Source organism: Nicotiana sylvestris, chromosome 2 (assembly GCF_000393655.2).
Source record: "Nicotiana sylvestris chromosome 2, ASM39365v2, whole genome shotgun sequence".
NCBI classification, from domain to species: Eukaryota; Viridiplantae; Streptophyta; class Magnoliopsida; order Solanales; family Solanaceae; genus Nicotiana; species Nicotiana sylvestris.
The window spans coordinates 3,482,962-3,554,354 of record NC_091058.1 but is presented as its reverse complement, the minus strand read 5'-3'; the positions used below and the strand labels follow the sequence as shown (position 1 = coordinate 3,554,354).

The 71,393-nt window shown below is 35.0% G+C and overlaps 6 protein-coding genes across 6 annotated transcripts in view; 5 read left to right on the top strand and 1 right to left on the bottom strand.

Annotated features, from left to right (window-relative positions):
* Window positions 1-2,721, top strand: part of LOC104221906 (uncharacterized) — a 3,250-nt gene extending 529 nt beyond the window's left edge. Inside the window, exons 2-5 of the mRNA XM_009773055.2 lie at window positions 1,078-1,175; window positions 1,286-1,606; window positions 2,208-2,256; window positions 2,469-2,721. Of these exons, the coding sequence (XP_009771357.1) occupies window positions 1,078-1,175; window positions 1,286-1,606; window positions 2,208-2,256; window positions 2,469-2,553 (553 nt within the window). The 3' untranslated portion in view covers window positions 2,554-2,721. The remainder of the gene's footprint in view (window positions 1-1,077; window positions 1,176-1,285; window positions 1,607-2,207; window positions 2,257-2,468) is intronic.
* A 16,005-nt stretch (window positions 2,722-18,726) lies between these two features.
* On the top strand, window positions 18,727-24,512 carry LOC104227645 (E3 ubiquitin-protein ligase RGLG2-like). Its single transcript, XM_009779926.2, has 12 exons — window positions 18,727-18,871; window positions 19,426-19,758; window positions 21,711-21,795; window positions 21,897-22,037; window positions 22,148-22,261; window positions 22,350-22,447; window positions 22,626-22,705; window positions 22,840-22,945; window positions 23,034-23,161; window positions 23,282-23,558; window positions 23,677-23,733; window positions 24,136-24,512. The coding sequence occupies exons 2-12, from the start codon at window positions 19,465-19,467 to the stop codon at window positions 24,214-24,216; spliced, it is 1,461 nt and encodes a 486-aa protein (XP_009778228.1). The 5' UTR covers window positions 18,727-18,871; window positions 19,426-19,464; the 3' UTR covers window positions 24,217-24,512.
* Window positions 24,513-29,843: 5,331 nt separating this feature from the next.
* On the top strand, window positions 29,844-37,842 carry LOC104227648 (pentatricopeptide repeat-containing protein At4g35850, mitochondrial). Its single transcript, XM_009779928.2, has 13 exons — window positions 29,844-29,995; window positions 30,108-30,243; window positions 30,337-30,499; window positions 30,964-31,029; window positions 31,143-31,240; window positions 31,665-31,782; window positions 31,875-32,084; window positions 33,122-33,198; window positions 35,514-35,607; window positions 36,647-36,712; window positions 36,795-36,872; window positions 36,984-37,085; window positions 37,542-37,842. Exons 1-13 carry the CDS (start codon window positions 29,971-29,973, stop codon window positions 37,650-37,652), a joined length of 1,344 nt encoding a protein of 447 aa, XP_009778230.1. The 5' UTR covers window positions 29,844-29,970; the 3' UTR covers window positions 37,653-37,842.
* Window positions 37,843-45,664: 7,822 nt separating this feature from the next.
* On the top strand, window positions 45,665-49,853 carry LOC104217664 (pre-rRNA-processing protein ESF2-like). The gene is made up of 8 exons (XM_009767968.2): window positions 45,665-45,769; window positions 47,413-47,678; window positions 47,797-47,860; window positions 48,007-48,074; window positions 48,413-48,502; window positions 48,594-48,724; window positions 49,227-49,379; window positions 49,508-49,853. Exons 2-8 carry the CDS (start codon window positions 47,432-47,434, stop codon window positions 49,523-49,525), a joined length of 771 nt encoding a protein of 256 aa, XP_009766270.1. The 5' UTR covers window positions 45,665-45,769; window positions 47,413-47,431; the 3' UTR covers window positions 49,526-49,853.
* A 4,878-nt stretch (window positions 49,854-54,731) lies between these two features.
* On the top strand, window positions 54,732-56,463 carry LOC104217665 (E3 ubiquitin-protein ligase ATL31-like). The gene has a single exon (XM_009767969.2). It carries the CDS (start codon window positions 54,832-54,834, stop codon window positions 56,032-56,034), a length of 1,203 nt encoding a protein of 400 aa, XP_009766271.1. The 5' UTR covers window positions 54,732-54,831; the 3' UTR covers window positions 56,035-56,463.
* A 747-nt stretch (window positions 56,464-57,210) lies between these two features.
* Window positions 57,211-62,335, bottom strand: LOC104217666 (ras-related protein RABB1b). The gene is made up of 6 exons (XM_009767970.2): window positions 62,063-62,335; window positions 61,817-61,956; window positions 59,046-59,128; window positions 58,062-58,266; window positions 57,900-57,968; window positions 57,211-57,545 (listed from the first exon to the last, which is right to left on the bottom strand). The coding sequence occupies exons 1-6, from the start codon at window positions 62,106-62,108 to the stop codon at window positions 57,453-57,455; spliced, it is 636 nt and encodes a 211-aa protein (XP_009766272.1). The 5' UTR covers window positions 62,109-62,335; the 3' UTR covers window positions 57,211-57,452.
* Window positions 62,336-71,393: the final 9,058 nt, after the last annotated feature.

Below are 71,393 nucleotides of genomic sequence, written 5' to 3'. Positions count from 1 at the left end.
AGGAAAGAGGAGTAGATTAGTAGTTTGAAAAAAAATGAATTAATTGGAGCTTTCAATCTATAGCATTTTAACGATATCTTGCACACTCAAGCGAGTGAGAAGGGTTTATAAATATAAAGGAACCTTGCCTAAAAAATCCACAGAGTTATCCGGTATCTATTGCTGATGGGAGGTAGCAGGTATCGCATGGAATTAGTTGACGTGAGGTGCAAGTTGGTCTGTAAACCACAGTTATTAAAAAGAAATCCACAATTCTCCTAGTAGGTATATATCAGGTTGGTTCACTATTCATATTAACATAACGGAATATTGTATATTGAAATGCATTATAAAGCATATATACAGCTTAAGACCTTAGTATGACGTGTGAAAAGGAGAACCATGAGGTCTCTAGTTCAAATATCAGCGGAGGCAAAAAAAAAATATTAGGTGATTTCTTCTCATCTTCCTAAGCCTTGATGTTCGGAGTTATCCGGTGCCTGTACTAAGAATGGATTGGATCGAAACGACTTTCATGTTGAAGCCCTTTGTGTCTGTATTAATTTCTGAGCTCATGGAATCTCCATAGCCAATTTTCCATTTTTGATAGAAGGTGTTGTCTTTGGTACTACTATTATATTACACGATCCAGGAACTTCTATAACGTTGGCGTGATTCGGTTTGAGCAACAGATCCTGACGTGAGATATTTTCGAAATGAAAATAGAGTGGAAACATGAGTTGATCCATAATGAGTATTAGATTGAAGTTCTCTGGTGGGAGATGGTGCGGTGGAAGAGTTGAAGGGCGCACAAGTTGGGCCGGATACTACCGTAAAAAAAAAAAAAACTTAGTATTATGTGATAATTTAAATTGTGAAAAGTTGTAGCAATCTGTTGGAATACTTTGGCTCCTTATAAAAATAAAAACCTTGGATATACAATAGAAATTAGTCATTTGTTGCATGCTAGGACCAAAATATGTTGGAAATTATGGAGGAATATATATATATATATGTGTGTGTGTGTGTGTGTGTACTTTCCTATAGGGTTTCTGCAAGTTTTCATCCGTACTGTAATTTAATGTTCAATTCTTGCAGGTCAAAATTGATATGTAAATTAACAGGAGATACAGTTAATAAGTCTGAGGAGCACGTATGGAAGCATATGAGTGGGAAACGGTTCCTCAAAATGTTAGGTTTGTAATGAGCATCCAGTGACTTGTTTATAGGAAGGTCTGTGTATGTATATGATGTTCTTGTGCATTCTATCGAGTACCACTAATGATACATGCACTAATTTGAACAGAGAAAAGGGAAACTGAAAATGAAATTGCAAACGGAGGGCTAGAAAAGCAAACAGAAAAGCAAGGAGAAGACGGAGAAGCTAAGAAGACAGATAGCAAAGCTAATCGTCGGGACAAGAAGAAAAACAAAAAGAAAGAAACAGAAGATGCTAGCAAGATTATATCAGAAATAAGGGATTCTTCTGGAAAAAACAGTGACTCGGAAGAAGACGCCGAATTTTGGATGCCTCCAGCTGGTGAACGTTGGGACAATGATGATGGAGGTGATCGATGGGGATCTGGTTCAGAATCAGGACCAGAAGATGATGATGCTAATGTGGAAGGTATGTATTCTAAATTCCTTATTAATTCTGAAAAGGGAATAAGGTTGAAATTACCAAAAGCCCACATATAATTCTGTAAGCAGATACGTAAATACCTACACACTGCATACTAATTTGGCGACGGTGAGGCAAAGGGCTAACATTGCTCTTGCACAATCTTGAATGTGCTATTTTCTCTTCTTTATCTGAGCAAAATTATATTCTATACATACTGCTTGTGGCCTGTGAATTGCAGCTCATGCTCCAATATGATAGACTTAAACTTGATGGAGCTCAACATTAACTGTTTTTACCTTCTTACGGATATGTTCGCCTAATATTTTCCATCCCAATATGAGAAAATAGCTATTCGGTCGAAGTTATTCTGTTTTTTCCTTCTCATAAATATATTTCTTTTCTAAAGCCAATTGTTATACAACAAAATATTTAAGACCATACTGCATATGGTATAAAGCTCTGCGGATCAATAAGCATATACTGTGTATTGAGGTTTAGCTTAACAGCTTAAGTCGGCCTATATGTTTTTAGTTTTTCAGTACCAGTCTATTGAATTTGTATTTGATGAATGCATTAAAGATCTTACTACATTTTCTGTCACCAGATGGAGGAATTGAAGAGGATAGCCATGCTGCTGGAGAGCTTTCAAAGCGGTATAGTTATTTTTGTCGAACTTTTCATGCCTCCTGCTACACATTTTAAATTCGCAACCATTCCCTTCCCCTCTATTTTTGCACCCTTCCTCTCTTGAACTGGCATGTTTGAGGGAGTTAGAATCATGAATGATGACTGTACTTGTTTCTTTTTGTTTTGTAGATAAGCATTTAAATTTAACATGTGAGCATCAATTTTTGTTTCCTGGCAGGGCAAAACGCATGTCCCTTGAGATCGGACCCAGTAGCTTTGCCTCGAGGAAGAAGAAGAAGAAGACCAGTGCTACTGCTACATGATATTTGTCCTCCGAAAAAGCAATACAAATTTTGTTTATTTGCTAGGGTGTAGTTGCAATACCGCTTGCAAACTTGCTTGCTTCATTTTTGCATCTTTATTTTGCTTATTGCATGTTATTGAAGGAAAACATTTCTGCTATTAGTGCAAGTTATTGCTGTCTTTTTATATTTACTGCTCATCTTGGGTTGGATCCATCTGACCCTATGATTTCTGATATTATGCTATGCCAGCACAATGTTAATTTCCATGTGAATGGCCGATAGCTTAGAAGTTTCAAGTCTTAAAAACCATGACAAATGCCAGAGCAGCTTTCCGTGGATCCAGGTATTCTGTTTCTTTCAATTTTCAAATTGGATTAGGGTCAGGAGACTCGCTGAATAATTATATATTTTGTTGCATCTCTTAACTGAATAAGTGAAGATTGAGAACAGAAAAAAGAAAGAAAAGTTAATGGCTATCTCAAAGAGGCAACTTGGTGCTTGTACAAGTGCTGTCCGAATAGAGATAAGTAACTTGAATGTGAAGGAGATGTGTGTAAAAATTTATAGTTTGCACCCCGCTATTTAACCCATACCCTATTTTGTCAAAATATTTAATCTGTACCCAATATTGGAGAACTTCAGACAAAATTTTTAAGCTTATTCTTCTACTTCTTCTCTTCTTCTTCCCTATATACCAACTTTCAGCAATTGTCTTCCAGTTTCATGTTATGCGTTGATTTTTTCTTCCATTTTTTTTTAATTTCTTTTTAGGGAAGATCTGCTTCTCTCGATTCTGTCTTCCTTCTTTCTCTTTTTCCCCCCTTTTGCACATATCAATGTAAAGCTATTTTTTTTTGTCTTTGAATTAGTGCAGAAAGGGTTTATGGTTGTCTGTTGCCTTTTTTATGAGAATCACTAGATTATCAGAATTTAGTTTAGTATCTGTTTGAGCACAAATAGTAAATTCATCCACTAGAAAACCAAAGGAAGCACGAATTGCAAATTTAGATTTTTTGATTCAAAATCATTTGATTGAAATCCTTGGACCTGCATTCCTTGTCGGAAACGTGATTGAACATTCTCCGGAAGCGTGAAACACGAAGAAGCTATTAGGGATATAGTAGATATGCCCTAGATCCAATATCATATTTGATGTTTTGAACATATTTTTATAAAATATATATGGCATTTGATATTCTTTTATCATTGTTATTAATTGCTTGATTAATTTGATAAGGTCCTTGATTAAATTTTGAGACTTGACATTGTGATGGAGATCATGATAATGAGAGTAAAGTTTCTTATAATTTAATCTAAATTTGTTCTTGATCGTAGGATTATTAATTTGGACATTAGTAATCCGATTAGATCAATATTTATGTGATCGTCTTTATGGGATAAAGATTAGTTGATCTCATTAACTAAATTACATAGATAGATGATGCATATAGAGATATGATCATTGAACCGACTCATTGGATAATTCCTAATGGTTAGAATTACCATAAACTGTCAATAGGATATTCTCTTGAAGAATGTGATGTAACCGTTTCCTTTGACCTGAGATCGTCATAGTAATTGACAAGTTATTTATTGTGCTTTGATACTAGACACCTATGGTCCTAGGGCGATAGTTGAAAGGATATTGGGTATGATTAAATGCTTGTAGAATTAGTGATTGTTCGAGATGGAATCTGTCAACTCTTGGTAATGAGTTTAAGCTCCATGTTGTCATGAATTATAAACGACCAAACTAAGACCTTGGCCGGGGCAATTGAATGAAAGAAGAAAAGAGTTTCTTAGATCATTCAATGGTCGAATATATTTGACATGGACACATAGTTGGTCGCCTATTAGGATTTGACAGTTGAACCATATCCTAGGGTGATCCAGAGTTATAAGGACAGAAGGAATTACTACATTATTCTTCTACTGGTTCTTGAGAGTAAATTGTATACTTCATTCTATCCGGTCGTTAAGGAGTGTTGCTAGACGCCACCCTTGATTAGTATATTGATGTGATTACTACTGGTTTAGTATTGAACCTATGGGTCGCACACTAACGAGTGTTCTGATCTTTGCTAAAGGATTTATTATTTTGTTATTTGATGATTAAATTATAGAATTTAATTAGTCAAATAAATTATTAGTCCAAATGAAATATTATTATAACCTTTGCTAGCACAGAGGATATAATTAATATTGTGAACAAATTGAAATTTTCCATTTGGAATAGAAATTGAATTATATCTCTTGGTTGAAATATATATATATATATATATATATATATATATATATATATTTGTATAAGATGTATATAAAATATAATATTAATAAATGACTTGGTAAGTAATTCCAATTTGGAATTGGATTATTTCACGTGCAATTAATCCCATTTGGAATGGGATTAATATTTTGTAAATGTGAAAACAACTGATTCCAATTTTGAGTTGGAACAATCACGTGACTGTTCGGCAAAACCCATTTGAATGGGATTCGAATTTTTGTGGAAAATTATACAAAGTTTATTTTTGGAATAAATTTACCCTAAGTAAATCATTACCTCACCCAAATAGGAAAATGGTTTATAGGTGATGCTATATAAAGGGTGATGGAGAAAATTTGCCGGCATATTATTATTCTTGAGAAGAAAAACACTTTGTGAAAGTGAGAGTGCAATACAAAGCCAAGAGAGAAAATACAATTACAAGAAAAGTGTTTCTTGTTCTTCTATCTTTGAGTTGAGATTTTTGAGAAAAATTTCAGCACAAGTTTTCCGTTCAATTTGTTCGCGGGTTTCGTTGATCAAAGAGTTGATAGCAAGGATCAGTCTCGGTGTGGATACACATAGAGTCTTCGCACTATCGAAGAATTTGAAACAAGACTTTCTTCACCAGGTACGTCTTAGATCCGATTTATTGATATGTAAATAAATTTTAAATATGAAAAGATCTGCCTAGGATTGTTATTGTCTTTCGCTGCGTGTTACGAACACCTATACGCAATCCTTCAGTGGTATCAGAGCAGTGGTTTATTGTGTCTAAAATTTATTTACGAAATACTTTAATATCATATTTGAAAAGTTCAAATCATAATACATGTGTCTTGTGCGATAGTCAAATCGTTTGAATGTTGATATTATTTTATTGTAGATAAAATATGTATTCATATAACTATTGAGATAGTTCATAACTTGAATTTGAAATTATGTATTAGATACGATGAGAATCTATAATCGGTTACATGATTCTATTGTTATTTTAATTGTTATTAATTCATGAGATGTTAATTAATAATAATATTCTGGCATGAATTCTTTTTATGTGATATATAAGATAAACATGTTAGAGGATGTTGAATTTCGTTTTTATGTCATGTGCTTGTTCATTACATAATTCTGAATTATTTATTACATGTGATGTAAATTAATTAAGGACTAAGCGTGTAGACAACTTGAACTAAATTCACACGCTATAAAAGATTTGATCTTCATGTTATTAAAAATTGTTTTAGTAACAATTCCCTCTTACTAAAATTTGAGTTCTTAAATAATAAAATATAAGATATTTTATTCTGGAGCTATCCATCAAGGTAAATAATTTTACTTATTTCTTGTTTATAAGGAGCGGCCTGACTACCAGGAGACTTATAGTTTGAGAATATGTTAAAATTATTTATTGCATTAGATGTATAGATTGAAAGAATTATTCAATTTTACACTAAACGCCTGGACCATCCGGGGGAGTATAAAATTTAATAAGTTCTTTGCTATCATGATGGTTGAACTCAACTATGCCAATAGGATCGACCTGACTATCAGGGGGCTATTTGACATAGAGCTATTTAAGGAAATTGTATGGGGAGACAATTGGTAAGAGTACCTACCTTTAAAATATATGTGAGAAACGACTTGACTTCCAAGGGGCTCATACATATTGTTAAAGGATTCCTTTACTCCACTAATAGAAATAAAGATTTCGTAAACTATAATGAGGGTAAATAGTTTAAAATAATTAGTGGAAATATCATTTAGATAAAAGTCCATGTCTTTATGATATATGCAAATATGTTCTTATATTATTGCCTTTTCCTTTCTATATTTTAGATTTCTCAATATGTCTGTTATATCACTGTGCGAAATACTTGAGACCAACAAGTTGGTAGGACCAAACTTTGATGACTGGTATAGAAATTTGAGAATTGTTCTCATGCATGAAAAGCTCATTGATGTGATCGATAAGCCTGCAAAGATAATCCCACCAGAGAATGATGTTCAAGGCACCAAGGTTTATCAGAAATACTTGGAAGAATGCCTTGCTATTAAACACATCATTCTCGCTTCTATGAGTTCTGAACTCCAGAGGAAACATCAGAATATGGATCCAATTGCAATCATTGAATATCTTAAGAAGATGGTTGATACACAATTGGACATTGAAAACTCTCCAGTTGTACCCCTTGTCAATTATATGATTGTTCTTACAGAAGAACATGAGAAGTTGGGGTACAAGCTTGGTAAAGAGCTTTCTGAAGATTTGATCTTGCAGTCAGTATATGATGCTGAATGTTTTCACTGTAAGAAGAAAGAGCATTGGAAGAGAAATTGCAAGGAGTATCTTGCAACTCTAAAGGACAAGAAACAAGGTGAGATATTAATGAAAAATGTTTTCAAGGTCTCTTTAGCTACTACTAATTCTTCACTGTGGATATTAGATACTGGCAATGGTTATAACATCTGTAATATGTTACAAGGGTTTAAGATAAGTAGGAGGCTAAAGAAAGGAGAAGTTAATCTACAAGTTGGAAATGGTGCAAAAGTTGCGGCCGTAGCTGTAGGATCGATTTCTTTAATAATGCCTACGGGCAAAGTACTTATGTTGGATGATTGTTATTACGTTCCTAAATTTGTTTCGAACATAATTTCAGCTTCTATGTTAGACAAACGTGGTTTTCGCATTAATATAGGCAATGGTATTTGCTCTATTTATTATAGTGATAATTTATATGTGAATGGCTATCTCCAACATGACGTTTATGTCTTACCTAATGTGAATGCTAATTCGATTATGCATGTTTCAAGTCTTAAGAGGAAAAGAGATGATCAAGTAAATCATGCATACCTTTGGCATTGTAGGCTTGGTCATATTGGAGAGAAAAGAATTAACAAGTTGTACAAGGAAGGGTACCTTGACAAATATGATTTTGAATCATATCCAACTTGTGAATCTTGTCTCAAAGGAAAAATGACCAAATCTCCATTTACTGGAAGTGGAGAAAGAGCTTCTGAATTATTGGGACTAATTCATACAGATGTTTGTGGACCCATGAAAATTCAAGCTAGAGGTGGATATTCTTACTTCATCACCTTCACTGATGATATGTCAAGATATGGATTTGTGTATCTATGAAACACAAGTCTGAATCTTTTGAAATGTTCAAAAGGTTCCGTAGTGAAGTTGAGAAGCAGACTGGTAAAAGTATCAAAGTACTAAGGTCTGATAGAGGTGGAGAATATCTTAGTGAAGATTTTACCAGATATCTCAGAGAGAATGAGATTCTCTCACAGTGGACACATCCAGGCACACCACAACACAATGGTGTGTATGAAAGGAGAAATCGAACCTTATTAGATATGGTGAGATCTATGATGGGGTTCACTGATCTTCCAATAAATTTATGGGGATATGCTTTGGAAGCAGCAACATACTTACTTAATAAAGTTCCCACTAAGTCAGTCTCTACAACACCATATGAGATATGGAAAGGATGTAAGCCTAACCTTAAACATATTAAAGTTTGGGGTTGTCCAGCTTATGTTAAGAGACTACAGTCTGATAAACTTGACTCAAGATCAGATAAGTGTAGGTTCATTGGGTATCCCAAGGAAACAATGGGATATTATTTCTATCACCCTTCTGACCATAAAGTGTTTGTGGCTAGAGGAGCAACCTTTTTGGAAAGGGAATTTCTTTTAGAAGGAAATTATAATGGAGAAATAGAACTTGATGAAGTTCAAGAAACTAATGAATCAACACAATATAAAGATCATGAGACCCAAGTTGAAGAACCTTTATTGGATGTTTTGAAGTTGCCAAGGAAGTTGCCATCTTCAACGGTTGAAGTTCAAGAACTAACTGAAGTTCAAGAACAGGTTAATGAACCAGTTCTAAACCAAATTGAACAACAACCAAATCCAGCACAAGGTGAAGAGGTTGTACAAGTACCTCTTAGAAGGTCTACACGAGAACGTCATGTACCAACTAGATTAAATTTATTGGTACAAGATGATGTATCAAATGAGGTTGATCATAATGATGATGACCCTAAGACCTATGAAGAGGCTATACAAAGTTCTGATTATGAGAAGTGGCAAAAGGCCATGGAATCCGAAATGGAATCTATGAAGGAAAATAAAGTATGGACTTTAGTTGAACCTTCAAAGGATATAAAACCTATAGGTTGTAAATGGGTTTTTAAGAAAAAGATTGGAGCAGACGGAAAGGTGAAGACCTATAAAGCCCGTCTTGTTGCCAAGGGATATCGTCAGAAAGAAGGAGTCGACTATGACGAGACTTTCTCTCCCGTGGCAATGCTCAAATCAATTCGGATTTTGCTTGTTATAGCAGCATACTATGATTATGAAATATGGCAAATGGATGTGAAAACAGCTTTCCTTAATGGTGAGCTAGAAGAGGATGTGTACATGACACAACCTGAAGGTTTCACATCTCCGTCTGATCATAATAAAATTTGTAAGCTACAAAGATCCATTTATGGATTAAAGCAAGCTTCTCGAAGTTGGAATATTCGATTTAACAAGACAATTGAAAAGTTCAATTTTGTTAGATGCGAAGAAGAACCTTGTGTGTACAAAAAGGTTAGTGGGAGCACAATTATATTCTTAGTGTTGTATGTTGATGATATATTGCTCATAGGGAATGATATACCGGCATTGCAAAGTACCAAGATTTGGCTATCTGAACAGTTCTCCATGAAAGACTTGGGAGAAACAGCTTATATATTAGGAATAAAGATCTATAGAGATAGATCTAGGAAGCTGCTTGGACTTTCCCAGTCTTTGTACATTGATACCATCTTAAAGAGGTATAATATGGATAATTCCAAAAGAGGCTATCTACCGATAGACACTGGAATTACTCTCAGTAGGGAGGATTGTCCTAAAACACCTAAAGAGAGAGAACGCATGAGTAGGATCCCATACGCTAGTGCAGTGGGACTTATCATGTATACCATGACATGTACACGTCCTGATGTGGCTTATGCACTTGGAGTGACAAGCCGCTATCAGGCAGATCCTGGTGAGGAACATTGAAAGGTGGTGAAGACCATTCTTAAGTACTTAAGAAGGACTAAAGACCAATTCCTCATCTATGGAGATTCTGAGTTGAAACTTGAAGGTTATACTGATGTAAGTTTCTCTTCAGATAGAGATGATAGCAAATCTATTTCTGGTTATGTATTCACCTTAAATGGTGGTGCAGTGAGTTGGAAAAGTTCCAAACAAGCTACAGTAGCTGATTCAGTGACTGAAGCAGAATATATAGCAGCTAGTGAAACTGCTAAGGAAGCTGTATGGATGAAAAAGTTCTTAACTGAACTTGGTGTGGTTCCTTCAATAGAAGGTGCGGTTCCACTGTTGTGTGACAATACTGGAGCCATTGCTCAAGCAAAAGAACCAAGATCACACCAAAAGTCCAAACACGTTCTGCGAAGGTATCACTTGATAAGAGAGATCATTGAACGTGGAGACGTCGAGATTCAAAAGGTTGATGGAAAAGAAAATGCTGCAGACCCATTCACTAAAGCTCTTGGCGCAAAGGAGTTTGACAAACACAAGTGGAAATTGGGAATGAAGTACAAGAGCGATTGGCTCTAGTGCAAGTGGGAGATTATTAGGGATATAGTAGATATGTCTTAGATCCAATATCATATTTGATGTTTTGAACATATTTTTATAAAATATATATGGCATTTGATATTCTTTTATCATTGTTATTAATTGCTTGATTAATTTGATAAGGTCATTGATTAAATTTTGAGACTTGACATTGTGATGAAGATCATGATAATGAGAGTAAAGTTTCTTATAATTTAATCTAAATTTGTTCTTGATCGTAGGATTATTAATTTGGACATTAGTAATCCGATTAGATCAATATTTATGTGATCGTCTTTATGGGATAAAGATTAGTTGATCTCATTAACTAAATTACATAGATAGATGATGCATATAGAGATATGATCATTGAACCGACTCATTGGATAATTCCTAATGGTTAGAATTACCATAAACTGTCAATAGGATATTCTCTTGAAGAATGTGATGTAACCGTTTCCTTTGACCTGAGATCGTCATAGTAATTGACAAGTTATTTATTGTGCTTTGATACTAGACACCTATGGTCCTAGGGCGATAGTTGAAAGGATATTGGGTATGATTAAATGCTTGTAGAATTAGTGATTGATCAAGATGGAATCTGTCAACTCTTGGTAATGAGTTTAAGCTCCATGTTGTCATGAATTATAAACGACCAAACTAAGACCTTGGCCAGGGCAATTGAATGAAAGAAGAAAAGAGTTTCTTAGGTCATTCAATGGTCGAATATATTTGACATGGACACATAGTTGGTCGCCTATTAGGATTTGACAGTTGAACCATATCCTAGGGTGATCCAGAGCTATAAGGACAAAAGGAATTACTACATTATTCTTCTACTGGTTCTTGAGAGTAAATTGTATACTTCATTCTATCCGGTCGTTAAGGAGTGTTGCTAGACGCCACCCTTGATTAGTATATTGATGTGATCAATTTACTACCGGTTTAGTATTGAACCTATGAGGTCGCACACTAAGGAGTGTTCTGATCTTTGCTAAAGGATTTATTATTTTGTTATTTGATGATTAAATTATAGAATTTAATTAGTCAAATAAATTATTAGTCCAAATGAAATATTATTATAATCTTTGCTAGCACAGAGGATATAATTAATATTGTGAACAAACTGAAATTTTCCATTTGGAATAGAAATTGAATTATATCTCTTGGTTGAAATAATATATATATATATATATAATTAATATTTATTTTGTATAAGATGTATATAAAATATAATATTAATAAATGGCTTGGTAAATAATTCCAATTTGGAATTGGATTATTTCATGTGCAATTAATCCCATTTGGATGGGATTAATATTTTGTAAATATGAAAACAACTGATTCCAATTTTGAGTTGGAACAATCACGTGACTGTTCGGCAAAACCCATTTGAATGGGATTCGAATTTTTGTGGAAAATTATACAAAGTTTATTTTTGGAATAAATTTACCCTAAGTAAATCATTACCTCACCCAAATAGGAAAAGGGTTTATAGGTGATGCTATATAAAGGGTGATGGAGAAAATTTGCCGGCATATTATTATTCTTGAGAAGAAAAACACTTTGTGAAAGTGAGAGTGCAATACAAAGCCAAGAGAGAAAATACAATTATAAGAAAAGTGTTTCTTGTTCTTCTATCTTTGAGTTGAAATTTTTGAGAAAAATTTCAGCACAAGTTTTCCGTTCAATTTGTTCGCGGGTTTCGTTGATCAAAGAGTTGATAGCAAGGATCAGTCTCGGTGTGGATGCACATAGAGTCTTTGCACTATCGAAGAATTTGAAACAAGACTTTCTTCACCAGGTACGTCTTAGATCCGACCTATTGATATGTAAATAAATTTTAAACATGAAAAGATCTACCTAGGATTGTTATTGTCTTCCGCTGCGTGTTACGAACACCTATACGCAATTTTTCAGAAGCATCCCGGGATTCAGTTGTCGTCTAAAGTTTGCAACTGTCTGGCGTAACTTCAAAAAAAATTATCTGAAGTTCAAATTGATTTTGTCTGAAGTTTGCATTACAAACTGAAGAACATTAGACAAATTAGTTTGCACTATGAATTAAAGTTTGTCCAATTGCCTTTACAAGTCAAAGCAAAACTTCAGGTGAAAATATATGAAGTTTTGTTTTGATAAGGCCACACTTTGTGCAAAAAAAATTCTGAAGTTCAAAAGACATAATTTTTGCCACTTCAGACCTATATGTCCGAAGTTGTCCAAAAAATAGGTAGACTTGCAATCTTTTTTTGCAAAGGATCCAAAAATTGGGTATAAATGCAAAGAGGAATTTTTAGAAATCACTATTGTTTAGTGGCTATTAACTTCTTATAGCTACCATATACATAATTACTTCCTATAGCTACTATTCAGTTGTTACGGTAGTGTATTCGTTGTATTAAAAAACGCTTAAAAATCAGGGTAATCCAATTGTACGCGCATGTATATTCACATGTATTCGCGCCATGTATTCATGAATACAACAGCAAAAAGCGCCTAAAATTAGGGCAGTCCAGTTGTACGCGCATGTATTCACATGTATTCGCGTGAATACAACAGTAAAAAACGCTTAAAATCAGGGTAGTCCAGCTGTACGCGCATGTATTCACATGTATTTGCGTCATGTATTCATGAATACAACAACAAAAAGCGCCTAAAATCAGGGCAGTCTAACTGTACGCGCATGTATTCACATGTATTTACGTTGTTGTATTCATGAGTATAACAGTAAAAAGCACCTAAATTCAGGACAATTAAGCTGTATGCACATGTATTCACATGTATTCGCGCCATGTATTCACAAAGCAGCATAGAGACAAGGGTGCAATTCTAACTTGCAAGTAAAACTCTTTCATTATTTGAAAATTTCTTGCACTTTCTCATAAGGATCACATTCTTCCTTACATGTGAACAAAAAGGTGATGGGCATAATTATTTTGACTTTGGGGTATTATCCAATTGACGAGAGCGGCAAGAACATGGAAACTCATGAAACACCCAGTATCTTTACCCCATATCTGGTCTAAGTTTGCAATGATCTTATACTTTTTTTTTATGTGAGCTTTGACTAATATTTTAAAATGCATTTTTTTCCATTATATTGACTCAAGAAGAATTGTAATTTATAGTATTTTTTGCATAGTTTTTGAATACTCAAATTTTAATTTCAAAATATTAAGTTGATCTAATCCCAATTTAGTTAGGAAGTTTAGTCAAATTAACTCTATAATAACGTGCGTTCTCTTATTCATTGCATGAAGACGTTCTTTTTAGCCTATGCAGAAGGGACATGAGACACGAGAATCATCATAATCAACTGTTTTTATTTCTGAAATTCATCTCTTTCACTCATCTTTTGCTATAAAAAGACACAAGAGTACAATCAAGCATCCTTTCTTTCATTCTAAATTTCGCCTATATTTGTTTTTTTTTCTTTAGAAAATAATATTTGGGATTTGTAATAAGATTTCACGGAAATAAATAAGAAAGGAAAAAACCAAAGTCCGGTATGATCCGAAGTATGATCCCACAAGTATGATCCGGAGAGAATAATGTGTACACAGATCTTACTATTACCTTGTGGAGGTAAAGAAGTTGTTTTCAATAGACCATTGGCACAAGGAAAGTATAATCACAACAATTTAGAAAACGAAATACCGTAGTAAAGGAACCATGGAAAAGAAAACAGTAACAATAGCAAAATAATAAGAAAACCAAAGTAGAAGAAATATTAAATAGTAATAAAAATTTAAGAATAAAAAAATGCAAAAAGCCTATGCTATTTCTCTTATAGTGCTATCCAATTTCATGATAATTGATAATGATGGAATCTTAAAAAAGGTAATGACCACCAAACTTCAATCATTTTCCACTAAAAAAAAAGACCCAACAAAAGAAACTTCCATGTGCCTACCTAAGTCACAAAAAAGCTACTTTTTACATTTGTTAATTAGAGAAAGTTTAGTTCCTTTCTGATAAATCCTTTTCTCTTTACTCCATTTTTTCAAACAGATTCGAGATTTTATTCACTAGTTTTAAACCCCACAACTCATTCGATAAAATGCTGCACAGAATCTAGTTTCGGCTGCACAGGTATATCTCAGTTTTGGGCTTTTGGCTGTTCAATTGATCCGATCCTTTCCCGAACCCCGCGCATAACAGTGTGAAACCCGTTGTGTAACAAGGTTGGATTTTGACTTAGAATTTTCTGGTTTTTACTTGCATACAAAGTTATTGGTTGATTGACGTTTCTCTCATTTTATTATTGAATTTGGTATTATTATTATAGAGTTACGTATCTTCTCTTAAACTGCATTTTGCAATTTCTGTGAAAGATCACAATATTAGCATCATGTGCACGGCAAGGTAATATGCGCCTTTTTTTGACTTTTGGTTTGTTACCTATAGACTTAGCAAATCAACACGGAAACTTAAAAAACACAATTTTCTTCCTCCCTTAATTTCTTATTCTTTTTTTAAAATAAAAAAACAATATTAATTACAAATCATGATAAAAGGAAAAATCTTTTGAAATATTTGAAGTTATTATTAGTATGAGTACTATTATTATCTTAGAAATTCATGCTGAAATCATGATATGGTCCCCGAAAGGAGGAAAAGGATGGGACCAAGTAGAAATTAATTTGAATAGATAGAAAGACAATTCATTAAACTTACAGCTTGTTTGGATGATTGTTACATATTGTATCGTATCATATTATTACTTTAAATAAGATGTTTGTTATGATTGCTATTTAAATTTTATTGTATCATATCGTTATATCTGTCATTACGTAACGACGAAATGTGTCACTTTATGTAACGACCAGTTTGGTGTGGTCGCGTCGTTACCTTGTTTTTTTCTCTCAATCTCACCCTTCATTATAATTAAATAATTTTATCCTATATTTTCATATAATAATTTTACCCCGTATCATAATTTTTATTTATAATATTACAAGTTTATTCTTCATATTGCTGGTGCATGCATGATATCATGAAACGACGTCAAACGATATAATCTATCCAAATATTGTATTCATCAAACAATACAATACAATACAGTACAATGCAATACAATACAATACGATACATTATGAAACGATACGTAACAACCATCCAAACAACTTGTTAGGAGCAGTGTCTTTAGACACGGATTCAAAATTTAAATTTAATGAATTTGATATTTAAGATTCCTAGAAGTAAATTCATTATACTTTAAAACTCAAATGTTCAAATATAATATTTAGGAACCTAAATTTTATTATAATTTTAGTTTATTTTTACACGAATGTATTTCACGCTCAAAATATTAGTTTTAGATGAGCCAAAAACCGAAGAGATGACCATTTATGGATAAGGCGCAATGACTTGTTAGAGCATCACGTCACATAGGCAGGACCATATGAGGACATAATTCAAATACTTTCACATTTAAGATAAATTATAGTACATTTTAACCATTTACTTCAAATAATTTTGCATTTAAGATCAGTTTGACCAATTAATTTTTTCAAATATTTTTTATTTCTCGAATTTTCTGCACTTTCACACATTTTTGAGATCAAAAAGTCAAATACAATAGTATAATTATGCATCCTTCTTTAATTTGACTTGCAAATAGAACAATATAGGACGACAATCCAGCTTGTTTGGATGATTGTTACCCATTGTATTGTATCGTATTGTTACTTTAAATACAATATTTGTTTTGATTGTTACTTAAATTTTATTGTATCGTATCGTTAAATCCATCGTTACATAACGACGAAATGTGTCACTTTAGGTAACGACCGATTTGGTGCGGTCACGTCGTTACCTTATTTTTTTCTCTCAATCTCACCCTTTATTATCATTAAATTATTTTATTTTATCATTTACCCTGTCTTTTATATAGTAATTTTACCTTGTATCATAATTTTTCTTTATAATATTGCAAGTTTATTCTTCATATTGTTGGTGTGTGATATCATGAAACAATGGCAAACGACACAATCTATCCAAACACTGTATTTATCAAACGATACAGTACAATACAATACAATATAATACAATATATATTGCAACATAATTTTTCTTTATAATATTGCAAGTTTATTCTTCATATTGTTGGTGTGTGATATCATGAAACAATGGCAAACGACACAATCTATCCAAACACTGTATTTATCAAACGATACAGTACAATACAATACAATATAATACAATACATTATGAAACGATGCGTAGTAACCATCCAAACAAGATGGAAAGGGAAAGGGATAGGGAAAATAAGCTTACTAGAAACTTAGAAAATGGAGCATTTCCAATTATCATGAAAAATACAAAAGTGTGAATGATTCGCTACAGGAAATAACTTTTGTATTTCTCTAAGTTTAATATATAAATAGTTAACTACCAACAACCACCAAATTAAGGGTTTGGTCTTACACAGTGTATGACCAAAAAATAGATCTTAGATTTTATACAATTAGATTTGTTGAAAAATAATATTAATCATAGTCAACACATTAATATTTAATGATAGATCTAGCACTTTGAGGCCCATTTACCGTATATTATTCAAGCAGTCATAGGACAATAATGAAACTGTAATCAAATAGAAACTGTAACGAAGAGCAATAAATAATAATAAATGACTTTTAAATAGTAAATGAGATAAAGACAACCCGACAAAGATAGGTTTTCGGATACTTTCTAACAATGATGGATGATAATGAGCAATCTTATATTCCCATCCTTCTTGGATCGGATGAGAGGGATAAAAAAAAAGTGTAAATCAAGCTTTGTTTATATTTAATAAAGTGAGAAACTAATACAGAGAATGTTGATGAAATTCTTTACAAAAGGTCCAATCCTTTTTTATGATCTACATCTCTTCCTATTTATAAGGACACATGAATCACAAAACCCTAGATAGTACAACAGAGGCTGATCGTCACTTCGTGCTGAGAGTTGACGCTTATCCTCATCCTCGTCTTCTGCCAATCCGGTTCGACCTCGACTTCGCTTTATCTTTCACCTTTGACTTTGACATTCTGGAATCATATCGACACAAATTAGTTATACAAGTTCATATTATTTTTTATGAGTGTAGTTGGACCAATTCGCCGCATGTCAACAAAAATGGACAGAGGAGGGTGAACTACCTTTTGTGCAGAATCCTACTTGAACAGTATTTCACGTTTTAGATCATTTTGACCAACGAAGTGTATTTTTCACATTTCAATTCATTTTGACCAACTAATTATTTGCTTTCAAATATTTTCTTCCCTTTCTAAATTTTCACCTATTACCATTTTTTTTCACAAATTACTAGCTTGTTTAGCCAGGCTTCTAAAATTAACTTATTTTTCAAAAAAGTACTTTTGACAAGAAGTAGTTTTTGTTTGATTTATTAATTTGAAAAGTACCTTTGAGCAACTATTACTGTTTGATCAAATTTTTAAAAAAACATTTCTTGTATTTTTTCAAAAGTATTTTTGAAAAAAGTGCTTTTGAAAAAAATGCTTTTGGAAAGCCCGCAAGGGTTGGCTGAGTTGGTTGAGCAAATGGTTTCCCACATAGGAGACCCTCACCAGCAACCTCTTCAGTCAGAGCTTATCACACCGGGCTTGTCTTGTATAGTTTGCATCTTATGTAATTTACACGTTATTGCATAGTAAACAAGTTACCCAGTGCATACCCGAAGGATTCGAGTAACGGCTGCAATTTCGCTAAAAAATTTCCACAAAAAAAAAATACTTTTAGAAAAAGTTATCTTTTTCTACTTCTAAAAAACTGTTTTTAATTCTATTTAAAAATATTTCTTTCCAGTCACAGATAATATTTATTCACGCCGAATGTGTAACGTGATGGCACGGAAGCAAACAAGAGAAAGCATGACCAGTAAAATAAGAGGCCTAGGGCCATAGGAGCCTATCTTTTTATCCAGCTGATAATGATGGAATCTTAATAAAATAAAATAAACGGAAAAAGCCTAAAAATACCATTTAATTTTTAAAAATGGTCTATCCATGTCATCCGTTAAAAAAATATTTATTTTATGCTACTGCCGTTACACATTTGGCACATCCATGCCATTATTGACTAACGTCGTGAATAGACCATTTCTAAAAGTTGAGTGACATTTTTAGGCCGTAAAATAAATGAAGTGACCAAACTTTAATCATTTTCCATTATTAATAAACGAAATACCCAACTTTTCACCCGTGACCTAACGAAGAAATTTCCATGTGCCTATCCAAAAGTGCAAATAACTTCAAAAAGTTACTGCACACTATATTTTAATTGGCAAAAAAGTATATTTCCTTTCTGATAAAATAAATATTTTCCTATTATACTCCATTTTTTTTCAAACAGATTCGATTCGATCCCCATTAAAATCCAATAATCACAAAGTTTTTAAATGTTTCACTGACTCTATTTCCACTGAATCAGGTATGTAGTTTGCCTCTCTCAACGTCTCTGTCTATTCTGAATTCTGACTGTTCAATATTTGCGGTTTTCGATTGAAAAATGTGAAACCCGTTTGCTTAAATAGATTTAAGTATTTGACTAGTATAATTTTCTAGGTTTTACTTTCCTACGAAATTATTGGTTGATTTACTTCTTGTGTTGGTATTATTTTAGTGTTACGTGTCTTCTCTCTTGTTTCCTACTGTCATCTGCTGTCGTAATGGCGTATGTAGTTTTGTTAGAAAAGATGATGTAGAAGCCAAAGTCCATATTGAGTCGGTTTTGTATGATTACAAGTCTCAATTTGATTACCCAGTCTTAGCCATCTTTAGCCGCCTTCTCTTCTTAACCCTGTCATCTTCCATTATTAATTCTGATATTCAAGATTCAGCTCCCTTGTTTCTAGAAACTTCAGTTTATACATAAAGAAGAAAATCCCTTTTTTTTCTTTTTCTTGTTTATGTGATTTTGATAGATAGAAGATAAGAGATCCTTTTGTGTTGTGATTGATTTTGATAAAGACTTTTTGATTGCAGTATTTGAGATTTTGTTTAGATAGTTGACTTTTTTGATTGATGGGTGGAAAGAGTTCAAGAGAGGATAGTTGGAGGCAAACTTCATCAACTCGATCTTCTTGGAATCAATACAATTATCCTCAAACTCAATCATCTTATCCACAGCAAGATAGTTACAACTACCCACCATCCCACCACCACCAGCAGGCTGTTCCTTCCTATGCACCTCCACCACCCCAACAGAATTATCCTCCACCACCACCCCAACAACAGAATTATCCTTCTCATGTTCCAAAACCGAGACTTGATCGGAGATACTCTAGGATTGCCGACAATTATTCTTCCCTGGATGAGGTATGTATGAATTAGAATTACTCTACCTTTTGTTACATGTATTTGTATGCTGCCTACCCTTTGGGCTTTACTAGTATTAACCTTGTGGTTTGTGAAATTAGCACTTTAGGAACACTGAGTTTGTTGTTGTTGTTGTTGCCTATATATGTGTTAATTTTTTTGATAACCAAGGTGTCCGGACCAGCACAGGTACTAGGAAACTCTGCCCACCAAGACTTGGATGGATGAGAATGAGAAGAAATCATCTAGTGTTTTTGCCTCTGCTAGAATTTGAACCTTAGACCTCATGGTCTCAACCACCAAGCCATACCCTTGGGTTTATTCACTAATTTAGTACAAATAATTGATGCCGAACCCATTAAATCAAATGAGTTGTGGTAGAATCCTGAACTCGATCCCATAAAGTTCAACTCTTGCGTCCCCCTCTAGGTACATGGAGTCTTTCTTATCCTATTCCTTGTACGTGTATGCTAGCACTTAAAAAAAGTGAGAGAATGATGGACTAGATAACTGCAGTGGTGAAAAAAGAAGATGCTCCTCTGATAAGCTTTCCTTTCATGTTTTGGCGTGAATCTATTGGTGTTTAGTTCTGACTGTAGCGATAAGAATCACATCAAATAGGAGTAAGCCTCAGGACTTTTAAAGATTTTCAGTAAAATGCACTGTATTGGTTGTCATTTGTCAAAACTCACGGGGTAGCAAGACAGATTATGACAGTATAACTGGTTTGAAGTTGCTATTTGTAACTGCATCCTCCAGTCTACCACAACTTTGTTGCCTCTTCTCTTATATCTTGCAAGTATCTAGAACTATGCTTGTTGATTCTTATTTACCCTTTTAGAGATTTGCGTAGATAAGAACTATAATTTTGTTCGGGCCTATCTTGGGAAGTTGCCTCCGTAAGGCTTTTTCCCTTATCTAGTTTGGAGCACCGATCTTTAATTCTGTCGCTTTTCTAGATCAACCTGAGGGATCTCAATGTCTCTGGATGTTCCCAAATGAGGATCTCTGGCACGCCAAAGTCCAGAAAGACAGGCATGAAAAAGGAAGTCCAAAAAGATAACCAGTACTTTCTATAGTCTCTTTCTTTAGTGGAACATGTCTTATCCACAGTCTAGAAAGCTGGAAACAATTGTCATGTTATGAGTGTTGTAGGAAAGTTGGAATGATCAATGGATTTAGTGGAACATGACTTATCCATATTCCAGATAGTTGGAAAATTGACACGTTATGAATGTTGTAGGAAAATGGGACTGATTAATAATTAGAATGAACCAAATTTAGAGGATAGTGCCTTTTCTTTTTCGGTAGTGTCAATTTAATCCAAAGGAGATGGATTCAGCTGGTACTATAAGGTTAAGAGAGATATCGGTACATGGTAAAGTGAAGAAAAAACAACTTGAAAGAGATTTATGCTAGAAATGGTTTTACATTTTTGCTGAATATCAATATTGGATTAATTGAGTTGAGAGATTTCTGTCACTGTACTCGCTCTTTCTCATGTAGAAAGAGATAAAAAGGTTTTTTCTTCGTAAGTTAGGATAACTTTGACTAAATTTATTAGTTGAAAGGTTTCAGTGTCACAAGCTGATAGATGAGCCATGAGCCTTAGCTGAACTTGCAAATATTTACCAAGTGGGAAATTATTATGTATTCATGCCTTCTTTGATGGCACTCGGACAACAATTGGCTAGATATGTCAAATAGTGACAAAATGCATCGAATCCCCCCTCCTATGCACTCTTTTAGTTTTAGGTGTAACATAAGGTTTCATTTGGGGTACAGACGTACAGTACTTTCTCTTTATCTTCCATACTTCCTTTTAAGATGTAACTTTTAGCCTTACAGATGTAAATATTGAATCCTAATTTTAATGACTCCCATTTTAAGTAGTTTCGCCTATGCTCTTCACCTCCTACGCATGATAAAATACGACATTGTTCTGTAATCAGGTGACTGAAGCCCTTGCACGAGAGGGCTTGGAGTCTTCAAATCTAATTGTGGGTATTGATTTCACCAAGAGCAATGAATGGACAGGTTAAGCTCTGACTCTTCCCTCTTCTTCCTCTCTCTGGTTAGCTGTATGTGATATTTTATTTTACAATTGAATATACTGAGGGGCATTTGCTCTCTTTTAGGTAAGAGGTCTTTTGGTAGTCGGAGCCTACATCACATCGGGCAGAATTTGAATCCGTATGAGCAAGCAATTTCTATAATTGGAAAGACCTTGGCCGCATTTGATGAGGATAACTTAATTCCGTGTTTTGGATTCGGAGATGGTATTCTAAAATCCTGTTCTTCTTCTTTTGTTTACCCATAAAACTTTTTCCTATTTGGGGAATTTCTCACAAGGTTAATTTTTTTGTTCCATGTGTATAACTTCTTACAGCATCAACTCATGATCAAGATGTATTCAGTTTCTTTCCCGATGAAAGATTTTGTTATGGTTTTGAGGAAGTTCTATCTCGTTACAGAGAAATTGTCCCCGAGCTAAAGCTTGCAGGTATAAATTCTATCACAGATGATTGTTCGCCAGCTTTATACACGGTAATTTATTGGGTTTATTTAGGCACCATCTCATATTGTTACAGGACCAACGTCGTTTGCCCCGGTCATTGAAATGGCCATGACAATAGTTGAGCAGAGTGGTGGTCAGTACCATGTTCTAGTAATCATTGCAGATGGGCAGGTATTGTCTTTATCAATATTATGCAAATACAAAGACAAGAACAAGAAAAAATAGCACACTGACAAATAGCTTAGCTTTAGTTGTATAGTGAGTGAGTGAGTTAAATGTCCTTGTTGGTTGTCATATTTTTGTATTTTAAGTGTATATTAAATCCTTGCATTATGTTCTCTCTCCCTAGGTTACTAGAAGTGTTGATACTGGACATGGACAATTAAGTCCACAGGAGCAGAAAACAGTTGATGCAATCGTACGAGCAAGGTACTTGTTACTAATTTCCTTTCGCCTTTTTTTTTTTTTTTTGTGTGTTAGTAATTTTTTTTGGTTATGTTACTTGCTGCTGCCTTTTCATTCTTATACTCAATTTGCGGAGTGCATTGTCTTATTTCATGCAGCAAGTTTCCCTTGTCAATTATACTGGTTGGGGTTGGCGATGGACCCTGGGATATGATGAAGGAATTTGATGATAATATTCCTGCTCGGGATTTTGATAATTTCCAGGTTGGTGGTGGTGGTCTAGATTGTGGCATATATTCTTTTCTAGAACATTTTCCTTTGATGTTGCTTAATTGCGATTTTTTCCTATTAGTTTGTCAATTTCACGGAGATCATGGCCAAAAATGTATCTCAAACTCGAAAGGAGACGGAGTTTGCTCTTTCAGCATTGATGGAAATCCCTACACAATATAAAGCAACCATGATGCTTAACCTACTGGGGTCAGATCTCACTCTGCTTATTTATTCATCTGTTTGTTTGATTTCATTCTGCTATACATTTCTCCTCACTTCTCCTGTCAAGTTATAGGTTGATGACATCTTCTAATTGCTTAATTGCAGTGGACAAAGTGGAACGTCTCCTAGTAGGGTAGCTCTTCCCCCTCCTATGTATGGGGCAACATCTGTCGGTGGTTCAAAGCCCTCACGTGCAGCGAGTTTTCAGCAGCCCACAAGCGCTTATTACGGTTATGGAAGCCCTGCTGATGCACCTCCGCATCTTCAGCAGACTCCAAGTTCGTATTATGATCACACTCGCGCAGTTGACACTGCTCCATCTGCTCCCAGATCTCCCTACACTGCTCCATCTGCTACCACCTCCTCTACATACGACAATCAGGTCCATTTGCTTTATACTGCTGCATTATTATTATTTTTTTTGCTGGTTTTACAAATATTATTACAACAAATGAAATAGTATGACTTGACTGAAAGGAATGTGTTTCTTCATTGTGCAGGTTTGCCCCATTTGCCTTACCAACCCAAAAGACATGGCCTTTGGCTGTGGGCATCAGGTGAGCAACTTTCCTTTCTCCTTCCTGTAAAAGCAACGAGATGTTTTGGGGAGATTAAGTGGGCGTTTGGACATAAGAATTGTAGAATTCCAAAACATGGTGAAATTTTTTTTCAAGTGAAAATGGTATTTGAAATTTAGAGTTGTGTTTGGACATGAATATTTTTGGATTGTTTTGAAGTTTTGTGAGTGATTTGAGTGAAAATTTTGAAAAACAACTTTTTTGGAGTTTTTCAAATTTTCGAAAATTTCTAAAATGCATCTTCAAGTGAAAATTGGAAATTTTACGAACAAACGCTGATTTCGAAAAAAAGAAAAAAAATTTGAAAAAAGGGAATTTTTTTTATGTCCAAACGGGCTCTAAGCCTTTTATGACTTAACAATTTGGTGTTATTTGATGCAGACATGTTGTGAGTGCGGGAGGGCGCTTGAAAATTGCCCTATATGTCGAAGTTCAATTCAAACCCGAATAAAGCTCTACTGAGTTACTTGTTTTGCTCTGATTCCTTTTGCTGCTCCAGCCTGCAATTCTTTTTGATCAAGTTTGGATGTGAAATATCGGTGGTGATGCTGATTTTTTTATTTGTTGGATAAGGCTTTGGCATTGCGCTAACACAATTTCCTTCTTCTGTACATTGTTTGATTCTTGATTGTACTTATTTTTGCCAATTATACTTCCAATATTAGAAGCTTAAGATCCCCAGTATAAAAATACTTGTAAATCATTTGTTCATTGTCATATGTTGTCCCCTTTTAGAGTCTTTTGGGATGGTGTGGAAACCTTGTTCTGTTGTTGGTTGCATATATGGTTGGCTTATGGACAATTTGGCCCTGATCCAAATGTAACCTGCTGCTTCAAAACCTAATGCAGTTTTAAAATGTTTTAGTGACTATACATTCACTCAAAGCATGTGCAATAAGCCAAATATAATAGCTTTGACATTGTCTTGGACAACTAGATAAATGTTGTTCAAGTTGGAACATCTTTTGGTTCAAAAATGTGATTGGAGTTTCACAAATACAATAGATGGAAAACACAACAGGAGAATTTTTTTTGTTCTTTTTGGTTACTCCATGTCTCTTGGTTATAAGATAAGATTTGGCAAATACAATAAAGGGAATTATTATACGAGATTGTTTTTTCTTTTATTTTTTCTATTACTCCTTGTAAAAGGTGCTTGTTTTTAAATACCTGTAATAACCAGCCGTCTTGTAGGACAAATACAATAAAGGAGGTTACTATACTCCTAATTAAGATTTAAAGAGTTTCACTTGTCATTTCAATAATTTGTGTAACTTGACCTGCTCTTACATATTTATGAATGATATTTAAAAACAAGATCAATAACCAGCCGTCTTGTGGGCTGATGCAATCAACCCGGATCATAATGTGACGTAAAGACGAATAATTTGTGTTAATAAAATAATCATGCTGATAGCGGCTATTCAGTTTTCAGATTGGCAATTGAAAAATAGTTCGCGTTTGTAAAATCATTAAAAAATAGTCACTATTTTGCTGCAACACGAAAGTTCCAGCATAATATACTGGAGATTAGAGCACTTGTGTATGAACTTCCAGCATATTATGCTGGAACTCCAGTATATTATGCGGGAACAAGTGAAATTCAAAAATAGCCAGATTTTTAAGTGGTCATTCAAAAATAGCCACAGTTTCGGAAGTAACCGAAATTTCGCCACTTTCATGTAAAAATAAATCTGAACGAAAACATTGTTCAAAATCCGAAAAAATACTCAAGTATAATGTACTGGAATTCCAGTATACTTATGCTAGAACTCCAGTATAATATGCTGGAGTTCCAGTATAATATACCGGTCCAACATAATATACTAGAGATTTGAGCATCGGTGCTCGATTATATATTACTCCTTCCGTTTTAATTTAGATGATATACTTTTCTATTAGCATCCCCCATCCACCGGTGAATGACCAATCCGAAAACTGGCTAGACCATACTATTTTAACCTTAAATGGCCTTGTAATAAAAGAAGGCAAGTGTTTTGCAGTGGCATTGAAAGTGATACACGAGAATGCTCATTCTCTTCTTTCACGTTAATGTTTTCGTGTCACCTTGGTGGGCGTGGGTAGTTGTTTCAAGTTCCATTCACTTGTCCGCAAGCTCCGTTTGGTGACGATTTCGTTGCATTTAATTCACTCAACAAACTGCACAACTACAACCCCACAATGTAGTTGGGCATTAATAACAAACATACATGATATATTGATTCAATTAGCAATGACAAAGACAACCCCCGCCGGCTGTATCACCTATTTTTTGCAATTTAACTTACTATACACTATCTATTATTAGTGTATCTTAATTTTGTTTAGGTATAATAATTTGGTTATCGGTGCTCGACTAATTCAAATTCGCACTATATATGTCCCATTAAATATGTCTTTTCATTCTTGGAGTCTCGCGTTACGTATAGCCCATTAAATGGAGAAGGGTTGCTATCAACAATTTCTCTATTTTCAAAGTTCGAATTTAAAATATTTAGTTAAGGACGAAAGAAAATCAATCTCATAATAAAGGGTAGCTTGTATATTCAAACTTGTTATCTTAGGTACTCTACTTTATTTTTCCTAGTTAAAACTTTTACTTATTCCATCAGTTTCTGTTATGTGAAGGGGAGTCTTGGCGTAACTGGTAAAGTTATTGTCATGTGACCAGGAGGTAACGAGTTCGAGTCGTGAAAACAGCCTCTTTCAGAAATGTAGGGTAAGGCTGCATACAATAGATCCTTGTGGTTCGGCCCTTCCTCACACATAGCAGAAGCTTAGCACACCGGACAACCCATCAGTCTCAATTTATTTACTACTCTTTTCTTTTTAGCTTGTTCCAAAAAGAATTTATATCTTTTTATATTTAGCCACAAAAATATCGATAACATATTTCAGATCATAAATTTCAATAATTTTACTTTCTTTAATTCTGTGTTTAATCAAATACCTTCAATAATTGGAGGAGAATATTATATATGGCAGTAACCTCTATATTTTAAATGATATAAAAATGTATATTTTATTGTATATAAATTAAACACTTTCTTCTAACCAACTCAGTAGTATTGTGTTCATATCATCTTTGTCCTGTACGTGTCTCTGCATTATTTTACAAAACATGACATCCACCATTGTCAAGCAAATTCCCTACCAAAAACTCAAACAACAAAGCAGCTATTTTGAAGATGAAGAAGATATCGATTTAATACACCTAAGAGAAAAAGTAATTGGAAAAATTAGGAAAAAACCAGCTTCTTTCTGGAATATAAAGTTGAGAAAAGTGCACCTGAAGAAGCGATTGAAGATAAAAGTTCCGAGCTTGAAGAAATTCTTAAGAAGAAAAGCTAGGTTTATTGTTGCTGCATTGGCTAAAACGTTGAAGAGATTGAAGGAAAGTCAGTCGCATTTTGGGGATCTTTTTGCTGGAAATTATATGTTTATGCAGGTTACTCCGACTCCAGTGAAAATTTGTGCCAATTACAACAACAAATCTTCAAATCTGAAGGCTATTACTCGCCCCGATTACCTACATAGTGGATTTTCATCATTAGGTTCAGCTAGGTATTTAAATTTTAATTAGTTATTATTTGTTTTAGCATCCATTAATTAGCTCGACGAAAGTTATTTTATTGTAGAAGTTGTTATTCCTGATATCAAGTGTAATTGTTAATTGGAGGAAACAAGTTGTTTTCTAATCCTTTGCTTGTAACTTTTTTTTTGTCCTAGACTCTAGTAGTAGTTAATGTTGTGTCTCACTACTCTTTCGTTTTCTTAGTGTCGGGTCTTTTTACTGGCTATCGCTTTTGTGTTTCATCTATTTTCTGGTCTTTATGATGTTGGTGGCTTTTGCGTTTCATCTATTTTCTGGTCTTTATGATGTTCGCTTTTGTGTTTCATCTATTTTCTGGTCTTTATGATGTTGGTGGCTTTTGCGTTTCATCTATTTTCTGGTCTTTATGATGTTCGCTTTTGTGTTTCATCTATTTTCTTGTCTTTATGATGTTGTTCGCTTTTGCGTTTCATCTATTTTATTGTCTTTATGATGTTGTTATTATTCATATGGTCTCTATTAGTGGTATTGATATTGTCTCTTTTCGTCTTCTTGAGCTGAATGTCTTTCGGAAATAACTTCTTTACCCGCTCGGGATAGGTTAAGGCAGTGGCGGAGCCATATTGAACCAAGGGGTGTCAAGTCACATCCCTTCGCCTGAAAATTACACTATAGTGCTAGATTTTTTTTTTTCTTTTATGTATATTTACTATAAGTTGACTCCGCTTGACTTTTTGATGTATCTAATTATTTATATTTTGACACCCCTTAATGAAAATTCTGACTCCGCCACTAAGATAAAGTCTGCGTACATACTACTTTCCTCAGACTCTACTAATGTAATTTTACGAGTTCGTGTTATTGTTACAAATGTGATTCAGACAGTTGTGCGTGATCATCGTATTGTAGTGGCATATTCTGGTTCTGAGAAATGTGAATGAAATACAGGAATATAGTTAATTTATCCTAAAATTAGACCAGATGATGATTGTAATGGTGATTAATTACAACCTTTTGGATAAATTGGATAATTAAAGCAAGCGACAGACGCCAGGCAGTTATACTGTTGGGAGTTGGCAAAAGTAATAGCTCCACAAAACTCTAAAAGTTTGACTCAGAGCTGCATTCTGCAGCCAAAAATTAAAAGTATGCAAAGCTGCCTCCTGTTGTGACATCAATGAAACTCTACTACAACAATTACTATGCCTCAATCCTAAGTAAGTTGAGATCCGCGTTATGAATTCTCATTCCTCTCATTTTTCAACCATCTTTGGGGATAGGAAATTGCCGATGCGTTATTGATTTCCCACCGGCGTTCATCACTCGCATTAGGAGCCGACTAAACTTGGGTTCGCGTTAGAAAGTTTCACATTAGGGATAAAGTGCTCCCTAACAAAGACGATTTTATACTCAGGGCTAGAACCTAAGACCTTTGATTAAAAATGAAGGACTATTCCATCAAAATCCTTATTCGTGTGAGAGAATTTTGTTGCTTTACAAAAACACAGCATGTACATAATAGTATCCGATGTATATATACATTATATAAGTTCAGTTGTTAATGTTTGTTGGCGGCAATTTTTTGAGTTACTGTGGTATATCACGGTTCATTTTAGTGTTTGTTTTAGCATAATTCATTCATTAATTCAGATTTACCTCGACTTAGTTTGCTTCATTTTTCGTAGTTTCTTAATCCGAAGTGAATAAACAGTTTCTTTCTTTATCCCAACAGTAGTTTTTACTTGATATATAGTTATACCTAACCATTGCAATACTATGTTTGTGCAATTTATAAAATTCTTCATAAGATCCACCAAATTAATTTTTATTTGCTCTAATTTTACTTTTGAAAATGTTACTCCATTTATGAATTTAGGGGATGTTCATAAGTTGCATACTTGATAAATATTACTGCACTTGTCAAACTATGAATGTTAATAATATTTCGATACAACTAAGAATATGTCATACATCTAATGCAAATTGTTAGTTGGGGAAAAAGGATTAAAAAAGTATTGCTTCAAGTAAAGTTGAGAAAAAAATAGAAATAGTGAGATTCATGAATGGTAATTGAAAAATAGCTACAATTTTAAAAGTATTCGAATTTTAACCATTTTTTCATGTAAAAATAAAATATGAACAAAAAATCCGAAAAAATTCCAGCATAATATGCTGGAGGTTAAAATTTTTTGCATATGACATTTTAGTATAATGTGCTGGAATTCCAACATAATATGTTGAAAGTTTATACGCATGACCTCCATAATCCATCATATTATGCTGGAATTTTACGTGTGCTGGAGTTCCAACATAATATGTCAGAAGTTTATATACAGGAGCTCCATAATCCAACATATTCTGCTGGAACTTTTCGTGTTCTAGCAAAACAGTGGATATTTTTTAATGACTTTGCAAATACTGGCTATTTTTTAATTACCGGCCCGAAAACTATTTTCAAGTAAAGTTTAACGTGACCCGGGTTTGCCCGCCCCGGTAACCAAGTCGAGGAAAGCCATAGGGTGCGAAGAATCATCGAACCTCACCTCTATACGAATGCCACGTAGGCATCTCGCTCAAAAACCTCGAGTCCCAGGGTTTAATTGAGATGCACACTTTCTCCAATAGTCAGTCGACACTCATAGTTCTCAGTTGATGCTGCAGCCATGAAGCTCCTCCGAACCCTCTCTGGTACTCAACTCAAAATCTCAATCTCTATTCTCTTCATATATTTTGATTTTTAATAAAATGATACTCCTATCACTTTTAACGAATTTGTTGTTTCTTCAAAATCGTTTTTCAGGACCCAGAAATCTACTGATTCGAACTATAGGGCGTCGATACTTCGCGGCTACACCGGAAGAGTACGCAAAGAGAAACTACGCTAACAATGAGGCTGAATACAGCACTGTTATTAGCTCTCTAACTGCTCAGCGAAGGTAGTTTTTTTTTTTATATAATTACTCCAATTGATTAAGGCGTAACTGATTGATTTGAATTACGGTTCATTTTTATGTATGAATGTGAATTAGGCATTATTTGTTGAGGGATGTTTATGATGACATGATGCTGGATGGTGTAAAGCCAGAGAGAGATACATTTCATTCGCTTCTTATTGGGACAATGAAGGGTGCTCGATTGCAAGATGCTTTCTTTTTCCGTGACGAAATGAAAGCCATGGGCTTGGTCCCTGATGTATGTCTCCTTCCTATGCTTGCTTTTCATATTTGTATAGAGTTTACATATTTGTTGAATCACTGAATTATCAACAAGAGTTTACGCGAAATGAAGTGTGAGAGAGAGAGAGAGAGGAGAGAGAGAGAGAAAGAGAGGAGAGAATTGGGGAGAACTTCTTAGCTTTCTCTACAAGCTCTCCAAAATGAACACATAACGAACTACAGTTAATTACAACGCCTATTTATACAAGTAACTAACTACATATAACTAAATACTAAATCCACCTGACTACAACAATTGACTTACTACTTCAGCTGGCTACAGTTAAGCTGACTGGACCTCGGTTAACGAGAGTTAGGCTTAAGTGACACCACTACAATTACAGCAGCTAATATCCTTTACCGTTGATTTTTATGTAATTTATGCCCAGCCTTGAAGTTATTATAACAACGAGGGTTGTTGTTCTTCTTCCAATATCACAGGTTGCATTGTACAATTTCATGATATCTACATGTGGAAAATGCAAAAATTCAGAACAAGCAGTACGGGTATGTATCCTTACTCTGTCTTGCAGTGTTATCCTGCTCCATATTTTCTGAAATTATCAACAATGATATGATTCATTGAAATAATTACTGATGTTTTTCTTCTTTGTAAGTAGCTTTTGGAAGAAATGAAGAGATTTGAAGTCAAGCCTACTGGACAGACCTATATCTGTCTCCTCAATGCGTGTGCAGCTGCTGGTCGGGTAGACAGAGTGTAAGAAAGCTGCTCGCTGTTTGCAACTGTATCTATTGCTTGTACACAATTGGTCGTGCGTATATTTGAAGGCATATGTTGGTATCTGTTTAGTTAGTTGTACGATTAGATCCATCATGTAGTGGATAGTCTGGAATGCAGCAAATTATTAGATAACTACACAGCATAGCATGTTGATACGATTAGAGTTCATTTGACTGAAAGAATCTGCTTATTCAGTGAAAACAGTTTTTGACTAATATGCTATAGGAAGCTACTGGATGCAGAATGCAACGTCAAAACTTCTCTGCTCTCCTTGTTGATGTTTCAGTGTCAACTTTCATCCAATCTTTCCAAAACATGATGTTACGTGGTTTATTTTTCTGTTGGATTCATAATCTTCGTTTACTCTGGCATCTGATTGGCTGCCCTTCCAACTTTGCAGGTATGCAATTGTTAGGGACATGACTGCTGCTGGTCTTGGTCTTAATAAATTCTGCTATGCTGGACTTATAGCTGCTCACAAGAATAAGGAACCTGTCACTGATGATGTAGCTTCCAAGGTGAGTAACAAGTGCATCCATGTGCTTTTACAATTTTTCCATTTTTTTGGTATATCATCTTTCTTTTCTTTTTTTGTTATTTTTCGGAGAAGATTCTTGAGCTAGTTGAGCAGTCCAAGGGTTGGTCAGCAGTTGAAGCACCTAGTGACATTCCAGTAAGATCCATGATGGGCATGTCCGAAGAAGAACTTTACAATATCCCAACTGCTGAGTTTGTTTTCCGGCGTGGTGGATTTTTAAATAGGGAATTCACCGTTTATCATGTTGCATTTCATGCCTGTGCAGACCTAAAAAATGTGGAGGTACCATATTCGACATCCACTAACAAGATCATTAGATGTGATTCAGTTTTTTTAATAGATTTGGGCCCGAATCTTTCTGTTAATTCTTCCTGTAAAGTATCCTGTCATATCTTGGCATTCATTTAATTTAGATGTACCAATCCAACATATTATCTGCACTAGCTCCCCCCCTCCCCCACAACCACCCGGGCCGCACCTCAGATTCAGTAAGCGTCTTAAATAACTGGGTTTTGAGAACGGATAAGACAGACCGAACATTGTTTAATTGCTTAAACGTGAACTCGTGAAGTAAGTTTAATACTTTCAAAGCCTAGGTTTGAGAATTTATCTAGTCGAATCTTTATATCAGCTAGTCCTTTGCAGGTATTCTTTCTATGAGAGAAAAAAAGAAGTGAAATGAGCCTTGCTTGAATATTGAATTCAATCTTTTGAAGAAAACCTTAGTATGGTGTCAGGTGTTGTGCACTTTTAAGTTATAATGACACCAATGGATCATAAATCTCTTAATAGTATAAGCAAAGTCAGTATTATGAATGTAGTATTTTCCCTCCTACATAAAAGTCATTGAAGATTTTGATGAGATCATTTTGTCCTAAGTCTTTGACAAGTAAACAAACACTTTATTGAAACAAATAAATCACAAATTTTATGATGTGAGTTACATCATAGCCTTATGAAAGTGACAGTTTCCCTTTCTATGTCTTGAGAGTGTAAGTCATAATGAATATCTATTGCCCGAGCCTTGTCCTTACAGTACTTGATATTGCATTTCCATACCATTTTGTGATAAAGGTTGTTTTGTTAAAATTGAAGGAATGCTAGAGGTGCAAGTGATGCTTATGAGCTTCTTTTGTGAAAGGAAGATAATAATCCTTGATAAGTTGGTCTAACATTATTGTCAGTGGCTGCATAGCTACATTAAGCTTTTGTGCTTTAAGTATCTACCTACTGCCACCTTTTGAGTTTATCTATGAAGCATGGTCATCCTTAATAATTTGTCAATCTCTATTTGATCTTATGTTTCTTCTTCATGGCAGGCGATCGATACACTTCTTGAGATGCTTAGCAAGGACGGTAAAACACCTGATGTGTTCATTTTGATGGAAACCATGAGGTATTGTATTGTGTCCTCCTTCCAACTGTTTAACTCTATAGTTTGGTTAAAAGGGTTAGAGTATTATAAATCTCACAATCCACATAGAGGAGAGATTAAAACTCTGTGTAGGATTTAAGCAACTAAAAAGGGAGATAGGGGACTTTTAGTCAAAGCATTAAAATTACGAAGTCACACATAATGTAATTGCACCATGAAGTTTGTCAGAGTTGGTTGCCACAGATGCTGTGTTCAATCGAAAAGGTTCTTAATGTTGGATGAGACAAGGTGGTCCAAATATTATTAGGCTCCGCGATGATAATTCTAAAGTCTTTCATAGTTTCCTTCAAGTTGGTCTTTTCAAATCTCGAGCATTCTAGTTATCCGTGCTACCATTTCTATTAACTGTGTGTTTATTACGTGTCCTATTTGTAAATCTGACTTGGTGTCATAATATTTTGTCAATAGATGTGAAGTGGTATGGACCATCTGGTGTGTTTTTATGTTTTTTTATATAGAACGTAAAGAACATTTTCATGAACAAAACTAAACTATATTATAAGCACCATTGATGAATGGATCAAAGAACTGTACAAGAAAAGGGAAACCAAGAAAAGAAAAAAGTTTTATCTTGAGTATTCTGGGTTCCTTTGACTTGTATCAGCTAAACATAGCTATAGACTCTTGTCTTCGTCGTAGTTGAAAGGCAGTGGTACGGACTTGGAGGCACGATATTTCCCAACGTTATTCAAGTGCTCATTTTCCAACCTGAACAATGAAAACAGCAGAACTACTGTTAGATAGAAGCACACTATCTTTTACGAGATGTCAAATAAATACACACAAGTAGCTGGCTAACTCATCAAATATCTGCTACACTATTAGTGTATTTTAATTTGTTGCCACTCTTTATGGACAGTTAGTTGTAGTTATTTTTTAGATGACTTGATAATGGGTAAATGTTAAACTCAAATAGATAATGCTCCCGGCCTGAAAAAGCTTCTCATGCCTCGGCGAAGGATCTCTAGACAGGCAACTATTGCAACCATTGCCTTGTGCAGAAACGGTAGTTCTTGAAAATCTAGAACCAACTGCATCCATACTAGTCTCAGAATTATGTTAAGAACCTGCATTTAGGCTTCAATCATCAAAAACTTAATTTTCACCGGAAGAGCTTTATGATATAACCTGCTTCTGCACTTACAATGGCAACAAAGTAGACAACTTTGTGTGGCACAAGTAGTTTGTCTCTCAACCGATGGTTTCTTGAATTCCTTTTCAATAGACCCCAATCTATGACAATGTCCAAGGAGGCATTAAGCTTCATACATTATGACTCTGGTGGTGTTGTTCAACTGACATTTGAACATAACCGGCGGACTTTTATAAGAGCACATATTTTATTTCCACAAAAAGAGCAAACTCTGCAAACAAGTAGTATACAAAATTCAGAAACCCTTTGCAGATAAATGGGTCTCTGGATATCTCCTTGGACGTTGAGCTTTTGATCTAAGGATTTCAAGCCAATCAAGATGAAACGACTAACTTTTAATCCATAATATTTCCTCTTCCTTTTTCAACAGAGGCGGATCTAGGATTTCTAGTACATGGGTGCACTACTAAAACAAGGAAGAAAAAATGTATCTAGTGGGATTTGATCCCTATACCTCTTGGACAATAACTCAACATTCAACCAAATGGACCATTCCATCTTCTTGGAGCATGGGTGCCAACAGTTAATATTATACCAATTTCAGAAAATATGTACATAAAATATCTAATTTTACGAAGAGACCATGGGTTCACGTGCCCCATATTTAAGCCTATAAATCCGCCCCCGTCTTTCAATATCTTTAGTTAAGAGTAGACACCTTTACCAAGAGATAATACTGTAGAAAGGAGCTCTTGCCAAAAGGAAAAGAGGTTCTTGGACAGACATGTTCGTATAGGGATGGCTTAGGTATTTCTCAGGAGACATATCCATAATGGGTATTTTACTTCATGGACGAGTTCCAAGTAACCACAGTTGGCTCAAGCAAGTGGGGAGGAGAAGGGGAAGCGAGTGGTGGCTTAATTGATTTACTTTGATTTGACATCCCTGATCCCTCCTGTCCTGTTGTTTGGTCTAGTTGGAAGGGAAGTGAAAACTGTTTACATCCCTGATCTAATAAACACTAGTTACTAAAAACTTAAAAAAATAAATGGTATTTCAAATCTTACATGTGATGGGAAAGTGTCAGCTGCAGTTCTCTGTATGTTGTTGGAAATTAGAGAATTTTTCATTCTATATTTCATCTTTGATTCGCCTCCATGTGCTTGATTTTGTGCTTGTGCAGGTGTTATCTTCATTCTGGGGATCTGCAACGTGGTCGCAAACTGTTTGAGGACTACATGAGTTCGGAAAAACCACCTATGATTGAATTATATGTGGTAAGTTCCAAAATACATTTAGGTATGGTGTGTTTGATTATGTTCCAAAAAAGACAATGTTAGCTCTAATCAAACACATCATACCAGTGTCTTCATTCTAACCTTTTGTAACAGAGCTAACATTGTCCTTTTCTTTTTCTATTCCTTTGCTCTGAAAATTCTGAATTTTGCATCTTCTTGATGCCTTCTATGAAATCCATTAACTTATCTGGGAAAAAAATTAAAAAATCTTGCCCTCTGCATTGCCCAAGTTCAGAGAGCTGTATTTTCAAGTTCAGAGCCCTAGTGCGGTCGCACACCATTTTGTGCGGTCCGCACTAACCCCGCATGGGCATTTTTGTCCAGAATTTTCAGCTTAGTATAAATAGCTTTTTTCAATTTTTAGGGTATCAGATAGTTTTGTAACGTAGCTGCGCTCGTGGGTTCGACTTTCTTAGCCATTTTCGGCATTTTTATCTACTTTTCATCATTGAATCTTGTTATTTACCTTAGTGATTAATTAATATGAGTTGTTCTTCATCCATTTTTTGTTTTTCTTCTTTAATTATGAGTAGCTAGACCCATAATCTAGGGTTGTGGCTCAACCCTAGTGTGGGTAATTGATGGGTCTTGTATTTTAGGGCTAGATTGACTATGGGTGTTTGATATTTGGGCCAATTTTATGGTTAATTGCTGAATTAGTGGTTGCAAACACTAGTTTGTGTTTAGTTGACTAGGGTTCTTCTTGAGAAAGAGAGCCTAAGTCTCCGAAATTGGTCCAACAAGGAATTGGGGCGTACTCAAGAGATTGATAGCCCCAATTAAAGGGTTAAACCTCAAGAGAGTAATGCCCGACTTGGCGTTCTATCACAACATAACACCACCCGTTAAAGAACTTGGTACTCTAGTGTATCTTCCTGCAGCTGTCATCTTAACTCAGGCATGCTCTCTTTTAGTGGATTTTCTGCTATGAGGCAGAAAGCCAATTTATGTGAGCTTATAGAAGTAATTAGTTGAGCAGGAATCTTATTCTCAATTCTCAACTTTTATTTGACTGTAGACACTTGTTGAGGGAGCAATGGTCGGTTACACTCCTGACGGGATGCAACTCGCTCAAGAGACACTGGTATGGTGTGTTTGATTATGTTATAACAATTTCTCGTTATGTAAGAGTGGATTCCATTTGATAAAATTTCTCACTTGTGCAGGTAAACATGAACTCCAGGAACTTCTTCTTGAGTCCTAAAATGGGAAGTGATCTCCTTCTTGTTGCTGCGGGTGAAAAGGTGGGAAAGCAGATAGAGAAAAACTTTTAGCCCTTACCTTTCTCTTACATTTCTCTTTTCTCATCACAGTATCACATATGTCGAATTATTCAATTTCTTAACTGTTTGCAGACTGGTGGATATACTACTGCAAATCTGATATGGGACATGATGCAAGCTCGTAAAATCGTACCAACATTTCCTGCTGTTCAAGCATACTACGACGGCTTGAAGGTGAGTTTTCGTTACTTGATGACTAATCCATTGGTTCTTCCATCACGTGAGGAAAGGGCAATTATTAGATAATGCTAAGGTTTGTAGATTGCAAGCAGCTCTTAGATGCTGTAGACAAAGTCCTTTGCTGCTCTTATTTTTGACAACCAAAAATTCCAAGTATCTTTTTTTCACAAGTCTACCAGATAACTGATTAGGATTCATTCCAAAGTATATTCATATCTTATGGTTTGCCTGGATCAGCAGCAAACTGCATGTACTTGCATTCTTTCAATTTGATTTTGTTGAAAGGTTGAAATAGAATGATGCAAAACCAGTGAGCTATAGTCCACCATTATTTTGTGGTTATTCAAAATTAATTACTTCTCCAGCCGGGAATCGAGATGCATCTGGAAATAGGGCACTTCCATTCTGATGTATGTGGTCATAATTTTTGGTAATTTCTGTGCATTTCAGGTTCGGGAGATACCAGCTGATGATCCAAGACTGCAACTAGTTTCTCGAACCTACAATAATCTGAGAAAGAGGTTTGGTGGTGGAGGTGGTGGAGGAGTTGGACGACCGTAGACAGAACATTGAGGCCGTACAGCAGCTACATTGCCCCGAACCATTGGGTTCTTTTTGTACCCTAGAATGTCTGCCTTTTCCTGTTATTCCATAATTTAGGCCATTTGCTCATGTACCCGGGTCGACCAGATATATAGATTAATTGACATTGTTACAGAGGTAATGGTATTTATTTGCAACCTGCTAGTCATACTTTTTCTTGACTACGTAATGCTTAGAGAATGTATAAACACCAAGCTGTGGGACGTGGTCTGTGTAGTGCCAATGTCTTAGGAGTGAGTTTGGTTTATTATACGTCTAGTTTCACATAAGGTTCGTAAATAAGTACTAGTACAAGAGTATTTATATTAAGAGGATAAATGTTTTTTGTTCTTAACTGATTTGCAGAATTGTTACTTCTTAAAATGATTACATTAAATTCATTTAACTTTTCTCTAAGTCCTTCAAGGTTCATGTTGCAACATAAAATCTATTTCTATGTACGTTCCCAAAAAAAGGATAAATTAAAGAGAAGTTTCAAATGTTCGAGTTCCTGTACAGAAGTCTGAGTTGCAAAGTCTAAATTTGCAAAAATTACTATGCTTGGATTTAAGCGGTATTCTTCACTGTGTTTTTCGCGTTTTGTTTCTAACTGTCCCGAAACTTCATTCTTGTGCTCACTAAATAGAGATTTGCTAATGTGACATTTTCTTTTCCCTTTAAAAGAGAATACACGACTCTCAAATTCAAATACCAAATTTCGTGTTTCTTTCGTCACTTTAGTTACTTGTTAGTATACTAGTTTCTGGACACGTACTTTGCACGTGTATCTCATGTCAATTAGTACAATTTTTTTAAAATCAGACAAAATATTAAACATGTCAATAAGATATAGAACAAAATTTGAAGATTAGGAAGTGCACGGTCAATTAGCAAAATGTAAAATAATTATTAACTGCTATATATTTTATCATAATTCGTTAAACGGAAATTTTAGACTGATGATCATCGTTGATATGACGGTGAAATTGATCACTCAATATCTGAACTTTTTTCAGAACCTTATTCACTGTCTTTACTTAAATCTAATTTTTTTTCTAGGTGTTTCTCGACTCCAGGCCAATCCCTGCAAAACACCCTTTAGCAAGAGATACTTGTAAGAATTTTGGCTAAGAAAATAGCAAAAGTACTCATTTGAACATATTTTATAGTTATCGATTGAAAAGAACAAAATAAACAATGAATAGATAATGAAGCACGAAACAAACAATAACGTAAAAATAGCACGGTATAGCCAGTTTTCGGACTGGTCATTCAAAAATAGCTAGCGTTTACCAAGTCAATGAAAAATAGCCACTATTTTGCTGCAACAGAGACCGGTCCAACATAATATACTGGAGTTCGGTGCACCTGTGTATGAACTCCAGTATATTATGCTGGACCGGTATATTTGCTGGAACTCCAGTATATTATGTTGGAATTCTAGTGTACTTATGCTGAAACTCCATCATACTTATTTGTGGACCCCAATCTTACACTTCTGAGTCCACAGAAATCTGGGTCCACAAAACTGTGAGACAAAAAGGAGCCTCATACAACTAGTGTCAGTTGTATGAAACACAAAATAAAAATTTTCCAACAACAAACCCAGTATATTCTCAATACGTACGTGGGAAAGAACATGTGTCGAGAGTGGGATAATGAAGCATGAAAGCAATATTAGAAAATGAAGGATGAAATGGTCTTTCAGCTTTTGTGGGGTAGTTTAGTAATTCAATTGACTTTGGAGCTTCCCTTTTATCTATCTATCTATCTATATTATATTAAAAGCACGAAGGCCCTTAGTGAAATGTCATTCACCTTTTTTACCCATTAAAAATAGATTCCACAGTGGATAAATTAGTAATTTAATTATTAGTTTAAAATCAATTAAATTATTAATTATTAATTCTTTCCTTATTTAAACCATGTAGAAAATCTAAATATTTTAGGAATTCAAAATCAACTATGATTTTCTTTATATAAATTCTTTCCTTATTTGAACTATGTAATATAATTTTTATTCCTTCCATATTATTTGACTTGATAGTATAAAAAAGCTTGCTAATTTGTAGTACTTTGCCAACGATATGTGATTGCTCCTTAGTAGGTGAGTTCTTTATACTTTTTCCGATCGTTCTATAGAATATTGTTGTTATCTTTGGAGTTTTTTCTTGTTTTAGTTTGTTTTTGCTTTTGTTTTAAATGCTTTTATATGGGTTTTGGAAGATTATTTTTCATTAATTCTTTTTCTTTTCTTATTGACCATCCAATTCAACTTTTTAGGAGTAAAAGAATATGCTGATTTTGGATTAAAAGATGTTACACATTTAAAGCCTAATGTAGTTCAATATGGATTTATGTGACTAATCTGCAGGTTTTCTTTCTTAGTCAGAAGATTCTAAAATTTTTGAGGCTACCTTCTTTCCTGTTCTTACTTTACATCCAATTTAATTTTCGTTTAGTAATAAAAAATTATGCCTTTTGAGATTTTGGGTTAAAACTTAAAAGAGAATTTCTTACGTTTGACAAAAAAAAATCCAAAATACCATTGTAATTCCTTCTACGCTACAGTCAAATATTTCATACTTAAGATGGCTAATATTAAGAATTTTGATCAATCTATTCATATATATACTATATTAAAAGCACGAAGCCCCTTAGCGATATTGTTTGCTTTTTTTACCCTTTAAAAACTAATTTCATATTGGATAAAGTTGTAATTTAGTTGTTTTTTCTATATTTAGGACTTCTAAATCAAACAAAATTTTAGTTATTAAATTTTTCCTTTTTTGAACTAGGTAAGAAATCCTAATATTTAGAACTTTAAATGAATAATATTATTTTTCCATATTTAGATTTTGCAGAAGTTGTAAAAGTATGTAAAACAACAAATATATTACCAAGCACACTATTATGATGGATAGTGGTACAAAGTTTATGCGTAGAACAGTGGCTAACACTTTAAAAATTTATCCCATTTTCAAAATCAACTAAAAATTTGTTATCCTTTGAATCATGTGAGAAATTTTAAACATGAATTTTAAATAAATTAGTATTTTAATTATCTAATATAAATTATTTATTTATTTAGAGAAGATGTAACATAATTGTAATCTATTAATTTTAGACGTAATATAATGGTTAATACTTTAGAGAGTTATCCCTTTTTGAAATTCATTGTAATATTATTTATCAAATCATTCATTAATTAACTACGTAAGAAGTCTTAATATAGGACTTAAAAATCATTTAATATTTTAATTATCTAATATAAATTATTTATTTATTTGGATAATATAACATTACTGTAATTCTTTGCATGTGTGTGTCTATATATATATATGAACCATAATACACTTGCATATCAAATTTGTGCTACTTTTTAACCCAAAAAATATTTTTATATAATATTTAAATATTAAATTCAATAATTAAAATAAATAACAAAATTTAAAAATATAAAAGATATAAAAGAGGTAAGGAAAAAGAGAGTCATAAAAGTAGTTGACCAGAGTCAACAACACTAATTATTCTACATATAAAGATTCAAAAGTAAAATATGATCATATTAGTTTTTTAATCCTTTGGAACATAGAATTCATAGTATATACTTATACTATGAATTATTTTCATTTATATTGAGAATAAATAATTAAGTATCTAAATTATATAAATAACTAGCTAAAGAATCCTATTAAATTCTTTTTCAAATTTATCATAAAATAAAAATACATTTTCAAGTTTACAAACTCTTTATTAGGGTACATAAATTTATTTTTATAGAAAGAGCACTGATAGTGAAAGAAATAAAAAAATCAATATAATATAGTATGAGGGTCAGATTGATAAAATGTAAATTTGAAGTAATAAATATGAAATAGTAAAAGATAAGTTGTATTCTATTTGAGTTGTCATAAATTAACTTTTTCTTTGTTTGCATTTATTCCAGCAAATGACCGGTCCATTTTCTTTTATATATTAATTATTTGTTCTAAATTGTTAACTAAACGTTAGTCAATTTTAGATTTTGTATTGTCATGTATCAAATTAATATTTAAGAGCTATAAGCTAAACTTCTCATTTCCAAAACTCTAAAGATCAAAGATTAAATTTCTTGATATATATTATTCATCAAATCATTAAATAATAGTTTGAAAAATATATTTATATTATTTATTTTCAGTACAATTTTCTTAAAGATTCTCATAAAGTCCTCAATATCACAATAAGCCATTTGTAGAATTTAATGGGATATGATTACTTCCTTTATTGAGCTATAGCTGGATAGGGTCAACATTCATTATTTTTAGGAACTTATAATTTTTTTAAACTTTTATAACTCAAATACATTATTTGATACTCCCTCCGGTCCAATTTAATTAATTTTTTGGCCTTTTTAGTAGTCCATAATATATAATTTTTTCAGGTATCAAGAAGGAATTAATTTTTTTTTTTTGAAAATTGCCTTTGTAGTATTTGTTGTATTTGAACAAATTAAGATTAATATGGTCAGTTTTATTGTTAATTAATGTTCAAAGGTGAATTTTTTAATATCAAACAATAAAAAAAATCAATTAAAGTGGACCAAGAGGAGTAATATCTATGTGATTTTTTAAACTTATGTACTTATCAAAAGCTCCTACCCTAACCTTAGCGAAATGTTGTCCGCTTTTTTTACCCTTTAAAATAGAGTTTACACTCGACAAAATAATCATTTAAATTTTCTTCTAATATTTAAGAGTTTTAAATCAACTAAAACTTTGAAGTGCTATATAAGAAATCCTAATACGTAGGATATTAAAATTAATTAAATCTTTACCTTATATAAATTAAAATATTCACTTATTCTTTTATTTATGTAGACCAAGCAAGGGAAGTTTAGCAACAAGACAATGTATATAGCAGCAAGGTCTCAATTTCAGAAAGTTATATGGAAGAATCTTGTGCTGGGAGATGTTACTATATCAAGGCATCTATTTATTCTGTGGCTAGCTCTCAACCAAAGGTTAGCAACAGTGGATAGACTGGCAAAATGGAAGATTGATGTGCCGAAGGAATGTGTTATGCACTAGCCAGAAAGAAGAGACGTTGGATCACCTTTTCTTTGAATGTGCTTATGCTAGATCAATATGGGCTGCATTAGTAGGCTGGTTGAAAGAAAAACACAATGTTGGAAGCTGGGAACAAGAATTAAAATGGCTGATCAAGAGGACAAACAGCAACAGACCACGAGCTCAAGTTCTCACATTTCTATTTGCAGCAACAATTTATTACACATAGATGGAGAGGAACAAAAGAAGATTTCAGAACCAGTGTATTACATATGCAGAAAGAGTTCGAGAAATAGCCTTGCAGCTGCATATCAAAGGCTAGAACATGAGCAAATGGAAGTCAATGTTAGAAAAGTTAAATAGATATTCTAGCGGAAACAATGTATAAATCACGAAGAGATTAGAAAAAGTACATAACTGTAGTTATGAGAATTAAGAATTATAAATCACGAAGAGCTAGATCTTTATAAATCACGATTATTCATAGCACGATTATAATCACGAAGAGCGGAAACAATTATTCATAGCACGATTATAAATCTCAATATTTATGTAACTAAAATAATGTACAATTTTCTCAATATTCTTCTTAATTCTAACAAAATATATAGATAATTCAACTGACCATAGTTCTAACTTCTAACAATTTCTCAATATTTATGTAACTAAAATAATGTACAATTTTCTCAATATTCTTCTTAATTCTAACAAAATATGTAGATAATTCAACTGACCATAGTTCTTAATTCTAACAAAATATAAATATACTTTCAACGTTAATTCTAACAAAATATAAAAGATGAATAAATTATTATTATAATCTTATTATTACTTTCTTTATAACAAATTCCGCTAATTATTCGCACAAGACAGAAGATAATCACTTAACTTGGTGAATTGGATGTAAAACGTAAATAAAATGTCTGAGGTAGGTGGGCCGAAAGTTATTCTTTTATTAAGCTTGCTAAATCGATTAACTTCAACATTGTAAAAAACTTACCCTTATTTATATATTTATTTATTTTATAGCTCAAAATAATATTTAATAATATTTACGTAATCTTTATGGATTGACGTGATGCACACGTGCAACGCACGTACATTGAAACTAGTTATATTAAAAGCACGAAGACCCTTAGCGAAATATTGTTCGCCTTTTTTATCCTTTTAAAATAGTGTTCACACCAGACAAAATAGTCATTTGATTATTCTGCTAGCTAATATTTAGGAGTTTAAATTAAACCAAATTTATTACTTATTAAATCTTTCCTTATTTGAATCAAGTAATAAGTCCTTATAATTAGGACTTTAAAATCATTAAAATTTTACCGTATATAAATTTTACAATTAAAGTATGATTAAATTATACAAAATCTTTATGCCTAATACATTCCTTATTTGAATTGGGTAAAATAACTAATCTTTAACTCCAAAAATATGAACCCTCTCACGCTAGGTAGACTTATAATTTATTTTTATTATAATTATGAGTATGTTTACCTAAACATTTATAAGTTTAAAAGAACGAACAAAGCCAAAAAAAAATTATTGATTGGAAACGAGCATTTTAGATTTGAAAGTATTAATTAGTGTAGTTTTCGAAGAATTAATTTTGAAAGTTACCTACATAGTTATTTTTTAAAAATGTTAATTTTGAAAGTTAAATAATTTGAAAGTATATGATAAATATAAAGTTCTGAAAATAAACCTAACTAAAAATAAAATTTTTAAGATACCTAACAATCTAAAAATATAGTTGTCACAAAGTTGAAGTTGGTCAACATCTTCACTTTTATAGCTTTTAAAAACTAAACTGTCCCTTCCACAAATAATTCTATGTTAATAAATTATATTAACATTTAAATTTTTATGTAATATTTAAAATTTTGAATCCAACTAATTAAATATTTTCTCCATAATTTTGATGGAATATAATTTAAGTATCGATGTTCGCGTTATTTTTTCGATAGACGAGTCTAATCTATCTATCTATTGACACAATATATCATATCAATATGAAATATTAACATGAAATGTTGATCAACTTTTATCCTTCATAAGTGACGTTCATGTTGAATAGAAATCGTAATTATAATTAATAATCTATTTTTAGTAGAACTAACATTTAAGATTTTAAGGACTTCCATGCGGTAGAACTTCTTTCTTTATTGAGTAAACTTTTATTTTTGTAACTTAAACAAAATTTTCAGTATAAAAAGCATATAATTCATAGAGGCATGTTACACGCGCAAAGCGCGTACTCTAAGACTAGTAATATAATATGAATGATGATTACTAAGGGAAACATATAATCGAGCTTATATGTTGATCAGTTTTGAGAGGAGATTTCTACAGGATTATCCGCCTCTATGCATTTACAAAATTCGTCTATTAAAAAATTACACAACATAGTTTGTACGTTATATATAATAATGTGAATTGTATACCCCCGAAAAACAAAAAAATAATAGTTGAATAGTTGATTCTTACTGTTATATATTGGTGATGTATACTATGACTTGAAAGTATACAACGTACAAACCTAAATATATATGAATTGTTGTAACTTCTTCAAATAAATGTTTTTGGGTAATTATCTTTTGCCACATGAGTATTCCCATTACTTTTCCTTTTAAGAAGTTAGAAGAAATAAAAAAAATAGGAAGAATTAACCCAAATAGCCGCTCACCCAATCACTTAAACTAAAATTAGCCGATGAAGGTATAATATATGCATAATTTATGTATTATATATTTATAATCTATATTTATAGCTAGAAAAAGTAAACAATGAATATGGCCGGCTATTTGTGTAAAGATCCCAAGAAATAATGATTTAATATTGGGCCTGTTAGACTTAAAGTCTTGTTCCTTATTTAAAAATCATAAGCCCAAATTACTGCTAGCCTTTCAGGTGAAATATAAGGGATTGGCCCATGATCTTCAACTTCTCAGTTCTCATCCCGCCAGTCTGAGTGTCGTTGCGCCTCCTTCATCTTCCTCTCCGGCGGCGAAAGTTGCTCTTCTTCTTCGGCGGAATCTACTTGTACGTTCCCTTCGTCTTAATCATTCTATATTTCCTGATTTTAATGCTTTTTGTGTAAAAAAGCACAGCTCGCTACAAGCTTCTTCACTACAGCCTTTTGCTGTACAGTTTCGGTTTTTACAATATACCGTTTCGCTGTAAGAAGGCTTTAATTATTGGTTGCGAGTTCAATCAGTTAATCTGCTCTTTTTTTTTTTTTTCAATTTGCGTGTTCTCTACTATTTCTGAAATTAACATTGAAATCGCAAGATGTGTCGATTTTCGATTGAACTAAATAAAGCTTCTCGACATAGACCTATCGTAGAATAGCTTCAGTTAGGGGTGGGCATGTGAAAACCGAAAACTCAATAGAACTGAAATTTTCGATTTTTTTGGTTCTCTTGTTGATATATTAATTTTTTTTGTTAATCAGTTCGTTTTCAGTTTTTGGAATTAGAAATTTTGGGTTAACCGAAAACTGAAATTAAGAATATATACAATGAACCTTAGTTTTAGCGCATTCATAACCCAATTACATGTTAATCTAATTATCCTTAGCCCGTGGTCATTGTCACTACTCAGCCTACAAAATCAAAAGTACCAAAATCCATAATAACAAGGCTAGGCTGTCTTCCACCATTTGCTGCTGAGTTGCTGACGGTCTGGATTTCGATTTTGGGCTTTTCAAATTGTGTTGCCGAGTGGAGTCTTCAGGGAAACCATAGATATTTCCCTACCATGAAAAAGAAAAGAACCTTGCTTGCTTTCTTTTGATTTTTATCTATCACATTTATAAGTTACAACTCCTGAACTGATATCATCAATTCACCCAATCACATTGCCACAGAAGAGGTAATAGTTGCTGGTCTAACAATATACATGTTTCTGTAAAAGTCTCGCCTGGCTCATTGTTAAAAAAAAATCTTATCCGGCTTTAGTTTCTTTTGCCAGAAAGATCACAAGGCCCATTTCTTTGTTTGAGTCATTTTCCTTGTGTCCATTTTGGAACTTCATTGTCCAGCTCATTTGGGTGCTCTTTGACTTTGTTTGTGTTTGCAAAATTATATCTGATTCATGTTTCTCTCTCTGCATCAATGATGGTAGCCAATTTTTTGGTCAGAAAAGATGCCAACTCAAGAAATTCAAACCCAAGAAACCGCACTGAAGTAAACTGAACCGAATTTCATAAAACCAAACTGAAATGAGTTAATTTCAGTTCGGTTTCATTTTTCGTTTTTACCAAACCGAAAAACCGGCTCAGTTCTGAACATTTCAGAACTGACCGAATGCTCACCCCTAGCTTCAATAGATAACCTAAAAATACTTACGATAGTTGGATATAGTCTTTTTCTTAAGGTACATAAATAGTTAGATATTAGTGGAGTAACATTCCTATTATTTTTAAATCTGTTGTTCATTTTGTTCTTCTGAGCTAAAGAGTATTTGCTGAATTCTAATATTACTAGATGAATGTGGTTGTCAATCTCTTCTAGCTGTCCTTAAGGTTTTTTTTTTTTTTTTTTTGGGGGGGTGGGGGGGAGGGAATCTACTAACCTGCTGGTATGCCTCTTAAATACATTGGAAATTATACTTGTAGCTTTGTCGACAAATTCCACAATGTAGCAGAAGTTTATCTGTTACTCAAACCATATTCCCCCCTGCAGTGGTGTCATTTGTCAGTAAATGGGCAAAGATGAATTGGACGTTGAAAAAACAAGTTCAGCATGTGCAGACGATCAGAGGGAAGATGAAGCTAAAACAGAAGTGCGAAAAGTTAAAAAGAAGAAAAAGTCACTTAAAGATGCTGTGAAGGGTGAAAAGCGTGGAGTTTGTCACGTGCGTAGAGTACCGCCTCGTATGGACCACGTGAAACTTCGTCAGGTTCTTTCTCAGTTTGGAGAAATTCAGAGGATTTATCTTGTACCTGAAGGTTGGTTGAGTTCCTTGTTTATGCTCTAATGTCTTCATTATTGGTTAAATGCTTCATTATGCAGCAGTTTCCCCCTTCCCTCTGCTTAGTTGTCCATATTAATTTACCTTGCTTCCAGCTGCTGCTGCTCAAATGAATCGGAAACGGGCAGGTGGATTCCGAGGGCAAGCATTTTCAGAAGGGTATGCTTCATATTGAGGTTTCTTTGATTAAGATATCAGCTTATCTCTTATTTATCCTTCATTAAAATGATGAATACTGCATCTTGCATCTGCAAGATTATGACATTTGTTACTGAAAGTCATTAAACTATCATCTATATATGTAGGTGGGTTGAATTTATGAAAAAGAGTGTTGCCAAGAGGGTTGCAAATATGTTAAATGGTCAACAAATAGGTACAATGACGCGATATCTTGATTCTTTTCGCTTGGTCCATAAGGGTAACATCGTGAATGTTGGAGGAAGTTTGGCATTATTTCTTTTCGAGTATTGACTCGTTACATGTGTTTGTTTTTTACACATTTCTGAGGGGAAACACCAATTAATCATACGTTGGCCAAAAGATTGCCTTCTATTACAAGTAAACTAATGTGGATTTGCTGCTTTTTCCATTTGTGTCTTAACATTATCCTTGTTTATGTTCTTCAGATCAGCTTTCAACTTCTGCTTTTCTTGTATTTTCAGTGGCCATAAAATGTTATTTTCTTTACTGCCAAATTTTCTGCTCCTATAGGTGGAAGGAAGAGATCAGCATTCTATTATGACATTTGGAATATCAAGTACTTGTCTAAAATCAAATGGGATGATATTACTGATGAGATTGGTATGCTGTTTTTTTTTTAATTTATTTTTGTAATGCTGCATCCTTTAGTCTCTTTTCACAACTTAGTTGATGTGTTTCAAATATTTTGCAGCAAAAAGGCATGCAGTTCACGAGCAGAAACTAGCTTTGGAGCTTTCTGCTGCTACAAGGGAGCGTGATTTCTACCTTACACAAGTTGATAAGTCCCGTGCTTTAAGTTCTATTGAGGAACGAATAAAGAAGGTCAGTGAGTCATTTTATTGAATTCATTTGGAGTGGGTTTTTGAACTCCCTTGATTGAATTTCGTATTTATCATCTCAGTCTGCCTCCCTTTTGAGTTTCATTCTTAATGTTTTCATTGTATGTTTTAACTTTAAATAGTTGCTAGAACTTGAGGCAATCACGATGTGGGTCCATTTTTTCTAAACCTTTTTCGGTCCTTTTGTCTGTAAGTTTTTCATCAACAGCTTATACTGTAGATATCTAAGATATCAATAGGTCTTTAGAAGTTTCTTTTGTCAAAACAAAAGATAATAAGGATATGTATTGGGGGGAAAAAAGAGGGAATGGAGAAGCAACTGTTACCATCTTCTCCATGCTCCGAAAAGTATTCAGTAATTTACTTATAGGCTTATGCTCTGTTTTAGTATAGGTATTCGACCATTCAATTTTAAGTACCTTATGCTATCTGTCTTTCATAGTTGAGTAATATGATCCTATACTTTCAACTGTGCATCTTTTCAGAGGCAAAAGGTCCAACAAGAATCTGGGGAAATTTCTGATCTCCCAAGTGAACAGTTTGAGCCAAAGGTGATACGGCAATTTACACAGAAAAAACCTGTGGCAGGTGAAGCTGGGAAAATCAAGCCAAGGCTGTCTAAGGACATTTTGGCCGGAGTAAGTCCCCTTCCCACCTTTCTACCCCGATCACCTCTTGCTACCTTAACCCAAAAAAAAAAAAAAAGATCACCTCTTGCTGAAAACTTGCTTATTTTCTGATGGAATTTGCTCTTCACCTTTTACAGGTATTTGGTGGTCAATGATTAGAGTGTTTGCGTGCAAACAGATTCAGAAAGTTTCGCTCATTAAGGGCACATTAATCTTCCAGGTGTTCCAAGTATTTTACCTAGGCTGTTTTTAGATGTTGGAAGCATGGTTGAACCTTGTGCAAAATTTTGTCTTTTAAGTGCGGTTAATATTAGATGTCATATTAAATATGTTTGTTGTTTATATATGTAGAACCACTCATCTAAATTAAAATTAATTATTGTATTTCTCATGGATCATTTCGTGTATGAATCATTAATATTAGCTTAACCCGTAACAACTGAGACGGTATGTTATCTGAGAGAGAAGTATTGGGTTCATCTATGCTATTTGTTTACCTGGTCAACAACTATTGTTCTTATTCATGGTATTACATAGCAGCTGTTTGGAATCTTTCAGTAGTGGTGCATGCTCATAATCACGACGTAGTAGATAATACACTTAGCTGAGAAATGAACAATTCTGTCAAATTTTGGTGGAAATCTGTCCAAAAGTATTAAGTAGCTATCATATTCTTCCTATTCTATTGCAAAATGTTGCCCCAGGGACTTTGTTGTAAGAACTTAGCTTGTAATGTGTCTGTGTGGGTTAGGCGTCACCGGCTCGAACCTTGGCGCAAGGAATATCTTGGTATTTAGCTTAGTATTTAAGTGGAGAAGGGTAAATATGTGGTGTCATTCTCCGCTAAGTCGTTATTGGCCCTCGCGGATTTTTCAACTATTAAAAAAGAATCTATAGCAAAATGTGCAGACGATTTTGTATGGTTTATATTATCTTCTTTATCGTTCACTAGCTTAGTTTTGTTTTAGGAAATCAACATTTCTCAAGTTAATCGAGCTTCTTTACAGCCTCCTCTCAAAACTCATAAGCAGCAAGATGCTTGAATCCTGTGTTTACAATTGTTTGTTGTCATCAAATTAAGCACTATTGATAGTAGATTCGTGTATTGGAAGAGACAGAAGATATGCTTTTATCAAAACGAAATTTCTTTAATTTGTTTGTCCTAATTTGGTTTGGCAAAAAGTTAAATAAAGAGAGGAAGACTTTTGTAATTTGTGGTCGTAATTATGTCATAATATTTGTGTCATAATTTCTTTTTTTGTCCTAGTTGTCATAATTTCTTTAATTATGTCATAATATTTGTGTGGCAATTATGTCATGGCTATAAAAGCTTTTTAAACTCGTGATCTTAAATAAGTCATAATATTTGTATGGTTATAAATGCTTTTCATTAAAGAAATATAGGAATGTGCTAATCTTTTTAAAAAGACTAATAAGAAAATAGTGTCAATATTTTAAAACGGGAGTATTAAGGAATCCCAAGTAGAAGAGAAGAGATAATGCCGTTGGATTTCTCTACATCTTGGAACGAAAAAAACAGATAATGAAGGGGGTCAGTAGGAGGAGCTTCCTTTTGCTGTTGGCGTTTGAGCATTCTTTTGCTGTTGGCGTCATTAGGTATTAATATTATATTATTTCTTTATAAATAAATACCTGGATTATTGTATCACAAAATTGATAAAACTTATACAATTTTATATTTAAAGGTTATTCTTATTGTAAGTAATAGCAGAGTGATGCATTTTAGTTTCATTCGTGTATATACAATCAACTAATATTCATGTGTCAAATTTACATATGAAAAGACTCAAAAGTTGGAATCAAACAAAGGGTATGTATACATGCAATTGTGAAGTACCCAATATTTTACACCTTCAAGAGGAATTCGTAAAGGAGATCCTTTGTCACCCTATTTATTCATTATGTGTATGGAATTATTATCTAGAAATATATCACAATCAGTAGACTACTTAAATTGGCAACCTATCCGAATTTCTAAAGAGGGTCCATTACTATCGCATCTTTTCTTCGCAGACTATATAATATTATTTTCTAAAATAACTACTAAAAGTTCCCATGCAATTATTGATGTGTTCAATAATTTTTCAGAATGCTCGGGGCAAAAGATTAACTTTGATAAATCTAAGTTATTTTTCTCTAAGAATTGTAGTACTAATGATAAGGTTTTTGCAATAAACTCATTTAGTATGAAAGAAGGAACCTTTTTTGGAAAATATTTAGGATTCCCCATGTTCCAAGCAAAGCCTAAAAATGCTGATTTCCAATTCTTGCTTGATAATTTCAAGAATAAATTAGCAGGCTGGAAGTCTAAATTCTTAACACTGGCAGGAAGAGTCACTTTAATAAAATCTACATTAAATCAACTTCCTAATCATATAATGCAATATATACATATTCCTTCTAATATTCTCCATAAGCTAGATCAGTATCAACGAAATTTCCTATGGGGTTCTACTTTGAAGAAAAAGAAATTGCATCTTGTTAAATGGGATGATATTACGAAGCCAAAATATACTGGTGGATTAGGAATACAAAAGTTAAGATATAAGAACAATGCTTTATTAGCAAGTTTAGCATTGAGATTATTTAATTCACCAAACACTATGTGGGCTAAGGTGTTACTGTCCAAATATCTACATACTTCTCATGCTAAAAAGAATTCCAATATTTGGTCTAACATCATCACTGGTTGGAACCTATGCCAGTTAGGCATAAAATGGAATATAGGAAGAGGCACACACATTAGGCTATGGGAGGATCCATGGATTGCACCCGGTACAACTACTAGATCAACTATCTATGGACCTTTACCTTTGGAGTATCAAAACATGACTATCTCATCCTTTACTGATAGTGAGAGATGGGATTGGAATAAAATTCCTTTTGACCTACCCAATACCATTAGACATCTAATTCAATTGGTTTATATTTCAAAATATGGTAACAAAGTTGACAGAATTTTCTGGGGTTTAACTCCTACAGGTATTTTCAGTACTAAGTCCATGTATAATATATTAGATGCACAACATAATATTACTATAACAAATTATATAAATTACGACTGGATTTGGAGGCTACCTGTTCAACCCAAAATCAAAGGGTTCATATGGTTGCTTTTTAAAGAAAGACTACCCATTATGGAATATCTCAAATTGCAACATCATTCGAGATGCTACATGTCAATATTGCCATGAGAAAGATGAAAACACTAAGCATCTGTTTCTAGAATGCATTAGTGCTAAAACATATTGGCAGACTTTGGGTATAATTGATTATATCATTTACTTGTCACAAGATTCGAATGATTCTAATTGGATTCATAAGCTTATAACTTTCAAAAATTTTTATGTTCCATACAAGATAAATCCAACCACATACTTGTCTTTGAGTTTATGGAATATTTGGTTAGCCCGGAATAATAATTGTTATAAACATAGTACATCAATAGCTTCTACGAAGTTAACTACTCAACAAACTGCTGAATTTACATATCTTATTGCTAACAAGCATACTATTAGGAGAAAGAGACAACAAAATCTTAAATTGAAACCTCCTAAATTTCCTTTCTATAAACTAAATACTAACGGTGCCCATAATAATAGTAAGTCTGGTATTGGTGGTTTAATACGAAATGCAAATGCGGAATGGGTAATAGGATTTGCAGCATCAATTACAGCGGAGTCACCAACTACAGCAGAAACATATGCTTTAATGCAAGGACTCCAATTAGCCCTTGATCGTAATTTACTACCACTGGAAGTATAAGTGGACTCAAAGGATTTATTAAGATTACTCACTTCCACTAAAGACATACCTAATAATTTAATTTCTGATTGCAGGTACCTCCTGGACAGGTTGGGTAAACCTATAGTAATGAATGCGTACAGAAAGCAGAATGGAGTTGCGGACAAGCTAGCAAAGGAGGGCTGCAATTTTAACTTACAATCAATGGTGCATATTTTTTATGACAGCCTAGTTTTAGCAAGGTCACTTTTTGAGAGGGAAAAGAGTGTAGTGTAGGGACCTGTTTTGGATAATGATAGGCCTAACTCTAGTGATTACAATATTGTAAATATGGATGTTAATAGTAGTAGACCTATGCATAGTAGTAAAATAGTTGGACAAAATATTATAGCACCCAATGAAGGTGCATATGCTTGTAGTAGGATGCAAGGTATGCATCCATTTTTTGATGTTAGTAACTATTAAGTATTTCTGTAACTATTATTGTACTACTTTGTAGGCATACATCATGAAATTGACAATGATCTGTGTATAGATTAAAATATATTTATATTAAATGATAGCACGAGGAAACGACACGTGAAGCAGAAGATACCACAGAGGATGATACTCATAAAGATAAAATGGAAAAGGCCTAAAAATGCCACCTCAACTTTCAGAAATGGTCTATCTATGTCATCCGTTAAAAAAATGCTCATTTCATGCCACTGTCGTTACACATTTGGCCCATCCATGCCATTATTGACTAACGGCTCAATTTTTATTTGGCTCATCCGTGCCACTGCCGTTAGTCAGTCTGAAGATAAAATAAATGCCCGCAGTCTGGTAGCATTTAATGAGGAATATTTTACAGCATTAAGTACATGGCCCGTTACAAGGAATATGACATTCACTGCCTACTGTTACACATTCTTCAATTGCCTTCATAATTGACATTAAAGAGAGGCTTGATCCTAAGACCTTGTTCCTTGGGTGCATCTATAAATAGTGAGCTCTATTATCATTGTAAAGAACACGAATTTTCTGACAAACATACGCTACACTCTATTTAAAGCTCAATATAATTTTATCTTCTTGTTTACTGATATCGTTGTTATTGTCCCCGGAAGCCCTGCTTCCCGAATTATTACTTGTGTTGTTTTATCTCCATCTCAACGCTAAGTATTATATTTTTGTCTAATTCATCTATTATTTTGAGATCAAATTAATTAATTTATTTATTTATAGACTATGTATAAATTCAAATGTATCGTTTTACGAATAACCAATATGTTTATCCGTAAATCAAGACATATGATGATAGCTTCTACAAAATTCTCCAAGCATACTTTACTAACCTTATTAAAATTCTCCAAGCCTATGTGGAAGCCACCCATTATGACCATAAGTGTCTAAATTCTAGAACATCTCAATTCTCAGCAGCCAGTCTTTTTCTTCACCTATAGTTTAATTTATTACTAATTAAGATCAACCCAATAGAAGCTGCCTTGTAATCCCCTCCCTAAAGTCAAACTTTTTTTTTCCTAATATTCAAATAATACAACTGACTTTTCCACCCTCAAGTAAAAGTCTTTTTTCCATCTCTTTGTTTCGATTTATATATAAACCCAAAATATTGAACTCCCTTAGTTTCATTACATCGTCTTCTCCACCCGACTAAAAAACAGAAGGAAAGAAATTTTGCATTATATGAGCCATGTTTACCTTTAAAATTCAAGATGGGCTCGTCTATATTCATCTCCTCATCCTCCTGTTTGTATTATCATGTCCGATGATTCCAAATGCGGCGGCGCAGCCATCAGATTCTTCTTCTGGACCCGACAATCAGTTCCGGTACCCAACTGTCAGCCCAGCAATGGCCATTATTATAGTGGTTCTCATAGCTGCCTTGTTTTTTATTGCTTTTTTCTCAATTTACATCCGTAATCGCAGCGCCGCTAACGGTAACAGTATCCGTCAAACACTTTCCATGCGCCGCCGTAGTGCTGCTGCTGCTACACGTGGACTTGATGATTTGGTCATAGGGACTTTCCCCACTTTTACCTACGCGGAAGTAAAGGATCATCATATCGGTAAAGGAGCTTTGGAATGTGCTGTATGTTTGAACGAGTTTGAAGAGGACGAAACGCTGCGTTTGATCCCAAAATGTGATCACGTTTTTCACCCTGAATGTATTGATGCTTGGCTTAAGTCTCATGTCACTTGCCCGGTTTGCCGAGCTGACCTTAGTACTCCTCAACCTGATGAACCGCCGGTTCAAGCCGCTGAGGTACCAAACCCTGATCAAGTAGGGACAGAGAATTTGCAGCAAAATAACGAGGTTTCAATACAAATAGAGAGTGATGAAAATCGTATGCTACAGCAAGAGGAGACCTCTACTGTTAGACCGAAAGTTAATCGAACTATAAGTTTCAACGTGCCGAACCGGCCGATGAGGTCTTTTTCTATAAAGAGGCCAAAGATGTTTAACAAGTTCAGGTCACATTCGACCGGCCACTCTTTAGTGGTACCGGGGGAGAATTTGGACCGGTACACTCTCAGATTACCGGAGAATGTTAGAAAAGAGGTAATGAACCGGGCACTACTGAACCGGACAAACAGTTGTGCAGTCACTGTACCAACCGGAGAGGGAAGCAATATTGGTGCGAGGTCATTCAGGAGAATTGACCGGTTCGACCAGGAAGCAAAGTCGGACCACTGGGTTTTCAAAATTGCACCACCGTTCTTTACTAGAGGTCCATCAATGAAGTCGCCGAAGGTAAAGCTTGATATTGAAGAGGGATCCACATCACGCAGTGTGAAAATGGCAGTCAAAATGCCGTCGTTCAAATGCTTAGAGCCAAAAAGTGATGAATCCGGTTTGCTGACAGATGACTCGGCTCGGCCTTCGGCCCGGTGATGAACCCGGTTTAAATTAGATCCTAAAATCGGCACCTGTTTTATGCTTGACTTCAATAGCGTGGCGGAAAAGACAATCTTTTTGTGCGCTGTGTAAATGAGGAGAAAAAGTGGTCAATGCTAGTTTGGCACCCCAACTTGGAAACTTCTGGCATAGACTTTATTGCAAAGTATAATGCCAAAAGTTGAAATTCAAGAATATTGCTTTCTAGAAATTCATTGAAATGTTGATTAAATTATTATTTTATAAGCAAATAATGTTCAACTTAAGGATTTTTTCAGGGTTAGATGGGGCCAAGTGTGTTTATCTAGCAGGTGGTTTTAGTAATTAAGACACCTTCATGATGTAAATATGTTTTGATTTCATTCTTCGATGCATTTTTGAGAATAGAAAATCTGAAAGGAAATAGACTTGTTGATACTTGTTTTATTTCCTTGGTCAAGATGATTACTGGACGAAAGGGGCAACGATCCTGCCACTTTAATACCTATTTTTCAAAGGTTTGTTAGCATGAAAAATCAATAAATATTAATAAATAAAATTAAATAAGTAGTACTCCTAAAAATATCAAGTCATCAGTTCCTGCATTAGGTCCTAATAATATAGGTACACGCGGCTTCTATCTAAAAATAAAAGTACCTTGAGAAGTAAACCATTTGGTCCTGCATTTAAGCTTGTATAAAAAACACATAAAAAGGCATCTCCCGATGCACTAAGCTTCCTCTATGTGTAGAGTCCGGAGAAGAACCGGACCATAAAGGTCTATTGTACGCAAGCTTACTCTGTATTTCTGAAACAAGGCTCGAACCCGTAACCTCCTTGCATAAAAACACATTTTGAGAAGTAAAATTAAATAAGTGCTGATGCATTCATATTTCTTCCTAATTCTACTGTAAAAGCTGCACTAGAGTTTGTATAGTTATCTTCTCTTTTCTTTTTATTGATTTTGTGTTTGGAAATCAAACCTTCTCAAGTTAACCAAGCTCTGTAAGACTGAACCACCAGTTTTAAAGGCTCGGAAGAAGAGTATGTCTTCTCTCACAACTGATAAACAGCAAGATTGTTAGTGTTAGATCCTGCATTTAAGTGGCTTGAGGTGTTTGGTTAACATTAATTTAAGCACTACAAATGATAAATGGAGATAGGATCCTGGTTAGAGGAGATGGCGAGATGCTCTAATCAAAACCAAAGGAGCTGAACTCAATCCATTTACTAGATAAACTTTGTATGTAACACAAACATCACATGTACCGGAATTCAACACGCTCCTCAAGAACCTATTTACTCTGAATAATAGGAGTAAATTGAGTCATACAGATGAGGAACTGAATTTGAGCTGTACAAGTCTTGTGATCACTCAGTTGAGTGAGGACAAAAGCAAGTTTATCAGTATCATTACAACTTAGACCTATCTGACACTAGCCGCAGCATCCACCTCTTTGAGCAACCGCTCCATCCCGTGGACCAGCTGGACCTTGGGTACGTCCATACCCAATCTTGATTCCAGATGACTGCAAGAGTACGAAGTGAGATATGTTAGACAATGCACCAATGATAACGTTCATCCCAGAGAATGAAAAAAAAAAAGGATAACTGTGTCAAGATCGGAAACAACTTCTCCGTTTGGACACCCAGATTCCTGACTACCAAAACTTACCCTTCCATTTATAGGAAGTCATCAATCAACTAAACGACAATTTTACCCAATCTTTGCTGGCCATATCCAAGCTTGCAAAGTGCAAACAAAAGATCTTATCCTATTTTAATACTCGCACAGATTCAAAAAGAGATGCCCATGAAAGCAGTACAATCAGTAACGATGAAAATGTGTTGTCATACATTTCTGCGGGAAACTAATTGTTTACCTCGTTGGAGACATCAAAAACACCTTCTTGGATCTTTTGAAGAATCTTAGCAGCAGTCTGTATAAAGGCCTGGCAATTCATTGCATTAGTTTAGGAACAAGCTTCAATGGAATTTGAGCTTGTAGATAAGAGATGCCATAGGCTCTGGCTAATATGTATTACCTCCTCAACATTCTGAGCTGTTCTAGCGGATGCCTCAAGAAACAAAAGCCCATTTTCTTTTGCAAATTGTTCTCCCTCCTCTTTACTGACAGCTCTACGGTGCGACAGATCACTCTTATTTCCTACTAGCATTATGGTCATATTTGGATTTGCGTGCTGCCTAGCATCTTCAAGCCAGCTGGCTAGATGATTAAAAGTTTCTCTCCTAGACAACAGAACGATTACTAGCTTTAACAAAATGCTAATGAAAATCATACTAGAAATGAATAGCAGAAGGAAATACAAGAACCATTGGAGACAATCATTCGGCAAGATGCGTAAATGTGATCATAAAGGAACTGATATATTGAGTGCTCTGAATCATCACATTGACTTAACCACGTTATCAATAAACCTCATTATTTGATCAGAATACATCATTTTTAATTTGATGGAAAATTTCCCCGTCCAGTTATTATAGTCCAATTTATCCAACTTATTAATTATACTCCAACAATCCAATATTGAGTATGAGAAATCTCAAACATACTTCTCTTATTACAATCTGCTAAATGTGCACATAATACACCAATAACACACACTTCATGGAATTAATACACTTTTGCTATCATGGTTTTCATGTACAACTCAAAAATTCTAAAGTTACTTATGTCACTTTCAGGTAAACAACGGGATGATTTGCCTTAACAAGAACCAATGTTGCAACAGCAAATTATAAGCTATTCCAGGTTTACTCCATGAGATGTACTAGAATACAATAAGCTTTTACATGTCATCTGATTTCTGCATATTTATTACTTGAAGGGAAGTGGAAAATCTACAGGAATCGTCAATTAGTATTTAATATGATCAGCCCTGCTTGACATGTCAGACTTCTGCTGAAGAGGACTTGACATAAAAAGGCAATAAGGACCGAAAATCTTCTCTTACATCAAGTTTCTCCAAAGATAAATGACTAGATTGTTCAAAGAATGTGTCACTTACCTGGTGATGTCATAAACCAGAAGTGCGCCAGCAGCTCCCCTGTAATATGACCTGGTGATGGATCTGAAAGATTCCTGTCCAGCCTAGAGAAAGAAAGACCCAGGGAGGAAAAGAGAGTTTTAGATCACTGTAACTGAAGTACCAGATCATATCCCTAAATATAATGCTCAATGACGATGAAAAAGATACACAGTTTTTTCCACAATTATCAATGTACTAATATGTCAAGTATAACATGTCATATGTACCCTCCGTGCATAACTTTTATCTGTATCTTCCGTTATTCAAGAGTCAGAAAAAACAATAGTTGATCAACAGTTTAATGTAAATATGACGGCGTTTTAGAGCAGGAACACCTTATAATACTAGTTTCTTACAATCCAAATTTTATTTCAAAAAGCAGATTAACTCATGTCCATTTGAAGTCCAAAAGTTGGTCCAATTGACCATCAAATAGTGAAAAGGGACAAAAGTTAAGGTATTAATAAGGTTGTCCTTTAACATAGAGATAACAAGTTAGTTTGACATAAGCTTATATCAATCAATTGTTTGAACAATGAACCCCGTAGGTTAGACACGAAAAGTGTAGCAACATATTTAAATTTGATCGTCTCTCTCACAAACTCATGCAAATGAACACATATTTGACATGGTAAAACTCAAATACACCCCCCTCCCCCCTCCCCCCCCCAAAAAAAAAATAAAAAACACCCCCACCCCATGGAAATATTTCCAACCCATTACCAGTGTCTCTTTTCAAACTTGTCCTCTGGGTGACTCAAACCTCAACCCTATATTCGCAGATGGAGAGTCCCTCCTTGATCTGATTGTGTAAAATCATGAATTAGTGTAGGTCTTCTAAGTTGTTATCATTTAGGGGTCGTTTGGTAGGAGGTATTAGAAAAAAATAATGCAAGCATTAGTTCTATACATTATTAATACCTTGTTTGGTACATTTTTTCAACTTGTATATAACTAATACTTGTATTAGTTATACATCATACTTGGCATTATCCTATGCATAAGTAATGCATAGAAAACCATGGCATTAGTAATACTAAGGCTTTAATGCATGCATTAACATGGTTAAAGACAAAATTGTCCTTAAAGTCCCTTAAAGCTAGAGAATATGGAGGGCATTTTTGTAAGCAACTATTTTTCCTAAAAATTATGCAATGCATTATAATTTTAATACACCACACCAAACAATAGATAAGAAATAATATTTGCATAACTAATGCTTGCATTACTAACACATACATTACTAATCCATGCATTACTAATACACCTTATTCCGCACTATTCTTATACACCCTACCAAACGACCCCTTATAGTGTGTGGAACACTATCCACACGTCCTTATCATCAAAATACACAATGGACATGTCCTTATCAAAAAACACTATGGACATGTGAAATAAAAACTAAGTCACTAACAAATGAGCATCTCAAAACATGTCTTCCTACTCATAATGAAAAAGGACTAAACGACCTGAGAACTTTACCTAGCACTTCCCCCTAAAGTTATGCAGCACTAGGATTAGATACTCATGTTTAGACTAAATGAATGAAAAATAGTTAACTCTGCATAGGATGATCTATAATTACTTTTCATTGATGAACATAAATATAACTTAGGAAGCTACAAACTCAACTCTATTTTTTTTAAAATGACATGCTCAACTCCAAATTGGCCATTCAGCCTTAAACTGTTCGGACCAGCATCATTTCCATGCTAAATGATGAAGAGAGTGTCACTAGAAACGTTGTGTGCAGAGATTGCCAGTCGTGTGTCACTTGTTGGACGCGAATCATGCACCATCACCTAGCACTCAGCATTCCATTTCTTCACATAAGTGTGATAGTTCAACCTCTTGTCTTCAATATTGTGGCATTAAAGTGTCATGGATGGTGCTGTTTTTAACAAGTTTGACTGGGAGTGAAGATGGAGCGAATTGACGTCACATTTTAATCAGAGTAGGCCAAGAGACATGCGCAGCAAGTTTGTTGACCATTCTTACTATTGTCAGTGGACTCAAAACGACTGTCATCTAGTTCAGTTTGTACAACTATATAGTTTTTCCTATACATTGTTTATATACTTTGAGGCAACGGTAGAAACCTGGGAGCAATCCTCTCCATGGTGATCGCAGAGGAGAACTATATGGAATGGGAAGATATATAATAGTTCTTTGTTGGTTGAGCGAGGGTGCACTAGGGAACTTGGTTGGGTGGGTATCGGATGGTATAGTTTCGGACCATACATCCAAATGGGAATCATTGTAATAAGTTTCTCTCATAGTGAAAGAAAGCTAGCCTAAAAATTGAATATTAACTGAATTCGACCGGGTACTTGATACCTCCCGCAAGCACATGTACCGGGTAACTCCGTCCAGTAAGACTTAGGCAGATGAAAAGAAATTACATAGTGGTTTTTGCCTCTGATAGGATTTGAACCCGAGGATCCACTTTTCGTCCTCGAAACATGTAATGGAATTATAAGTTAGATATGGGACAGAGACTTCTTTTCTCTTCTTTTTTTATAGGTGAGATATATTATTAATCAGAGCAGCACTAAGTTAGATAGAGACTTTTGTTCTATGTAATTGATATTCTGAGGCCACTTTGCTTAAGAGTTAATTCATTTAATGACGAATGAAATTGATGGAAATATGACCGCTAATTCTAAATTTCCACCCCCGAGACCGCTTACCATATACGTATACAGACACCAAATATTCAGAAAAAATTAAGGGGAACAGTAAATTACAGTGTCCCAAATTTGGAGTTTAATTGGCCGGCTGTCAATGGTGACCATACGAGCCCCAAACTCGACTCCAATAGTGAGATCATGCACTGGTTGAAACCTCTTGTCAGTGAATTGCAGCAGCAAACACGATTTCCCCACTCCTGTTCAAAAATACAGTAATCCGTACGGTAAATTAGGGTTTTAAAATTAGACCAAAAATCAGAGTAAACTAGAGAGAAAATTGAAGTGATCAAAGAGACTTTAAACCTGTATCTCCGATGATTATGTACTTGAAGAGATAGTCGTAAGACATTTTCCGATGAAGATGATTATCGCCGGAACTGAGTTATCTCGCCGGAGAAACTATACAGTAGAAATATAAAGGGCAAATGGATAACACTAAAGTAATTTAAGGGGTGACGTCCAGATTTTGTTTAGAGATTTCTGGAGGAAACGTATTTAAGCAAGGCATCTTCTTTCAGAAACAACACCCCCCCCCCCCCCCTCACGAAACACACACACACGCCGCTCTATTCTTTTGTTTTTACACTTTTTTTTTTTCTTATTTATACCAGTCATCTATTTCGTATTTCATATTTCGTATTTCGTATTTCGTATTCTCTATTTCATACCTTTTATATTGCTGTTATTTTATTATGCGTTTTTATGGTACTAATATATCATCTCTTGTTGCTTTCTTGAGCCGAGGGTCTCCTGGAAACAGTCTCTCTACCCTTCGGGGTAGAGGTAAGATCTGCGTACATATTAACCTCCTCAGACCTCACTTGTGGGATTATACTGGGTCGTTGTTGTTGTTTTTACTTATTAAGATAAAAGGGTCGAAATTAAAATTTACCTCTTTATTATACGAAACTAGTGAATTTCTGCGTTTTGCACAACTGTCAAAAGTACCTCTAAATTCATAACTTATTTTATTATAAATTTAATCAAAATAAAATAAATAAATATTTTTATTAGAGTTAGAGCCTTAGAGGTTAGATGTACAATATTTTTCATAATCTAATTTCCGTAAGAAATGAAAAGAAAAGGAATTGGTATGAAAGTCTTCACTTATGTTACACCCCATATTTTCGTATGTGAAAGTACGCCATAAGTCGATTGATGTAGCTCGGAAATGATATTTTCTTTGAAAGTATATAAAGTGATCTAATGATATTACATCCGTATTTCCGTTAAGCATACAAAAGACTAGGTTGAGGACGAATGCACTTAAACGCGAGAAAGGAGATTTTGGGCAAATAAAAACGAGTTGCTTACCTACCTGACGCATCTGCTTCACCAACTTACTTTCCGTCCTACTTGCTTGAGCCACTCGACACATGTCTTAATTATTTAATGAGGATGAGACACATGTTTCAAAATGAAAAAAGAACCAACATGAATCACCTATTGATTGAGTAGGTGACAAGTAGGTGCATCACCTACTTAGTGCTTGTGGATCAAATTAAAAGGAAATGAAAAAGGATAGAGATGGACAAGTCTTGGGGCAGCCCAAGACCCATATGCCCAAGCCCATTAGTGGGGCCATATAAACATAGATATATCTCAATTTCATTAGAAGCACAATTCATCATCCATCTCACTCTATTGAAACGTGGAGGAGCTCCAAAATATAATCCCAAGATCTCTCTCAAAGTTATCCTAGGGTTCAAGACCAAATCCACAAGTTGGTAAGATGATTTCTCTCTTAGAAGATCAACGTCACCTAGTTATCTCTCTCTACTTTGTTGTTTTGGGGTAAAGAGTTTGTTTGAGCTTGAAGTAAAGCTTAGTTGGACAAGTATTCTTGTTGCCAAGGTAAGGTTTAACTTCTCCTATATGTATTTAAGATCATCCGTGTATATCTAGTTAATTTGTTAAAGGAAACTTGTGAAGTAGGTTGAACTTCATGCTGAAGTGTTGTAGTTGTTGGACTATTTTGGAGTTGAATTCTTGATGTTTTATGGCTGCAAAATCAGTAGAAATAACTTAAGAATACTATTGCTATTGTGGTTGATGTGTTTGGAAGAAGACAAGGCTTGGAAAATGCAAGTTAGAACTTGGTTGTTAGGTGAGATGGTATGGACTGTTTTGGTGATGTATTGTAACGAATATGAGTGACATTTTGGACATGTTGATCTATATATATATATGTATGTTTGTTGACATCCTGGACATATTGGTCTTGTTGTTTGATTTGAGGAAGATGAAAAGAATAAAGAGAGGTGTTGTCCAAAATTTTGTAGATGAGCTAGTCGCACATTTGTGTTGAGTTCTACCTTCCGTAAGTTTAACAATGGTACTTTGTTGTTTGTTGTAGATTGAAGTACTAATGGGATGAACCGTCGTAAGTGTGGTTAGGTAAACGAGAAAAGTATGTTAAGGCTATCCCTTCTTTCCTTTTGGCATGATTCATACGATATAAACGAAACGAGTAAACATATAACTTTCATAAATACCTCTATTCATAGAAGCACTAGGGATGCCTATGTTCTTTACTCCCCATGTGTCTTATTATTATATCTTCTGTTCATGGGTCTCAGAAAAATACGTAGTTGATAAACTTTATTTGAAGGCATATTGATCTTATGATATTCCGAGAGATCTTATTGACTTACTTCTTATGCATTGCATTTACTTATACATGTACATTACCCATTGTCGCACCTCCTTTTTCCGCACCCGAGGGGGTGCAAGGGAGTTTTTTCCAATTAAAGGACAATCGAAACGAGATTGGTTTAATTATTTCAGAGTCGCCACTTGGGAGATTTAGGGTGTCCCAAGTCACCAATTTTAATCCCGAATCGAGGAAAAGAATGACTCTATATTACAGTCTGCGTACCAGAAATCCGGATAAGGAATTCTGTTAACCCGGGAGAAGGTGTTAGGCATTCCCGAGTTCCGTGGTTCTAGCACGGTCGCTCAACTGTTATATTCGGCTTATTTATCTGATTTTTAATACAATTATGAACCATGTGCAAATTTTATCTTTTACCGCTTTATTATCATTATTTTTTAGGAATGTGAACATCGCTTAAAACATATCTTTGGACTGTGTCACATGAAATGCACCCACAATCCGAAACATATTTTATTTGATGTTTTAGGATTTGGATTTGGGTCGCATGAAATGCACACCCGAGTTTAAGAAAGTAATTTAATTAAATCGCGTCTAAAGAGGCTAACGCGTTATTATCTTTAGGGAAGACAGTGAAATTCACTAAACGGTCCATCCCAAATTCTAAGTATTTATTATGACTAATTATTGAGGGCCCCGCAATTTGTATTTTTATTTGGCGAGGCTCGTCTCATTCATTATAAAAAAAAAGGAATTTGCAACGTCATGGAAATGCATCTTATACCACGTCACAGTCAATGTACCCGTGATTAGAGACACATTTCGATTTCGTTGAGATTTGGATTTGGGTCACATAAATGTGCACCCGAGTTTAGGGAGATAACATTATTAAAGGCGCGCCTAAGGCAACTAGCGCATTATTATATTGGGTAGGGCCGTGAAATTTGCTAACGGCCCGTCCCGAAATCTAAGTATTTAATATATACATTTAGAGGGCCCCGCAATTCGTCCCTTTTATTTGGCGAGGCTCGTCTCATTTTACTTATTTTTTTATTATTATTTATATTTATTTTTTATATTTTTAAAAGGATGCCATTTTATGCCTTTAACAATACTAAACCTTATATCCTATTTACGACCGAAATCTCATAACTCGTTACAAATTTAATAAAAGGAATCTAGCAAAATGAGTGTTTTGGAAGTAATAACAACAAGTAATGCTAGTTTTGTCCGAATGAACTAAGCAAGGGAAAAGACGAACAAATTGACGTTAAACTGCGTCATAGAACAACTAACCCTACTTAATTAAACGATATCAAATAAACAAAAATACATAACACCACAGATGAACAAAAACGCATATGGTGAAAACATAAGCAGAAAATTATCATACCAATTTCTATATTGCATCTTCGAACATTTAACGTAACATTTTCTTATCTAATACTTGAGGTCTACTAACCTTTGAACCTCGGCAAACTCTGGGCGACAAACACGACCCCGACGGGACTCAAGCCAGACCTCTCTGAACGAAGAACAACAACGGAACCTCGGACAAACACCTCGACATACCGGACCTCGACGAACCAAAGACGACCTCGATGGAAAAACAGAAGGCTTCGGCAAGGCAAAATTGCAGCCACCAACAGCTGCTCACGATAAGATGAACAATGTCGACGATAGTAAGGTCGACGCAAGGAGGCTGCTGACGGGCTTGTTTTGGCAGTGGTCGAGGGCTATTTATTGGTGGTTCCGCGATGGGGGAGCAGCTGTGGGGGCTGTGACGAGCTGTTTGGGCAGTGGCTCAGGTTGGTCGTGGGTATTGCTGGGGTGCGAGATGGTGAGGAGCCGATGGGGGAGTTGGTTGCGATAGACAGTGACGACGGGGAGGCTGGTAACTGGGGCGTTGCTGGATGGGTTTGGACGTGGGGGAACAGCTGTGGGGGGGGTCGTTTGAGCAGTTGACGGAGTGGTGCTTGGACGGTGTCTGGTGGTTTTGGGTTATGGTTGCTAGGGTTTTTCCTAGGTTTTCTTCAGTAGGAGGAGGAAGACGATGAGCAGCGGATGCCGGGTTCAATGGAGTTTGGGTGGGTTGTTTGGGCAGTGGTTGACGCGGTGGAGCTGGGAACTGGAGGTGGAAGGTCGTGGTGGTGTTGGGTAGGTTTGACGATGGTTATGGCGTTGGAGTTTTGGAGGGGACGGGTGGTCGTTTGGTGGTTTGGACGTGAGGCTGGTGGTTTTCGACAGTGGGGGTGCCGGCGTTAATGGAGGTGGGCGTTTGGTGATGTTACGGCGAGGGGGATGGTGCGTGGGGGTGCCGGAAGGGATGGAGGGAGCTGGGGTTTAGGCGTTGGGGGGTGGTGGGGTGGTGCGACTGGTTCGGGTTGGGATGGGGTGGTGTTTGGGAGGAGGAGGGTGGTCCGATTTGGTCGTGAGGGTGTGGGACTGGTTTGCTAGTTTTTTCTGTTTTTTTTCTTTTTCTTCCTTAGGGTTTTAGTTCTTCTTCCTTTTTTAGGAAGAAGATGAGTGAACCAGTAGTATCCTCCAAATATTTTTCAAAAGTCCTCCTTTGTCCGTTCAAGTCTCGTGCATTTGTAGCTTTGGCCAAGACAAAATGAGCCCCACGCGTGGTGGGGTTCGAGACTTATGTCCCCCACGCGTGGTGGGGTTCCCCATGTGTCCTGGACACGGTTTATTATGGGCTAAGTCCGAAATTAGGCCTAAAACCGGGTAGTTTGAACCCGAATATTATTCTTTTGCCCGGACCCGAGAAATAGGAACACGTTGCTTAACTAGTCCTATATAAGCAAAATAGCTACTAAAATAAGACTAATTATTTAAAACAAAACTATATTTTTTTTAAATATTTTTCAAGATTTAAAATAGCTACAAAATATTAATAAAACTATTTTGTGTAATTTTCGTTTTTTAAATATTAAGATAAAATATGAGGTAATATTTTTTGTATTTTTTCCAAATTAAAATGACTACAAAACCTTAATAGAATTATATTTTTTTTGTAATTTTCGAAATTATATAAAGTACAAAAATAAAGTGCAATTTTTTGATTTTTCAAGTTTATGAGGGATACATAAACTAAAATTTATATATATATTTTTTTGTAATTTTTTCTTTTGCGAGAAAAATAAAGTAAAAATAGTCAAAATAGCTATATTAGTCCTAAATTAAATAATTAAGCTAAGAATGTAAAAATTCCCGGGGAGGGTCAAAAATCACGTGCTTACAGCTGCCCCTCTTTGACTGAAAACACGAAGAGTTTTCCGACAAAGAACGACTAGACGTGTTTTTGACCCGACCATTACTTGGAGGGACTACACTAAGGAAAGGGAGGGAATGTGACCGAGCCCTGGTATCTAAGCTGCCTACATATCCTTGGTTATACAGGAATCAGGCCACGTGTAGTTCGGGAATGAGAGAGATAGTGAAGTGTACCGAGGTGAAGAGCCGATCGAGGTGCCGTTCCGTTGAGGTTCCGGTCCGCGGTCCTGTCATTACAACAAAAATGAAAACTGAAAAAGACTAACTAAGCCTATCAGCTACTAGTTACAAGGATTCCTATCTCTAAGTCTTCTGAAACTTGATCTTGAGTCTTGAATGGTGCTTCATACAGACTTTGGATTTGAACCTTGATACTTGCTACTTGAGCAGACCACATCTGTTCTCCACTTCCGTATTTTGGGCTCTTTTCTTTCTTTCTTTTTTCTTCTTTCTTTTTTTCTTGTTTTGTTTTTTTTGTTTTTGTGACCAGCTTCTGTTGATCATCCCAGACTATTGATTCGCGTTCTTGAGGCGAGCTTCTAACTTTCATTGAATGCTGGGGATTTCTGTTGTAATCCTTCTGCTTTCCAGTGGGTCACTGCTTGATCTTTGACAGGCGGACTCCTGACTTCTTCGATCTTTGACATACCACAAACTCCGTTCTACAGGCGGGTCCCTGACAATCAAAACAAACAAAACAAACAAAATTTCCTAACCCAGTTTGTACTGGGAAGATTTGTGAGTCGTTAGCAAAATCGTAACTCACTTACACTACTGATGCAATGATGAGAGTAAACTAAAGACTAGGCTAGGATGTGCATCTCCTATGAGTAAAACCAAAACTCTTGCTAGCAAATGTGTCTGCTAAAATAAAAACCTCAATGACTCAAACTAGAAAGTGTGTCTTCTATGGTTGAATCGGAATGAGCTAAACTAGGAAGTGCGTCTCCTAAGGGTGAAAACTTCAGTGACTAGAACTAGGAAGTGCGTCTCCTATGAATAAAATCTCGATTAGGAAGTGCGTCTCCTACGGGTAAACTTCAAAAAACTGGACTAGGAATTGTGTCTCCTATGGTCGAACTTAAAATGAATCAGACTAAGAAGTGCATCTCCTAAGGGCGAAATATCGATTCCGGAAGTGCGTCTCCTGAAATAAAATATAATCTAAAAGCCAAACTAGGGAGTGCGTCTCCTAAAGCAAAAGTATAACCTGAGCGAACCAGACTAGGAAGTGTGTCTCCTAATAATGAAAACTTAATTCAGGAAGTGCGTTTCCTGTGCATGGAATTAAACTTAGGAAGTGCGTCTCCTAGGGGTAAAACTAAACTTTAGGAAGTGCGTCTCCTAATGGTAAAACTGAACTTAGGAAGTGCGTCTCCTACTGGTGAAACTTTTTAGGAAGTGCGTCTCCTACTTGTGAAACTTTTTAGGAAGTGCGTCTCCTACTTGTGAAACTTAGGTTAGGAAGTGCGTCTCCTATTGGTACAATGGACTTAGGAAGTGCGTCTCCTATTGGTGAAACTGAACTTAGGAAGTGCGTTTCCTATTGGTGAACCTATTCTTAGGAAGTGCGTCTCCTAATGGTAAAACTGAACTTAGGAAGTGCGTCTCCTATGGTGAAACTGAACTTTAGGAAGTGCGTCTCCTATGGTGAAACTGACTTAGGAAGTGCGTCTCTTATTGATGAAACTTGCTTAGGAAGTGCGTCTCCTATTGGTGAAACTTTTTAGGAAGTGCGTCTCCTACTTGTGAAACTTTTTAGGAAGTGCGTCTCCTACTTGTGAAACTTAGGTTAGGAAGTGCGTCTCCTATTGGTAAAACTGAACTTAGGAAGTGCGTCTCCTATTGGTAGAACTAAACTTAGGAAGTGCGTCTCCTATGGGTGAAATGAACTTAGGAAGTGCGTCTCCTATGGTGAAACTGAACTTTAGGAAGTGCGTCTCCTATGGTGAAACTGACTTAGGAAGTGCGTCTCCTATTGATGAAACTTGCTTAGGAAGTGCATCTCCTATTGGTGAAACTTGCTTTAGGAAGTGCGTCTCCTATGGTGAAACTGAACTTTAGGAAGTGCGTCTCCTATTGGTGAAATTATTTTTTAGGAAGTGCGTCTCCTATTGGGTGAAATCAACTTAGGAAGTGCGTCTCCTATTGGTGAAACATATCTTAGGAAGTGCGTCTCCTATTGGTAAAACTGAAACTTAGAAAGTGCGTCTCCTATTGGGTACAATAAACTTAGGAAGTGCGTCTCCTGTGGGTACAATAAACTTAGGAAGTGCGTCAACTATTGGTAGAACTGAACTTAGGAAGTGCGTCTCCTATTGGGTGAAACTATTCTTAGGAAGTGCGTCTCCTATTGGTGAAACTGAAACTTAGGATGTGCGTCTCCTGCTGGTGAAACTACTTAGGATGTGCGTCTCCTACTGGTAAAACTTGCTTAGGAAGTGCGTCTCCTATTGGTAGAACTGAACTTAGGAAGTGCGTCTCCTACGGTAAAACTGAACTTAAGAAGTGCGTCTCCTATTGGCAAAAGTAAACTTAGGAGGAAATGCGTCTCCTATAGGTAAAACTAGACTTAGGAGGAAATGCGTCTCCTATGGGTAAAAATGGACTTGTATGCCTCTGTTATCTGGGCGGGCTCCCAACTTCAACACTTAAAAGTAAAGACTGAATGTATGCCTCTATTATCTGGGCGGGCTCCCAACTTCAACACTTAAAATAAAAAGACTGAATGTATGCCTCTATTATCTGGGCGGGCTCCCAACTTCAACACTTAAAAGTAAAGACTGAACGTATGCCTCTGTTATCTGGGCGGGCTCCCAACTTCAACACTTAAAATAAAAAGACTGAATGTATGCCTCTATTATCTGGGCGGGCTCCCAACTTCAACACTTAAAAGTAAAGACTGAATGTATGCCTCTGTTATCTGGGCGGGCTCCCAACTTCAACACTTAAAATAAAAAGACTGAATGTATACCTCTATTATCTGGGCGGTCTCCCAACTTCAACACTTAAAATAAAAAGACCGAATGTATGCCTCTATTATCTGGGCGGGCTCCCAACTTCAACACTTAAAATAAAAAGACTGAATGTATGCCTCTATTATCTGGGCGGGCTCCCAACTTCAACACTTAAAAGTAAAGACTGAATGTATGCCTCTGTTATCTGGGCGGGCTCCCAACTTCAACACTTAAAATAAAAAGACTGAATGTATGCCTCTATTATCTGGGCGGGCTCCCAACTTCAACACTTAAAATAAAAGACTGAATGTATGCCTCTGTTATCTGGACGGGCTCCCAACTTCAACACTTAAAAGTAAAAACTGAAACCAACATATCCTATTTGAGGGCGGATGAACCCAACATATCCTATTTGAGGGCGGATGAACCCGACATATCCTATTTGAGGGCGGATGAACCCGACATATCCTATTTGAGGGCGGATGAACCCGACATATCCTATTTGAGGGCGGATGAACCCGACAGATCCATATTTGAGGGCGGACGAACCCGACATATCCTATTTGAGGGCGGATGAACCCGACATATCCTATTTGAGGGCGGATGAACCCGACATATCCTATTTGAGGGCGGATGAACCCGACATATCCTATTTGAGGGCGGATGAACCCGACATATCCTATTTGAGGGCGGATGAACCCGACATATCCTATTTGAGGGCGGATGAACCCGACATATCCTATTTGAGGGCGGATGATATCCTATTTGAGGGCGGATGAACCCG

What these genes read in the sequence shown, in the direction of transcription:
- LOC104217666 (XM_009767970.2), bottom strand. Translation starts at nt 62,108, where the DNA reads ATGTCTTACGACTATCTCTTCAAGTACATAATCATCGGAGATACAG. An exon ending in CATAATCATCGGAGATACAG is followed by an intron (nt 61,957 to 62,062) that starts GTTTAAAGTCTC and finishes ATTTTTGAACAG; the next exon opens with GAGTGGGGAAATCGTGTTTG. An exon ending in CAGCTCAGAATGTTGAGGAG is followed by an intron (nt 57,969 to 58,061) that starts GTAATACATATT and finishes ATGAATTGCCAG; the next exon opens with GCCTTTATACAGACTGCTGC.
- LOC104227648 (XM_009779928.2), top strand. Translation starts at nt 29,971, where the DNA reads ATGAAGCTCCTCCGAACCCTCTCTG. An exon ending in TCTCTAACTGCTCAGCGAAG is followed by an intron (nt 30,244 to 30,336) that starts GTAGTTTTTTTT and finishes AATGTGAATTAG; the next exon opens with GCATTATTTGTTGAGGGATG. An exon ending in TTGTTGCTGCGGGTGAAAAG is followed by an intron (nt 36,873 to 36,983) that starts GTGGGAAAGCAG and finishes AACTGTTTGCAG; the next exon opens with ACTGGTGGATATACTACTGC.
- LOC104217664 (XM_009767968.2), top strand. Translation starts at nt 47,432, where the DNA reads ATGGGCAAAGATGAATTGGACGTTGAAAAAACAAGTTCAGCATGTGCA. An exon ending in GATTTATCTTGTACCTGAAG is followed by an intron (nt 47,679 to 47,796) that starts GTTGGTTGAGTT and finishes CCTTGCTTCCAG; the next exon opens with CTGCTGCTGCTCAAATGAAT. An exon ending in GTTAAATGGTCAACAAATAG is followed by an intron (nt 48,075 to 48,412) that starts GTACAATGACGC and finishes CTGCTCCTATAG; the next exon opens with GTGGAAGGAAGAGATCAGCA.
- LOC104227645 (XM_009779926.2), top strand. Translation starts at nt 19,465, where the DNA reads ATGGGTGGAAAGAGTTCAAGAGAGGATAGTTGGAGGCAAACTTCATCA. An exon ending in GATGCAATCGTACGAGCAAG is followed by an intron (nt 22,706 to 22,839) that starts GTACTTGTTACT and finishes TATTTCATGCAG; the next exon opens with CAAGTTTCCCTTGTCAATTA. An exon ending in CCTTTGGCTGTGGGCATCAG is followed by an intron (nt 23,734 to 24,135) that starts GTGAGCAACTTT and finishes TATTTGATGCAG; the next exon opens with ACATGTTGTGAGTGCGGGAG.
- LOC104217665 (XM_009767969.2), top strand. Translation starts at nt 54,832, where the DNA reads ATGTTTACCTTTAAAATTCAAGATGGGCTCGTCTATATTCATCTCCTC.